This window comes from Mauremys reevesii, linkage group 17 (genome assembly GCF_016161935.1).
Source record: "Mauremys reevesii isolate NIE-2019 linkage group 17, ASM1616193v1, whole genome shotgun sequence".
NCBI classification, from domain to species: Eukaryota; Metazoa; Chordata; order Testudines; family Geoemydidae; genus Mauremys; species Mauremys reevesii.
In genome coordinates this window covers 12,555,342-12,617,894 of record NC_052639.1, presented here as the reverse complement: position 1 = coordinate 12,617,894, position 62,553 = coordinate 12,555,342, and the positions used below count along the sequence as shown (strand labels likewise).

At 53.8% G+C, this 62,553-nt stretch overlaps 9 non-coding genes and 1 pseudogene across 9 annotated transcripts; 4 read left to right on the top strand and 6 right to left on the bottom strand.

Annotated features, from left to right (window-relative positions):
• Positions 1-472: 472 nt before the first annotated feature.
• TRNAF-GAA lies at positions 473-545 on the bottom strand. The gene has a single exon. It is a non-coding gene; the product is annotated as a tRNA-Phe (tRNA).
• Positions 546-2,037: 1,492 nt separating this feature from the next.
• On the bottom strand, positions 2,038-2,119 carry TRNAS-UGA. Its single transcript has one exon. It is a non-coding gene; the product is annotated as a tRNA-Ser (tRNA).
• A 3,491-nt stretch (positions 2,120-5,610) lies between these two features.
• Positions 5,611-5,692, top strand: TRNAS-GCU. The gene has a single exon. It is a non-coding gene; the product is annotated as a tRNA-Ser (tRNA).
• A 1,855-nt stretch (positions 5,693-7,547) lies between these two features.
• On the top strand, positions 7,548-7,621 carry TRNAT-UGU. The gene has a single exon. It is a non-coding gene; the product is annotated as a tRNA-Thr (tRNA).
• A 4,428-nt stretch (positions 7,622-12,049) lies between these two features.
• Positions 12,050-12,121, top strand: TRNAG-UCC. The gene has a single exon. It is a non-coding gene; the product is annotated as a tRNA-Gly (tRNA).
• A 12,492-nt stretch (positions 12,122-24,613) lies between these two features.
• TRNAM-CAU lies at positions 24,614-24,686 on the bottom strand. Its single transcript has one exon. It is a non-coding gene; the product is annotated as a tRNA-Met (tRNA).
• A 3,729-nt stretch (positions 24,687-28,415) lies between these two features.
• TRNAE-CUC lies at positions 28,416-28,487 on the bottom strand. Its single transcript has one exon. It is a non-coding gene; the product is annotated as a tRNA-Glu (tRNA).
• A 6,298-nt stretch (positions 28,488-34,785) lies between these two features.
• On the top strand, positions 34,786-34,858 carry TRNAK-UUU. The gene has a single exon. It is a non-coding gene; the product is annotated as a tRNA-Lys (tRNA).
• A 4,228-nt stretch (positions 34,859-39,086) lies between these two features.
• TRNAR-UCG lies at positions 39,087-39,159 on the bottom strand. The gene has a single exon. It is a non-coding gene; the product is annotated as a tRNA-Arg (tRNA).
• Positions 39,160-46,711: 7,552 nt separating this feature from the next.
• On the bottom strand, positions 46,712-46,918 carry LOC120385231 (annotated as a pseudogene).
• Between the last annotated feature and the right edge of the window lie 15,635 nt (positions 46,919-62,553).

Sequence of the window (62,553 nt, the reverse complement as noted above, 5' to 3'; positions counted from 1 at the left end):
CTTCCACATGGCCATTTTTACAGATGCCCCTTCCAGGGTACTGCCATTGCTCAGCTGCGCAGAGGAGTTTTCATCCCCAATCCCTGCCTGTCACTGCCCAGCAGCCCTCTGGCACCATTCCTGAGGCTCACCCTGCCTTGCTCTCTCCCTGCCATGTTGGGAAAGACAGATCCCATCTCTCCTTGTTAAAAGTCAGGTGGGCCAAGTAGGGGCAGAAGCCCATTCTATGTTTTCGTACTGCAGAGCCCAAGATCAGAGACTCACCATCAGTGCCACCCACAGGGGAGGCAAGTGGGGAAGTTTGTTCCAGGCCCCACAGGGGCCCCATGAGAATACAATGTTGCAACTTTTTTTAATGGAAGGGGCCCCCAAAATTGCTTTGCCCCACAGCAGCTCTGCTCACCTTGGGTGCAAGTACCACTGGGCTGCCAGAGAACAAGCTGCCCCCCTGTACAAAGAGAATAAAAGAACCTGTCAAAGCCTGGGATTGAACCAGGAACCTTTAGATCTTCAGTCTAACGCTCTCCCAACTAAGCTACTTTGGCAGCCATGGAGCAGTATTTTGGCCTGTTGCTTCTCTGCCCGGGATGTTTTTGCAGCAGTTGCACACAAACAGGACGTCATTGGGAGCGGCCCATGAAGACAAGACTCGCTTTTGCCTGCCTTGCTCAGCTTGACTTGCTGCCTCACCCCGTTCCTGCCCTAGTGCCCGGGTTGACCTGGTGGTGGAAGGGGACTGGGGGCCAGTGGCACGGGGAGGAGGTTGAGCTGGACCCTGAGCTAGACTAGACCCTGGCAGTGAGAGTCTGGCCACCACTTGCCGCCCCACCCTGTTGTCCTGGCTTCCCCCACTGGGCGTCATTTCGGGAGGGAAGTGGGGCTTCTGCCTCCCCTCCCCGATTTTCACACCGCAGAGGAGTGCGGACAGGAAAACGAACGGCTGCTCCACACCCCCACCGGAGGAACCCGGCGCCCTTAGCTGTGGGGAGTAAGAAGTGGCTGTTGGCTGACAGGGCCTGTCCCCGAGGAGCTGGAACAGCAGCTGCCGCCTCCCCCTCGGCTCCAGGCTGTGGGAATTGCTCATTGCCTGGCTGCATGGGCGGCTGCTGCTCCGTGCTCTGGAGAGCGTCTGTATTGCTCTGTCAACCCCCCGTCTTCACTGAGCCAGTCTGGTAAGGTCCCAAGTGCCCCCTCCGGCCTGGCAGCTGAGAGTCTGTGCAGACATCAGCCCCCCTGCCAGCCCCACAGGCAGCAGCAGCGCCAGCCCCCCAGCACCACAGGGGCACTCGATGCACTTCCTGTGGGGAAATGGCTCCTTGGCGTCCAGCTGCTAGAGTTAGTGCCAGGTTAGAGCAGTGTCTGGCTAACCTTGGGTGAGAAAATAGACCTTGTGAGTGCGGAAGTCCCTCAGCCCCCCCCCACAAGGCTGGTCAGTTTTATTGTCACTGTGATAGTCGGTGCTTCCCTTCAGGGCCGGCCCTAGAGGGATCCGGGGTATGGGACAAATCCCCCCTTTCCTCCCCAGGCCCTGCCCCCCACTCCACCCCTTCCCCCAAGCCCCCACCCCTGTCCCATCTCTTCCCGCCCTGCACCTTCCTGCCCCATTCCTCTCCCTCTCCCCCTCTCCTGCTCCTCCCCAGCGCCTCCTGCACCCCACTGAACAGCTGATCACTGGCAAGTGTGAGGAGCTTGTCAGCAAGGCCTGTAGTGGGTGGGGAGCTGGCTGCCAGTGGGTGCTGAGCACCTTTTTCTCTCTGTTGGTTCTGCAGCCCGTAGCTCCCATGGAGTCGCTGACTCACATGCTAGAGAGGAGCAGAACCAGGGCTATGGCTGATCTATGGGGCACTAGGTGAGTGGCAGAGGCTTCAGGTGCTGAGAGTTTGCCCGACCCTCAGGTACACAGTGTGCGGGAGTGTCCCAGGCATCTCGATGAAAGGAGCAGAACAGAATTTACTTCGGGTGGGGAGAGAATTGAGAGTGTCTCAGGGGTTGTACAGAGGTATTGCCCAGGTGAGAGACTGGCTAAAACACAGGCCTTGCTGTGAGCAGGATTTGAACCTGCGCAGGGGAACCCTATTGGATTTCAAGTCCAATGCCTTAACCACTCGGCCATCACAGCTGTGAGCACAAAACTGCCCCAATGCCAGAGAAACTGGTAAAGAATCACAATGCCCAGGCGTGAAGTCATCTGAACTACAGGATTCCCACCGCAAACCTGGCTCCCAAAGCACAGGGGGGATTTGGGGTTTGTTCTGTTTGCTTAGCCAGGTGCCACAGGAGTCTTTGCTGCTTTTACAAATCCAGACTAACACGGCCCCTCTGATACTCCTAGTGACACTCTCCAATGGATCCCCATCCTCCACCCACCTTGAGCTAGGTAGGAGCGGATCATCATTATCCCTACTTGAGAGAGGGAAGCTAAGGCTGAGAAAGGAGAATTGACTTGTCTTAGGTCACACAGCCAGCCAGTGGCAGAGTTGGGAATAGGACCCAAGAGCCCTGATTTTCAAACTAACCATCAGATCTTGAATTTCAAACACTGAATGACCTGAATAAAGTGCTCTCAGATGAGCTCCAGACCAACAACAGTGCACAGTAATTATTCAGCAAGTATTTGAGGAGAACTGCAATGTTAGAGAGAATCATGAACTGCTCAGAGACCATTAATGCAGCAAAGCAGCAAAATTTGTCAACATATAACAGGTTCTGACTTATTTCCTTGGTCTTAAAAGAGAACAACAAGGACCTGAGTCTCCTCCCTGTCAATAACCCCCTGCTCAGCCAATCAGGGTAGAGACTGAGGACGGGAGGCTGAGGGTTCTCACCAGAGAGCCCAAAGGATGGCCCAGGTCACTGGTGGGGATCACTGCCCGAGCACTATTTCAGCCCCACATTTTTGGGTGGACCTCCCACAGTGCGAGCTGCCGAGCACTCCCCCGCAACACACACACACACACACACACACACACACACACACACACACACACACACACCGCTCCTGGTGTTGGGAGGGGAACAGGTGAAAGGACAAAAGAAGCAAGAGACAAAGAGAAAGGAGGAAGGGATGGATGGAGGAAAAGGTGAAACAGAAAGGACAAACCCTAATGTCCCCACTGATTCTATGGGACAAAATCCCAGGTGCGGAATAAAATTCTGCCTCCTTAAGTTTGTGTTTTCCATGCCTAGAATTCAACTGTCACCAGATGGATCAGACCGAACAGGTTTCAAACCTCAAGGAGGCTCTTACCTTCTAAACAGGGATGGCTGTTTTCTAGTAAAATCATGAAAAGGGAAGGAGAAAACTCAAAAGAGGTTCCTCCTGGCGCTCAGGTACGTGAACCCCAATACTCCCCCAGTCCTCAAAGAGAGACCTGGAGAGGGAGACTTGCTGAAGCAAAGCCACAGGGGTCTCTGAGGTTTCCCTGGTCCCTCACCCCTGTCCTGCCTGGCTGATGTCAGCATCTCTCTGTGAGGTCACCACCTCCCCACCACCTTTGACCAATAGTCTGAGGTCCTGCAAAAGGCCTTTGTGATGTCACTGCCACACCCCTCCCTTGCTGGGCTAATGTCCTGCCCCTGGCCAGGCACTTTGGAGGTTTGAGCTACTCCCTGTGGATCACCCACTCAAGGAGCGTTTGTTCTAGGCAGCAAGCCGGCTAGACAGGGAAACATCAGATGCTGCTCCCAATGCTACACTCAGCTTTTCAGAAATTAGTCGCCTTTATGGCCAGAAGAGACGATTAGAGCAGCTAATCTGACCACTTGAGGATCACTTGAGCTGTAGTCAAGCACTCTACCGCTGAGCTATACCCCCACAATGACCTGAGTAGGGAATCGTGATTTTCAGGACTTTGAAGGACAAACCCTGATTCATCGAGCTCCTTTGCCATTCCCAGACCACAGGTGGTTTTAAAAATGGGGTTTGATTAAACTTCTTAAATGTGGCAAACACCACAGCTTGCACACCCACCGATATAGCTTCTCCCACTGACATAGCTGCCACCTCTTGGGAAGTGGATTAACTACACCCCCAGGAAAACTCTCTCCCCTCAGCATAGAGCAGTGGTTCTCAAGCTGTGGGGCAAGACCCCAAAGTGGGTCATAACCGTGTTTTAATGGGGTTGCCAGGGCTGGCGTTAGACTTGTTGGGGCCTGGGGCTGAAGCCAAATTTCTGAGCCCCACCACCCAGGGCTGAATCCTTCAAGCTCTGGTTTTGACCTCCCCTAACTGGGGCAGGGCTCAGGCTTTGTCTTCCCTGCCTCTGCTCAGTGGGGAGGGGCCTGGTCCCTCTTTCCAGGGCCATGGAGTAAGTTTTTTTTGGGCAGAAGGGGGTTGCAGTGAAAGGAAATTTGAGAAACGCTGGCATAGAGCCTCTGAATATGTCTAGACTTGGCTCCTGTGGGGATCAGACACGGAAAGTACAGCCATGGAGACACCACACACCAGCCTTGCCTAACAGGCAAGAATCAAACCTCCACAGAAAGACGCCTGTTGCTTTCTAACCCATCTCCTAAGCCCTCAGCCACCAACACTTAACAAAGGGGCTTTTCTACACGATGGTTCTGGTCTCACTGAAGGGTCATTTCCAATTGTTTGCTCAGACCAGCATTAGGGAAAATGGTGCCCTGGGCAAAGCTTGTACTTTGGCACTTCCCCATTGCCCCTGGACGGTCCCCACTCCCCCTTTACCGCTAGCTCCTGCACTCCCACCCCTTGCACCTCCTTCACCCCTAACTCCTGCCCCCTCCTGTGCCCCCTTTGCCCTTAACTCCCTGGGCCACCAGCCATTGCCCCTCTCCTGCAGCCCCTTCACATGGCTCCAGTGCTGGGGGCCCGCACTTGTTCTCCCTTTCCCTGGGCTTTGGCATCACTAGCCCCTGCTTAGCGAGTAGGGTTCAGTGGTTCCCAAAATGTGGGGCATGACTCCTATGGGGACACAGAGGAAAATGCAATGGGGCACCTCAGGTCCTGAGCCAGCCCCCATGGAGGGAGCAGCACTCAGCCCCACTCTGCCCCAGCTCTTCCCCAACCCCAACGTCAGCCTGGGGCTCTGGCTCCCAGCTCAGCCTCGACCCCCTTACCCCTGTCTGCACCCCTCTCCCCAGCAAGCAACAGCCCCACTCCCAGCCTCAGTTCTTGACTGCGGCTTCCAAGGGGCCACAGCCATGGCTAAGAGGGCACAGAGTGAAATGTTTGGGGACCACTGGTTTAGGGTGATGTTCTCAATCACTTCTATGAAGTCCAATAAAAGCTATTCCTCACCCACCCACCCACCCCTCCATCAGGACAGTCTAGGTATGTTCTGCTGCCCTTCAATCATGCAGGAAGGATAATAACATTTCATTCCATTGAATCCTAAAGTGATTTGTAACCCACCACCAGCCGAAACTGGTCATTTTGGGAAAGCGGCCCCATCATGCTGCATACCTAGGCAGAGTAGGTGTGTCTGTGCAAACACGGTCTGTTCCTGAAGTCTTTCCCCCAGCTCCTCACTAGATGTGAGGGGGGAGCTCATTCAGCCCCTGCTTCTGCGTAGTATTTAAAAACTCCTTATTGGCCCTAGCTCTGCTGGCCTTAGATTTCTCCTCCTGTCCCTTTTTAACAGCTCAGATGAGGTGGCCGAGTGGTTAAGGTGATGGACTGCTAATCCATTGTGCTCTGCATGCATGGGTTCAAATCCCATCCTCATCGGATGCATTTAGTTTTCACCCCTCCTTTGTAGACAACCATCTCCCCCTTTGGTACAATGACAGCTCAAACGATCTTGCTTCTTGCAAACAAAAACCTTCTCAGAAACTCAGAACTCCCTTGCTTTAAATAAAATGTCTAAATCCCAGATTTCTTTAAAAAAGAAATTCTCTAGTGCTGTATTTCTTAGTTTTTATCTCAAGAGGTAACATCCTCATCTTCTCCCCAAAACACCCTGGGACCTGCCCAAATTATTAAAATACCCTCAACTCGAGCAAGGCCACAACAGTGAACCAGAGCTAGTATCTAGGCCAAGCTGTTCTGAAGGAGGCAACTCAAACATTTTCTCCCTGCTTCCCTTGGCCAAGTCTGACTGAGAAAACAAAATTCCCCAAACTGAAAATTTTCTGCTGAAAAACTAATACTAGTCTGTTTGGGGACTTTGGTTTGAAAGTATTATTGTTATTATTCTCTTCTGATTTCTGAGTAAGTTCAGTTCAGTCTTTTTCCTCCAGGTGCGTTTCCAGCTGCTGAGTTGTGGGGGAGAGAGGCCAGGTCATGATGTCTCTTCCCCTCTTTCATAGTTTCCTCTGACTTGCTAGGAAGCTCCTTTGCTACGATGTGAGTCAATCAGTGTCCATTGTCGCTGTGCTATCTCGGAGAAGCCTGCATTGTACACGGTTCCTGGGATGGTCCTTGGGAGTGTGGATCCCTTCAATGGGCCAGCAGCGAGTCTGGCTCCTCCCTTGTCGCACCTGAAAGTCTGGTGGGGGGCATTTCCCAACCTCATAACATATCTCAGTAACGCACACAGAGCAAAACTTCATAACTTCCCAAGCAATGCGAGCACACACAATCCAACACGATATTAATGTTCAACAGATCAAGACTTTTGAAATGACACCTCACCAGGCAGACTTTGTACGAACCATCTCATCATTATATGAGAGTGGTGAATATGGGGCTTGCAGGGTGCTGCTCTGAGCACAGCGTGCCACACCTGGGCTTACATTGCAATGGAGACGTACCCTTAGAGTCCATCTCTCCTGGGATAAAGATGGCCCACACCTGACTCTCTGCCAATCCCCACTGGGCCCTGAGAAGTGTTGTTCGTGTTTGGATTCTATAAAGCAGAGGAGCAGATGAAGTTTTGCTCCCAAGGTGTGTGTGTGATTCTTTGGACAGGTCTACACTACAAAATTAGGTTGGTGTAATTACATGACTTAGGCTGGCAATGCAGTTCTATCAAGCTAATCCCGGTGTAGATAGCGGCTCAGCTGTCAGAACTTTCTGGAGCTATGAAAGAGGAGGGGCCCAGCCTCTGTAGCAGGAATGCAGGGCAGGTGAGTTCACGGCAGGCATGGAGGGATACTGGTGGAGGCCAGTTATGGTGATATAATGACCAGCAGCATTTACACTGACATTTGTCACTTTAAGTTTGCTGCAAAAAGCACTAGGCCTCTCGTCGAGGTGGTTTTATTTTGTCACCAAAACAGGGCAATTTTGTCGCCAGACGTGGTATTGCAGTGTGTGCACCAGCCACAAGCTGCTGACCGAGGGAGCGTTGTGTGTTTTTCACGCAACTGAGCAATATAATGATGCTGAAGTAACCTTGTAGTGCAGACCTGGCCAAAGATTCTCTCTCTCTCTCTCTCTCTCTCTCTCTCTCTCTCACACACACACACACACACACACACACACACACACACACACACACACACACACACACCTACCTTGCAAGGAAAACGTCACCTGCTCCTCTGCTTTGCAGAATCCAAACACAAGCAAAGCTTGTCAGGCCCCAGTGGGGATGGCAGGGAGTCAGGTGTGGGCAGACACTGTGCTGTTGCCACAGGCAGGCACCATGGCTTAGCTGGCTAAAGCACCTGTCTTGTAAACAGGAAATCCTGGGTTCAATTCCCAGTGGTGCCTTGTTGACTAACTCTTGGGCAACCTCGTATTGACTACTGTGGGAAGACAAAACACAGAGCTCTTTGGTCCAGCCCAGTATAGTTGTTTAAATTATACTCACAGGCACTGATAACAGACTTACTGAAAATTTGGGAGTTAAGAGCTGATAGGTCAGTGTTCCAGCCTGTCACAGATGATCCTGCTTCCTCTGGGACAGGGGCAGGTCTGGGCTCTCACACTGAATGGCTCATTGTGGCTGGCAGAACCTGTGGGCAGCTTGTTTAGTTTGCACCGAGGGTTGAGTCCTGCTTTGTGCACCGTGTGTGAGGATGAAAATCCTAAACCGCCCTTTGAAATAACGAATGCAGCAGGACGTGTTATTGTCTCTGCCCCAAAGCAGACAGACCAATGGAGAAATGCCATTGAGTCCAGGCTAATACTCCACTGCCATTTTACCTTGTTTGCTTGCTAAACTCCCTCCCAACCTTGAGGGCTCCCAGAGCCCGGTATTGACCCTGAGCCGAGAGGTCTACGCTGCAAATTTACCACCCCATGGCCCTAGCCTGGGAGCCTGCACTGGCACGGGACAGCGCTGGGTGTTTCATTGCAGTGTGGACATAGCCCAGCATTATGTCTATACTGCCATTAACACACCCAAGTCACTATTCTCAAACCCTGGGTCAGTTGATTCAGCGTAGACACTTGGGCTTCAGCCCAGCCTCCAAGACCCCATGAGGGGTGAGGGTCTCCGAGCCTGGGCTCCAGTCTGAGCCCAGATGTCTACGCTGTAGTTTTTAGCTCCACAACCTGAGCCCCAGGAGCCCAAATCAGATCATCCAGGCCAGCCGGGCCAGTGGGATTTTATCACAGTCTAGATGCCCTCTCAGGGTATGTCTACACTGCAATGTAAGCCCAAGGTTAGTAGAAGTCATGTCAGCAGCCCCAACACATAAACATAAACCACAAGGGAAAGACCCACCCCCCAGATAAGCTGGGCAGTGTCCTTCTCCCTACGGTTCGTAAGTCCAGCAACCAAAAGTCCTTTAACATGAGCCATCCCCACTCTGCACCCCACTCACAGCTGTTGTCCTTAGTCAGAGCAAGCCCAGAGGTGCCTCTGTACAGTTCACCTGCCATCCTGGGTGGAAAAGGGGGGAATATAAGAAGGCACCCTACTCACTATGTTGTCTAGGGACTCACTCATCCCTCTACAGCCACCCTGTCCTAAAGTTGGTCTGACACCTAAATTTTAGCATTGGGACCCAGACCCCAGCCCACTCAGCTTTGGAACCCCTGTCCCCTGCCTAGCAAGTGCTATTGAATTGAGGGTGAGTCCCTCAATCGGGGTCTGCCAAGCACAGTTGTGCTGCCCTCGATTCACACAACAAGGATAACAACCCTTTATTTCTCCTGCCCCCAATAACATGGAGACTGGGAGTCCAGCACCAACCACAAGTGATCATTTCGGCAAGCAACCCAACCTATTTCCAACACACTGTAAAATCCACATGCAGACTCATACACAAAACCTTGCAATAAAATCTTCCTGAGCGGGTCTGAAGCACCTGCTGCTCGAGGAAGGAGGAGCCGTGGATTGGGATTGAGGAGCAGCATGAGGAGAAGGGGCCTGTGGGTTGGGACAGAGGAGAAGGGTGAAGAGGAGCAGGCTCGGGTTGGGAGTGAGGAGCAGTGAGCATAGGAGGGACTGAGGGTTGGGTCTGAGGGGCACTGGGAAAAGAGGCGACATGGGTTTGGGCTGAAGGGCATCTTCATTTGGGGATCCAGCAGGACAGAGGAAGGCAGCAGGTGATTCTAATTCCTTAGGGATATTCTGTTTGTGTGTGTGTGTGTGTGTGTGTGTGTGTGCAGGGGAGGAACATGCTCTATGCCCAGAGGCCTTTATTCCTCCAGGCTGCAAGGACAGAGGGGCTGTCAGGAAGTTGCCCCTTCAAACCACACACAAAAAGGCCCTTCTGAGGAAAGGGAAAATCCTGAAGAGAAAAAGTAACATCAAAGAGGACTCCAGCAAGACAGTGTAAGATCTTGGGGAGTAGTTTATCACCTGACCAGGGACTTGAACCCTGGACCCTCAGATTAAAAGTTTGATGCTCTGCCCACTGAGCTAGCCAGGCTCATAAAGAAAAACAGCAAGTTGGTGCAGAGGAGAAACTAGTCAAGAAAACAAGAGCGGGAAACAATATGGGAAACCTGCTGCTCTCTCTGGCCTGGTCAACACTACGAGTTTATATCGAATTTAGCAGCGTTAAATCGCATTAACCCTGCACCCATCCACACAACGAAGCCCTTTATATCGATATAAAGGTCTCTTAATACCGGTATCTGTACTCCTCTCCGAAGAGGGGAGTAGCGCTGAAATCGGCATTGCCATGTCGGATTAGGGTTAATGTGGCCACAATTCAACGGTATTGGCCTCCGGGTGCTATCCCACAGTGCACCATTGTGACCGCTCTGGACAGCAATCTGAACTCGGATGCACTGGCCAGGTAAACAGAAAAAGCCCCATGAACTTTTGAATTTCATTTCCTGTTTGCCCAGCATGGGGCGCTGATCAGCACAGGTGACCATGCAGTCCCAGAATCCAAAAAGAGCTCCAGCATTGACTGTAGGGAAGATACTGAAGCTGATCTTTGTATGGGGAGATGAATCTGTTCTATCAGAACTCCATTCCAAAAGACGAAATGCCAAAACATTTGAAAAAAATCTCCCAGGCTATGATGGAGAGAGGCCACATCAGGGACTCAACACAGTGCTGAAACTTAAGAAGCTGAGACAAGCGTACCAGAAAGCCAAAGAATGAAATGGATGCTCATGGAGGGAGGGGCGGCTGATGACTGTAGCTATCCCACAGTTCCCGCACTCTCCAAAAACCATTTGAATTCTTGGCTGAGTTCCCAAAGCCTGAAGGGTCAAAAACATTGTCACGGGTGGTTCAGGGTATATGTCATTGCCCCCCCCTCCCCCGTGAAAGCAAAGGGAAAAAATAATTTCTCGCTTTTTTTCAATGTCACCGTATGTCTACCCGATTCTGCTGGCACATGTTGTGCTGCAGCACTACACAGCAGCATCCCCTTCCCTTCCCTTCCCTTCCCTTCCAGATGGCAGACGGTACAGTAGGACTGGTATCAGTCATCGTCATCCCGTGAGTGCTCCTGGCTGACCTCGGTGAGGTCGCCCAGGGGCACCTGGGCAAAAATGTGAATGACTCCCAGGTCATTCTCTTCTTTAAGCTTTGTCTAATGGAGATTCAGTCCTGCCTGGAATATCATAGCAGCTGGAGGCTGCCCCCCCTCCTCCTTTGAGCTCTACTTGCAGAGGCAATAAAGTCAGTGTTGTTTCAAATTCCTGCATTCTTTATTACTTCATCACACAAATGGGGGGATAACTGCAACAGTAGCCCAGGAGGGGTGGGGGAGGAGGGAAGCAATGGTTGTGGTTGTTGCAGGGGCACCCCCTAGAATGGCATGCAGCTCATCATTTCTGCGGGATGTCTGGGGCTCTGACCCGGAGTGGCTGTTTGCCTCTCTGGTTCTTTAGTAGGCTTGTCTGATAGTCTAGACAGGACTGACTCTCCCTTTAGACAAAACGTAAAGAAGGGAATGACCGGGGGAGTCATTCCCATTTTTGTCCATGCGTCCCGGCCGACCTCACCGAGGCCGGCCAGGAGCACCCATGACAGCAGCAGACAGTACATTATGACTGGTCACTGTCATTGTCAACTTGCAAAGCAGCAGATGGGATGGGATGGCTAGTAACTATCTTTGCTAACTTGCAAAAGGCAAGGGGATGCTGCCGTGTAGCGCTGCAGTACCGCGTCTGTCAGCACCATCCAGTAGACATACGGTGACAGTGAAAAAAGGCTGAACGGGCTCCATGGTTGCCGTGCTATGGCGTCTGCCCGGGCAATCCAGGAAAAGGGCACGAAATGATTGTCTGCCGTTTCTTTCACGGAGGAGGATTGAGTGACAACATTTACCCAGAATCACCCATGACACTGTTTTTGCCCCATCAGGCATTGGGATCTCAACGCGAATTCCAATGGGCGGGAGACTGCGGGAACTATGGGATAGCTATGGGATAGCTACCCACAATGCAACACTCTGGAAATTGACACTAGCCTCGTACATGGACGCACACCACTTAATTAATGTGCTTAGTGTGGCCGCGTGCACTCGACTTTATACAATCTGTTTCCAAAAAACAATTTCTGTAAAATTGGAATAATCCCATAGTGTAGACATACCCTGTGATTAACAACTTTGCTGGCTAATTGAAAGGCTTTGCTGGCTAATTGAAAGGCTGATGGTTCAAACCCAAGTGAAGATGGAGGTGTTTTTAGTGATGAGAATCCAGTACATTTTAACAGGCAGAAAAGTGCCTCAATGCTGCTCTAGCCTCATTGGGCAAGCATAAGTGGCACTTTTGCCAGATGCACTGGTGGTATAGTGGTGAGCATAGCTGCCTTCCAAGCAGTTGACCTGGGTTCGATTCCCAGCCAATGCAGGGAAGTGACATTTTCTCTACTGGGAATTGGTTTTATTTCAGTCACGTTGTATCAGTTTATCAATGAAATGAGAGAATCAATGTCCTGCAGGTCATTCAACACACAGTGGAGGAAGAAAGGGGTGGGACTGTACAATGAGCTGTTGGAGTTATCTGGTATTACAATGTTTGGTTTATTTAAAAAAAAATATCTTTACTTCCCTCTCCCTTTTAGACTCAAAGCCTTTAAGGTCCGACGGGAACCATGTGATCATCTAGTCCGACCTGCTGCACCTTGCAGGCCAAAAGACACCACCCACCCACTCCTGTAATAGACCCGGGAGGGGAGGCAGCTCTGTTCATTGCCCCTACCCCAGGCAGCACATGGAGGCCCTCTGCTCCCCTCCCCCCATCAGTGTGCAGAGATGTGCCAGCAGCACTGAGGTGGCTCCCTGCCCACTCTGCCTCCGTCCCTCCGTGCCACTCCCAGAAATGGCCGGCATGTCCCAGCATCCCCTGGGGTGGGGAGTGTCTCCATTCACTGCCTCTGCCCAGTACCAACTCCGCAGCGCCCATTGGCCACGAACTGCAGCCAATGGGAGCTCTGGGGGCAGTGCCTGCAGGCAGCGGCACACGGAGACCCCCTGGCCCCACCCACCTAGGAGCTGCTGCCAGAGGGTTGTGTGTACCGGTCACTTTGGGAGCTGCAGTGCCCGGGGTAAGCGCCACCCCTCCTGCACTCCAACCTCCTCCCCCAGCGCAGAGCCAGCACCCCGCACCCAAATTTCCTGCCAGAGCTTTGCTTGTCTTCTTTTCACCCAGAACCATCGTCCTTCTCCTGGGCTGCAAGTAGCCACCCCTGGGAAGCCAAGAGGCAGGCACAGGATTCTTCCTCCCAGCAGCCAACCGCACCTCCCCAGGCTTTGCAGAACGACTGGTGGTGCTCTAACCCACTTAGCCGCACTGAGGTGCTTAGCTTCTGCCCTGCCTTCCTCAGCTCGACTTTCCTCTTTTGCCCCATTGCTGCCTCACTTCCTCCTTTGGCAAGTCACACAGAGGAGGCAGCAGGAAGAGCCGGACGCCATAGGCCAACCTCCCAGGGCAGAGGAGACCAAGCCACAAGGCTTCAAAAGGTGACTGGCCAAGGTCCTCTAGCTTTCCCCTGCTGATGCCAAGGCTTTTCCCAGCTCATTTCACCACCCACGATCTTGCAGGGGTTGAGTTTATCACAGGTGTTACCCAAAATTGGGCCAGCTAGTAAGCTAATGACCCACCAGAGTTTGGCAGAAAGCAGCACGTTTATTATACTGACAGCTAAGCTCAAAAGAAGAAGCAGGGGGCAGCGGGGGTGACACACTCACACTTGCATACTCACGCTCCCAGGACAGGCACAGCACTGGAGATGTCAGGATTCTGCAAGGTAAGGCGGTCCGGGCAAAGGGCATTCACTGGAGGTACAAGCTTGTGAGTGCTCTCCTGAGCACAGGGCCCCTCCCCCTTTTAAGGGCCTGCACCTCATGGCCTGCGACTAGAGATGACTTGGCTGCATCTGGTTGGTCACACTCCACCTTGGGCAGTGTCCATGCTCTGGGTGTGTGAGTGCTGCCTAATTAGCGTCCCAGACACCTTGTCTACCTGGGAGCTCTTCTGCTCTTCACCCAGAACATTCATCCCAGGAGCATTCCAGGAGGGAGCGGGAGGGGAAAAGCCACTTCACAGGCCTTCAGAGAGGGAGAGGAGACAAAAGTGGGAGCAGGGGAAGTACAACAGACCTTCTGAGCATAGAAATCACTGCTGCTCCTACAACAGCAGGGACAGGCCAGTAGGAGCTTGGAAAACTAAGCCATTGTGTTTCTGCCTGGTTTTGAACCAGGGACCTTTTGCATGTTAGGTAAACGTGATAACCACTACACTGCAGAAACTCTGTCAAAAACCTTTGCCCCTCCCTTCATAAGTACATAAGAATGGCCATACTGGGTCAGACCAAAGGTCCATCCAACCCCGCATCCTATCTGCCAACAGTGGCCAATGCCAGGTGCCCCAGAGGGACTGAACAGGTAATGATCAAGTGATTTCTCTCCTACCATCCATCTCCACCCTCTAACAAACAGAGGCTAGGGACACCATTCCTTACCCATCCTGGCTAATAGCCATTCATGGACTTAACCTCCATTCATTTATCTGCAAAAAGAAAGAGGAGTACTTGTGGCACCTTAGAGACTAACAAATTTATTTGAGCATAAGCTTTGCTGGGCTAAAACCCACTTCATCGGATGCATGCAGTGGAAATACAGCAGGAAGATATATATATATATATACAGAAAACATGAAAAAAAATGGGTGTTGCCATACACACTATAACGAGAGTGAGCAGTTAAGGTGAGCTATTATCAGCAGGAGAAAAACCTTTGTAGTGATAATCAGGATGGCACATTTCCAACAGTTGACAAGAAGATGTGAGTAACAGTAGGGGGACAAATAAACAAGAGGAAATAGTTTGACTTTGTGTAATGACCCATCCACTCCCAGTCTTTATTCAAGCCTAATTTAATGGTGTCCACTTTGCAAATTAATTCCACTTCAGCAGTCTCTCATGAGAGTCTGTTGTTGAAGGTTATTTGCTGTAATATTGCAACTTTTAGGTCTGTAAATGCGTGACCAGGAGATTGAAGTGTTCTCCGACTGGTTTTTGAATGTTATAATTCTTGACATGTGATTTGTGTCCATTTATTGTTTTACGTAGAGACTGTCTGGTTTGGCCAATATACATGGTGGAGGGGCATTGCTGGCACATAATAACATATATCACTTTGGTAGATGTGCAGGTGAACGAGCCTCTGATAGTGTGGCTGATGTGATTAGGTCCTATGATGATGTCCCCTGAATAGATATGTGGACAGAGTTGGCTTTGTTGCAAGGATAGGTTCCTGGGTTAGTGTTTCTGCTGTTTGCTTGCTGGTAAGTATTTGCTTCAGGTTGGGGGGCTGTCTGTAAGCAAGGACAGGCCTGTGTCCCAAGATCTGTGAGAGTGAGGCATTGTCCTTCAGGATAGGTTGTAGATGCGCTGGAGAGGTGTTGTTGGGGGCTGAAGGTGACGGCTAGTGGGGTTCTGTTACTTTCTTTGTTGGGCCTGTCCTGTAGTAGGTGACTTCTGGGTACTCTTCTGGCTCTGTCAATCTGTTTCTTCATTTCAGCAGGTGGGTAATGTACTTGTAAGAATGCTCGATAGAGATCTTGTAGATGTTTGTCTCTTTCTGAGGGGTTGGAGCATATGTAGTTGTATTTTAGAGCTTGGCTGTAGACAATGGATTGTGTGGTGTGGTCTGGATGAAAGCTGGAGGCATGTAGGTAAGCATAGCAGTCAATATGTTTCTGGTATAGGGTGGTGTTTATGTGACCATCGCTTATTAGCACAGTAGTGTCCAGGAAGTGGATCTCTTGTGTGGAGTGGTCCAGGTTTATGTTGATGGTGGGATGGAAATTGTTGAAATCATGGTGGAATTCCTCAAAGGTTTTCTTTTTCATGGGTCCAGATGATGAAGATGTCATCAGTGTAGCGCAAGTAGAGTAGGGGCATTAGAGGATGAAAGCTGAGGAAGCGTTGTTCTAAGTCAGCCATAAAAATGTGGGCATACTGTGGGGCCATGCGGGTACCCATAGCAGTGCCGCTGACTTGAAGGTATACATTGTCCCCAAATCTGGAATAGTTGTGGGTGAGGACAAAGTCACAAAGTTCAGCCACCAGGTTTGCCGTGACATTATCAGGGATACTGTTCCTGACGGCTTGTAGTCCATCTTTGTGTGGAACGTTGGTGTAGAGGCCTTCCACTGTTGCATCGCAGGCGTATATGAACAAAGCTCTTCAGTCAGTTTGATTGGCAGCTAAGTCATTTATTTCTCTCCAGCATACATCTTTATACTCTTGAAGCAGGCAAGCAAGCAGTTGCTAATTGGTTAACAAAATTTACACAGCCGCAGCTGTAACCCCATAGGGTAATTATCATCCTAACACCTGTTTGACTTATCATCCTATTTACTGCCTACCAGCAGATAAAAACTAGCCTCGACCTTGAAGTCTAAACACTTCAGCTCTCACATACTTATCTGCCAAGTTCCCACATCTCCCGCCTTTTCTCAAAATAAAAAAATAAAAAAAAGAAAAAAGGCATAAGCAAAACATTCCCAACTCATAACATCATAACACTACAATCTATCACAAACCAAAATTAAAACTTTATAAAGCCAGCCTATATAACCATGCAATTCTTAACATAACCCCAACAACACCAAACAAAAACAAAGCACAACAAATAAATGGTGTAAATTCTACAGGATTCCCCCCTTCTCTATAGCACACCAACTTGTGGCAAACTTCTATTACCAAATCATCCCTCAGATGTCAGGCGATCAAACTGACACTGAGGGAGGGGGGGTCCTAGAAAAACACAACATAAACCACATAAAACGCAAAAAACAATTCTGGCCAGAAACAAACAAACAAACAAACAAACATAAAACACATAACATAAATTTAACTCTGTAAACAAATGCATGGTATATCAAGTACTAAGCAGCTAACATCCATATTCCTCAATTATCTAAAATACAAAAACAAATATACCCCTACTGGGCAATCAATCATTACTTAGAATACACAAATACCCTTATTAATTTCAGACAAAACAGGGGAATCACTTCATCAACCCCCCCCCCCCAAAAATCACCACTTATATACCCTTAGCCTAATACAATTACAATAACATAACACAATATACAATCTTCAACTAATGCAACAAAATTATTTATGACCAAACAATTGCAAACTAATTTCTTTGCTTAAATTTATTTACAAACATTTCAAAAACACCAAAAACTTTTCTCTTTAGCATCTTTACAAAATTCAACTGCTATTCCCTCCAGCAACCACAGAGTTAACTTTGTACTCTGCCTAACATTACTCGCTAGTAGTTAATTACCTTTTCTATCAACTACACCCTCAAGGTTATCAACCAGTATTCCAAGCTTGTTGTCTGTTGCCCGCCGCCTGGCCCCGATCCTTTTTTCCTCTTCAAGTTCTCTATCTATTGCGTGCCTGCCTGGGCCCGATCCAAAGCACTTTACATAAAGGTATTTTGGGTCACATAAATTCAAAGCCATTCTCCCAAATTACCTAAATTTATGCCTAAATAACACCATAAACTCCCCCCCCTTTGAGAATTCTCAACAAACCTTTTGGCTGAGTTTTCTCAAACTTTAAAAACAAAAAACAATTAGGCTCTAAAAAACAGGGGTAGTAATGGGGGGGGGGGTAATACCATTTACAATCCAATTAGGGAGGGCAATACATGCTAAAAAAAAATTCCACAACACAGGGCGCAGCCTGTAAAATAAACCCCAAAATCCAATCAATACCACATTTTTTAGCAGGAGTCCCAAATTTTTTCCTGCCAGTGTGCAATTCTTTGCTTCTTTACCAGGGTCAGTTCTCAATGCCCTTTTAGTCAGGAATTTCTAGACATTGGCAATATCAATGATGTGAGTGTTTTTTCTTCTGTTCCACCACCATCGTGGTTCAAGTTCTACGGGGGAAATTATCAGGATATCATCCTATACATTCAGGCAAAGCAAAAATTATTTCAATCAATTAAATCATTCAGGGAGGATCAAACAAAAAGGATCCTGGCACAGCTAACAAGCAGTTGTCCTCCAGGGGCTCAGGGTGTGTACATCTTGTTGCTTTCTCAGTCATTCCATCCACCATTGCAGCAGTCATCTCTAATACTGACACTGGTGCATTCTTCAGTCCTACTGTTTGCAGCCTCAAATCCCGAATGAGCAGTGGTAATATCTTGGACTAGTTCAGGAAATAGTTTTCCAGGCACTGCTTCTAAAGGCTTTAAAGTTTCAGCTGAGGTTTCCATAGATGTTACAGTTTCTGCAATGATTTGTTCTTCAATTGCTGCAGCTGTAACAGGCACAAATGTTTTTTGAGCCCCAGAGCTTTCAGTACTAAAAATGGGTGAGCCAGTATCTGCCAGCTGCACAGCTAAATTCTCTTGCTCCTCTTCGTCTCCCTTTCTACACACAGGCAGTTCTTGAGGACACATGTCGCTCTGTAGAGGGGCCCCATTTACAACTGCCCCTGGGCATTCTGATACTAGGTTAGATGGCGCATCTCCTACATCATTCTGCATGGGGGCCTCAGCTGCAACCGCTTCAGTGGGCTCTGATTCCAAGGTAAACACAGGATCTTCTACCTCTGTCGTCCCAGGTGCCTCAGTTACCCCACTCTGCATTGCATCCCCAATAAAAGCTCCCTGAGTGATCTGCCGCTCATCGGATCCCTGAAGCCGAGCAGTTCGGGTGGGCTTGCGCAAAGTGATGTCCATAGCAAAGGCAGTGTGGGGAGGGCCAGTGGATCCAAACCCTCGAGACCCGCGGTCGATCGGGGCACACATCCCTTGAAAGGTATTAACTGAGCAAGACGTGTACCAGCAGTTATAGTCACAGGGGGACAAAGGGCACGTACCATTATCCCAATATTCCCCGTATAGTCGGCATCAATAAGGCCAGGCAAAACAAAAATACCTTGTTTCGATGTTGACGAACAGCCAATCAAAAGGGCACTCAGGCCAAATCCTAATGGACCATCGGTGTTGGAAGGAAGAACTTGAACCTCGTCAGTCTCTAAAACTACATCTGTCGCTGTGGCCAAATCCACTCCGGCACTGCCACGGGTTGCTCCGGTGAGGTGTTCCAGGCAGCCGGGTTGGCGGGTGGAGGCACTTGTGTCGTCGCGCTCCTCCGAGGGGCGCTCCGTGATCCGTTTCCCGGCAGCGGTGTTCCATCCTTCTTGTAACGCGCCCAACAGTCGGTGGCGCGATGTCCAAACTTATCACATCGTGTGCAAGCGCCAGTTGCAGCTTCAGGTAACACATCAGAGGCCCGCTGCCCATTTTGCATAGGGCAGTCCCGCCGGAAATGCCCGGGTTTTCCGCAACCAAAACAGGGGCCGGCTGGCCGGGTCGGTTTTCTAGCCCCCCGCTGTCGCCCGAGCAGGGGTTGTAACGCCACGGCCAGTGCAGAGGCCTGTGCCTTAGCATGAATTGCTGCCTTATCCGTCTCCTCAAGCATAGCGGCCCTACCACATGCCTCAATCATTTCCATCAGGGTCGCAGTCTTGGGCAAGGTGGCTAATATACGGCGGCAAGTGGGATTTGCATTCTGGGTTGCAAGATCAAGTCCAACTGCAGTTCTGGCCTCTGGCGTCAGATTAGGAGATCTATCAATAGCCTCTCGAAGGCGATCCAAAAGGTGGAATACGGTTCCGATGGGCCTTGCATAATTTTAGCGTAGGGAGGGCTCGGCTTTCCCATCTGGGGCACCGCTTTAAAGGCAGCCAAAGCCAGTTCCTGCGACTGCTGCAGGATCCGGGGATCGAGGCGGGCTTGCAAATGCGGGTCAACAAAGCGACCGGCTCCCAAAAACATATCAGCAGTGGCCACGCACCGAGGATCATCATCCGGTAAATCCAAATTGCGGACAAGAGCCAAGTCAACTCTCTTAGCCCAATCATCTTTCCACAACAATTTCTGTGTAGGTGTAAGAAGCATGTCAGCTAGCTTAATCGCATCATACGGACACATTGCTTGGCCAGCAAATACCTGTTCAATGATAGACTGTACATACGGATTATCTAGTCCATAAGCCATGATCGATTTCTGTGCCTCACGGATCAACTTCCAGTCCAAAGGGGCCCACCGTCTATGATTAGGGTGTTGAGGGTCTGGCGTAATCACCGGAAAGGCCTCAGGTGTTAGACCTTCAAGGATGGCTTCTCTTAAAACTCCATGCCAGCGCTGTACCGGAGCTGGAGGGTCCCCAGTTGGAGGGTCCCCGGGGCCAGGCGGGGCGGGGGGGCGAGTCGAATGAAAGCACTTGTGAAGATGCGATCGCGATGATCCAGGTGGAAGACCTTCCAATTGGTCCAACTTGTCACATATATGCTGCAGCTGTCGACCCTGGCGCTCCATCTCCTTATAGAAGGCATCAGACTGAGTAAACTGAGTAAACGTAGTCAAATCAGGATATGGCTTTGATGGCACATGTTCCACCCGAGCCTCCTCTGTCCCCCCGCAATCGTGGCACCCCCAGGTCCCGTGGACACGGCATGGCTTTGGAGGGGGCGCATACGGCAAGGCTGTCTCCATAGGCTCGGGCGTATCGGGGGGTAACGGGACCGTAGCAGGATCAATCATGTCGGGGCCAATAGCCACATTGGAGGGTAGTGGAGCCGTAGCAGGGGCAACATCATCCATAGGGTAGGGGTTGGAAGCCAAAGGTATCACCGTGTCCTCACCACCGAAAAACTCTCTGGCTCCAACCAGCAACACAGAAGGCATTCCGGGCGTTGGGCGGCAAAGCTCAGAAAGGGCCGCCTGCACTCCTGCCTCGGCCGTGAGAGTTTCTACTATCTCCTTCGCCTTATTCCATACTGGACTCAGGGAGAAGGCCTCCTTATCGCCCTGAGCCACCGACTTCCAAAGCTCGGAGCCTAGCCGCTCCCAAACAGTTTTATCAAAAATTGTACTTGGTTGAACAGAAAGTCCCCTTCTCCGTCCCCACCGCAGCAGACGGGATAACGTACAGAGGAGCTTCTCTCCTGCCGCTCCGTGACGCGCATCAAACATTCATGCACCGTCCTTTCTTCCGCTGATGCAGTGGTTCCCATATTAGCTGCTCACCTCTGGGCTGGGGTGTGCCTCCCTTTTCAGACGCCCTGCGGCTTGCCACTCAACACTGAGCTCAGGTGCGCCCTTCTTTTCGGACGCCCTGCGGCTCCTAGCCGCTCGACACTGAGACTCAGGTGCGCCTCCTTTTCCTCCTTTCAGTTCAGGCCACCAACACTGTCCTCATTCAATCACGTCGGGGTCACCATTTGTTGCATCGCAGGCGTATATGAACAAAGCTCTTCAGTCAGTTTGATTGGCAGCTAAGTCAAATATTTCTCTACAGCATACATCTTTATACTCTTGAAGCAGGCAAGCAAGCAGTTGCTAATTGGTTAACAAAATTTACACAGCCGCAGCTGTAACCCCATAGGGTAATTATCATGCTAACACCTGTTTGACTTATCATCCTATTTACTGCCTACCAGCAGATAAAAACTAGCCTCGACCTTGAAGTCTAAACACTTCAGCTCTCACATACTTATCTGCCAAGTTCCCACATTCCACATCCATAGTGGCCAGGATGGTGTTTTCTGGAAGATCACCAATGGATTGTAGTTTCCTCAGGAAGTCAGTGGTGTCTCGAAGATAGCTGGGAGTGCTGGTAGCGTAGGGCCTGAGAAGGGAGTCTACACAGCCAGACAATCCTGCTGTCAGGGTGCCATTGCCTGAAATGATTGGGGCATCCAGGATTTCTACGTTTATGGATCTTGGATAGCAGATAGAATACCCCTGCTGCTTTTTTGGCCTGCTGCTTCTCTGTCTGGGATGTTTTTGTCAGTCCTGGCACACAAAAAGGGTATCATTGCAAGCGCCCACGAAGGCGAGATGAATTTTTGCCTGCCTTGCTCAGCTTGACTTGCTTCCTCACCCCATTCCTGCCTTAGATCCTGGGTCGCCTGGTGGCTGAAGATGGTCCATTGTCTCGAGCGGTGCCAGAGCCTGACACAGTGCCCTGGGCCGCCTTTGCTCTGCACATGCCGGCCATGCACATTTGCAAATACTTTAAAGATCCTGTCAGTAAGTTCTGGAGACAGTTGCTCACCTTCAGAGGCAGCGCCCTACAAGTGGCCCCTCTCACCCAGTGGTACATTGACCTCTGTTCAGACTGAGCCGAAGGGGGGGGGGCTCGCTGCTGTGGCTGCCGCTGCTGTGAGGGTGGCCACTGTTGCGGATGAAGCCATCCTGGAAGCACCTTCCACCTAGCCACCCACTGAAAATCCTGTAGGATGTAAGGTGGGAATAGAAGAACACGGGGGGGGGGCCTTCCTAAACACCACCCCATTCCGCCACAATTGGCCAACCCAAACCTGGTGCTGCACCCAGTGGGGTAAAAAAAATACGGCCATATCGGAAGAGTCAGTTGGGTTCTTTATGGTTGTCCCGTCATTCTCCTCGGGCCTGACCTGCCCTCCAGCTCAGCCACCCACTGAAAATTGAAAAACAAAAAAGTAGAGCCGTACAAGGCTTCAAAGCCCACCAGGCCCAACCACCATTTCTAATACAGCAGAAAAGCCGCACTTCTCCTGACTAGGTAGGGACGTCCTATGGCCCCACAAGAAGTGGAAGGTCATCGTGTTCGGTCTCAGCAGCATTCGTGGAGCAGGGGGAAACACATGGCTGAGGTTAATGACAAGGTCCCCTTACGCCACCGGCTGAGCCATTCCTCACAGGCCAGCAACCATTTCTCCCAGTTCGCGTTCCCCACCTCGTCCCCAACCGAACGCTAGAAGGCCCAGCCATCAACCTGCAAACTCTTGCTGCCCTCCTCTTCCGCCCTGACTGATAGGGGGGAGTATTGAGCCTCCCTCCCTTAGGCCCTTCAGCATCCCTGGGGAACACCAACACCACCCAAGTGACTTTGGGCCAGTAGGTCAACCAATAGGGCTGCCTCCTACGCCAGGCTGCAGCCCAGCTTCAGGACTCAGAGGAAATGGAGCTCGCATCCCTACCTACAGGACTCCAGGCACGGCCAGGCTTCTGGATCAAACGTCCCCTCTTGTGCTCAAGTCACAACAGCTAGCGGGTAAAAGACAGGCTTTCATGGCCTTTGAGAAAGCAAGATCGAGCCTTGGAAGACCCAGCAGGGTTTGTGGCACAGGAATTGTCCTCAGATCCCACCGAGACTTCAGCTCAGATTGCAGGATTCAAAGTCCCGAGTGCTGCCCTTACACCATGGGACCAATAGGGAACCCCCAGACCTCTGCTGAGCTCTGGTGTGGATGACCCTGTGGGGGCAGCCCTGCCTTTACTCACCAAGTTGGCCTGCAGCAGTTTGCTGCACCTCCCAGAGGCCTTTCTTAAACCAGACTGAGAGGCCAGTGGGCATGTGAGGAAGTTGCCCCTTCAGTCCCAGGCAGTACATGGCCCTTCCTAGGAAAGAACAAGTCCTGGGGGAAAGGTGATGTCAAATAACAACTTGGAGAGATGCCTTCTTTCCTTCTGTGGGGAACTGTTCCCTTTTTACCTGACCAGGAACTTGAACCCTGGACTCTCAGATTAAAAGTCTGATACTCTGCCAGCTGAGCTAGCCAGGCTTACACATAAATGAAGCAAATTTCATGAAGAAGAGAAACTAGTCATGAAAATGAAGGCAGGAAACAATACAGAAAACCTGCTACTCTCACTCTCTTAGCAGTCCTAGCCCCAGCCTGCTCCTCCATCCGGCGCCCTGAGGTCTTATTCTTTTTTCAGTTAAATATCAAATCCAGGAGAAAACACAGTTATACAAAGCAAAATGAAATCACAAACAGAAATGTCATTGGAAATACAGAAATAAAAAAGGAAAATGCAATTCCCATCACTTTATCGTGTCTGGGCCATTCCTGTATCGAGAGCACCCGCGAAGGTCCCTGTCTGCTTACAAGAAACCTGGAGGAACTCATACCACAGCCTGAACATGAAACTCAACTGCTCCCAGGTGCTGCAGTAAAACCCTTTCCCTGCTGTGACCTTGCACTCCATAGGATTTTATGAAAATATGCTAATGAGTGTGAATATAATGTAACTGGAACATTCTTCATGCAAAAGTTCTCTTGTAAGGTATCATTACACAGCTTATAATCTACTGTGTGTGTTCATCCTATTTGTATGAACCGATCATTCCTGTATCTGAAACTAGAAATATGAACTATAACTCTGAGGTCCTGTTGTAATGATGCAAAGTGTGGGCCATTAATAGTGGTTTGGACTCTTGATGGCTCCGATCAACCAGGACAATTGACTGGAGATGGCTCTGTCCTGCACCATCTGTGAGTCAGGCCAGGAAGAATGAAGGCTTGGGGGTCTCACAGGACATGTGACCATGTCACCTGGTACAGGAATCCATCTTAAACCTGGGGCTCTTCCCCAAGAGAGAGACAAGAATTCCTGCCTTGTACCAAAGCTGTATAAGGGGGTGGAACTGAACAAACATGGCTGCAGTCATGAGACATCCCCTAGCTACCACCTGAGCTGGAACACGGACTATACGAGGTGAAAAGATTGGGCCCAGACATAAAATAAGTCTAGTCTGCAAAAGAAGCTTATTGGAAGATCTCTGAGGGTGAGATTTGATCTGTATTGAGTTTCATACTGTATTAGGCTTGGGCTTGCATGTTTTTGTTTTATTTTGCTCTGTGAAAAATACAAGGTCCATAGAGAAGGAAAAGAAAATGCCCTAGAAAAGTCTGTGTGTGTGTGTGTGTGTGTGTGAGATGGGTGGGAGGGTGTCTAGAAACCACTCTCCTCTAGTTTCTTTTCTCTCATTTCCTGTAGAAAATCTGAAGCAGGGAGCAAAAGCCATTGCCTTCTCTGAGGCTTGAACTCAGAACCTTCAGATTATGAGACTGACACGCTGCCAACTGTGCTAAGAAGGCTTGGAAAAGTTTTAGGCTCAGTGTTTATAGGACCCTCCTACAGCAGTGACTGGGGCAGGGAAGGAGCCAGAGATGTGCTGGAAGAAGCAGGGAGCTCTGGTGACCAGAGACTTTTCATGGCAGCTTTCACAGCAGCAAAGAAATCAATTCAGGCTGCCAGTGAACAATCTACTGGAACTAATGGCAGCACAGGGGGGCTGTTTCCAAGCTATGCACCTACTTCCACATTTTAGAACTTACTCTCCTTTTCCTAGTAGGGCACTTTCCATGCAAATTAAGCAAAGCAAGTTGGGGAAACTACACAGGTAATAAAAACCAGTGCTCTAAATAAGGCTTGAATTCATAATCCCAGCAGTAGCCCCCTCTGCGCTCACCAGTTGCACCACTGCAGGTGCCTCTTAGGCAAAGCTGGGAAGCAGGCAGTTATCAGTCTCTGTGATTCAGACCTTTGCCTGGTAATTGAAAGGTTGATGCATCAAACCTAACTCAAGATGCGGCTTTTCAGCCATGAGACTCCAGGACATTTTGACAGAAAGAAAATCTCCTCTGTTTTGGTTTAGCCCCATTTGACTCCTTCTGCTCGTCTTCTCCCCTCCTCCAGTCTCTTTCCTTCCCCATTGGGGCCATGCAGAGAGGAGCCCCAGTCAGTCTCTGTCACAGAGTCTGTATCCCATAAAGGGAGGGAGGGAGGGAGGTTGCTCCAAAACACTGATAATGGGGTGGGAGGGGTGGGCATGGTTAGGGGGAGAAAGGATGGAGAATTAACAGTGGGGCCCAGAGAGATTCCCCAGATTGGGGAGATCCCCTGCTGCCCCCCATCAGCCAGCTGTGGGAAGAACAACTTGGGATTGCTTGGGGAAGCCACCTTTAAAAACACAAGTGTAACATTCTAGTTACATTTTAATAACACCAAAGCCTCCTCAATCCCAGGGTCACGATCACTGGAATGATTTTGCCTTGATATTTTACCAGCCGCAGACACAAAGCGAGTCAAATTACAGTTTCCGGTCGGAGTCAGTGCACACACAAGAATCCGGAGGCTTTTAATTCCTTAGGTTCTGCTGCCATTTCATTTCTGTCCTGTTCCAAGATTTATCATTGTGCAAAGCAACGTTAGGCCCTTGGGAGTGTCCCCCTCAGTGCTGCCTGCCACCCCTGGGCAATTTAAAAGGGCCCAGGGACCCCCGCCACCACCGCCAGCAGCACAAGGGGACTAAGGCGGTTTCTTGCCCGCCCTCACTCCATGTGGCACGTCACTCCCGGAAACGGCTGGCACCTCCCTGGTGTGGGGGAGGTCTCCGTACGCTGCCCTGCCCTGAGTGCCAACTCTGCCAGCTGTGGCAATGGGAGCTGCGGGGGTGAAGTCTGCGGGCAGCCATGCACAGAGACACCCCTGGCCCTCCCGCTTAGGGGCTGCTGCCAGAGGAGGGTGCAGGTTGCTTTTGGGAGATGCCCGAGGTAAATGCTGCACCCCTCACCCTCTCCTGCACCCCCAACCCCAACGCAGACCCCACACCTGCACCCAAACTCCCTCCAAGAGCTTGCCCCCTGCACACCCTCCTGCAGCACAACCCCCTGACTGAGCCCAGACCCTGCACCCAAACTCTCCCAGAGCCCAGCCCCTCTCCCTCCCACACCCAAACTCCCTCCCAGAGCCTTAGGCACGTGTGTGTGGGGGGTGGGGCAGGACTTGGTCCCATTCTGGGCACCACCAAAAATTGTACAAACCTGCCGCCCCTGTCCAGCCCAACCTTCTGCTGATGCACCTCAGCCCCCACCCGTGCAGGGTTTGAAGCTTCCATTGCTTAAATTCCAGGACACTGAGGGATTTCAGCTCCCCTTTGCCCAGAGGGAACCTTCACCCCACTCCCAGCCAGGTTCTTGTCCATGGGATCACTGTAGGGGGGCTGGGTCCCGCTGGGTCTTTTCTCTCTCTGTGACAGGCCAGGGTGCAATAACTGGGGCATCTGAGCACCCAGGACCTTCTGTGGGGCTGCCATTCCCTTCCCTTCTGTGGTATCATCAGTCATTGACTCCAGCCTTATTTCTATCCATCATCAGCATCATCCCAAGCAAACTGCACTCGCCTCAAAAAGACAGTGTCCCCTGGTGGGTGTAAATCACTGACCTCTCTCCTCTCTGAGCACTGACTGCCCCTGTGTTTCCTTGCCTCTCAGTCTGTGCAGATGGGACCTTGCCCTCCAGTGTTGGAGGATTCGCCCTTCTCATCTACCCTTGTCCCAAGCAGCACAGCAGGTGGGAATCTTAAATGTACCAAGGTGACTTAGGAGCAGAAACCACCCCCCAGACCTTCCATGCAATTGGCACTTGCCCCTCACTGAGCAGGATTGAAACTGGTGCAGGGAGACTGCTGGGCCACATCCCCTCTGGGCATGAGCAAAGCACCAGGGTGAAAAAATGAACTTGGAGATGCAACCCAGGGCCTCATACATGCAAAGCATGTGCTCTACCACTGAGCTACATCCCCAGATGGTTTAGGTGGGCTATGGGTTACACTCAGAGCCCTCCTGTTTCCACTGCATCCAGAGACCTATAAGCTTCATGAGAAGCCCATTCCCCTCTCTGAGGGCCAGTCCTGCTCTCCTGGAGGTTAATTGTTCATAGGGGTCACTTTGCAGCAGGGCCAGATTCTATGTGTGGGGCAGAGAGAGTTTGTGCCCTGGACTCAGGGTGCAGAGATACGCTCAGCCCTCTCCCCTGCATTGGGTGGGGGGGTGCTGCCACCCCGTGCTGCAAGGTCATGGTGGGGGACGCTGTGAGCAGCTCAACACCTACCCTGGCGGCAGAAGCGGGGTGGGGAGCTCCAGATGTTTCCACCTGCCTGTGAAGTCCAGCTTTCCCCAGCACATTCACTGTGGTGCAATTGGGTCACTGTTTCCATGGCTGAACAGCAAAGAATCATTCCCAGTTTCCCTTCTATCGACAGCAGGATTAGCCTGTGTCAGTGGTTAATGAGGTGGATCTTGTGGTAGATTGTTATTCATTCCCCACCTTGACAATTCACACAGTCCCTTTCCTACTCAAATCCCCAGCACCTCGGTGATCCTGGTAGCAGGGGTTGGGTCCTGAGATTTTCAGGGTCCTTTTTCCCCTCCACCTGGAGTGAACTCAGCTTTTCCCCCATCCCAGACAATCCATGAAATAACAACAGGGGCATAAAGAAAGAGGGGAGGGAACATCTCACAGCCAGGGCTGGATGTGCCCAGGGCCCCCTGCTTGTCCATTGTTTCCATGGAATTTGGCCCCCTGCTTTGCACAAGGGACAGAGAAAGATCTTGCTGTTCCTGTGTCTGTGCAAGGAAAATTGTGCTTCCCTAGGAAGAGAGGCGGAAATGGCCCCATGGTGGGACAATATCCTCAGGATTAAGACCTAAGGACTCAGGCTGAGACCTGATAGAACTGCACGCATCTGGGATTTAACAAATTGTCTTCCCTGGAGCAGGGCCAGATCCAGCGTTTTTGCCGCCCCAAGCAGAGGGGAAAAAAAAAAAGCTGCAATCAGCAGCAAGTCCTTCCCTCCAAGAGGGCCAAACTGCTGCTGAAGCCTCCCTTTCCTTTGGTCGCCCCAGGCACCTGCTTGCTGCTGTGGTGCCTGAAGTCAGCCCTGCCATGGAGACAGTGGGAAGATGGAGGCATCAGGAAAATACCATGGATTCGTTTACATTGCAAGTGAAGAATAACTGAAGCATTTCTGGTTTAAAGTCACTTTTCCCTTACTGGGAATTGAACCCAGGCCTTGGCAGTGAGAGTGCCAAATCCTAACCACTAGACCACCAGGGAGCTGATGTTATTTTTTTTCTCTCTTATGCTACACTTTCTTAGGCTACTTTCTATCCACTTTCTGAAACTGCTCCATTGTCCATTCCCTGAGGGGCTGGGAGCAGAAAGTGCAGGAATCCCTGTACTCAGGGTCACAACCTGAGCCCAACCCAAGCCACTGAAACAAACTCAAATCATGCTTCCTCCAGCAGGATCACAGAGCCACACAAAAAAACCCCATGAGGAACAATCCTCCTCTGTCTTCATTTACCCCATCACAACCCTCTCAGCAGCCCGCTCTTGCAGGAAGGACACTGATTTGATAGGAGCTCTGGCATAGAGACCAAGGGAGGGGTGTTGCTCCCCCTGGGTGTGAGCTGATCACATTCTGATTCCATGTAACGGGCCTCTGAGCTTTGCCATCTTGTGAGTTCTGAGTGCTGAGACCCCTGGACCCTTCTGCTGGGAGCATGGTGATTGCACAACAGCTGCAAGCCCTTTTCCCGTCTCCTTGTCCTCCTCGGCTTCCCCAGATCTTCCCCACAAATGGTTCTATCAGGCGCTGGAGGGAGCTAAGGACCTGCAGGTTTCCCTCACCTACCTCTTAAGGCAAACAGTGATTCCCTTCTCTGACACTCCTGGGTCAGGCTTCTTTTGAGTTTTTCCTCAGGGGACCTGATTCCCTGTGAAAATGTGTGTGTGGGGAACTGGCTTGTCTACCCCCTCTCTGGGAGCTGAGAAGCTTTTTCAGACTCTCCCCCACTAGATGAGTCCAACAGCACCTCCCACTGGTGGGAGAATCCTAAATGCCACCCTCCCCGCTGGTTACTCTGACCAGCTGATGGTGACAGCATGTTAAATCAACCCCAGCTCTCTGGGCTAGAGAGCAGCATCTAACCAGCCTTGTGACAGCTCCGGTTTGCTCGCTGGAGCCATAATGAACCAGGAAAGAAGGCAAATGTCAGACAGGGAACCTCAGCTCCGCAAATAAATGCCCTCAGGGCTCCTTCTACACTGCGACTGGGCACTTGACTGACTTCAAATCCGGCCAGCCCAGTTGATAGAGCATGAGACTCTTAATCCTGCCAGCATGAGTTTAAGCCCCATATTGGGCAGCAGCAACAGCTCTTAGGTGTCACTCTTATGCTTATAGTCACAGCCCAAAATGAAATAAATTCTCTGTCCGCTCTACAATCTAAGGCAGATCAGGTTCCTTCCTCTCTGAGCTTCAGTAAAACATGAAGAGAGAACAAATAGAATTTCCTCCTCTTCCATTCTACCCCAGGCAAGAAGAGGGGATAATAACCATTTAACAGATGACTGCAGAGAGAAAAGTTTGGTCTTTATAAATAGGATGATGATCAATTGGTCTCCATGTCCACTGACGGTAGGACAAGAAGTAATGGGCTTAATCTGCAGCCAGGGAGATTTACGTTAGATGCTGGGAACAGCTTTCTAACTCTGAGGGTACGTCTACACTACGGGACTATTCCGAATTTGCATAAACCGGTTTTGTAAAACAGATTTTATAAAATCGAGTGCGCGCGGCCATACTAAACACATTAAATCGGTGTTGTGCGTCCATGGTCCGAGGCTAGCGTCGATTTCTGGAGCGTTGCACTGTGGGTAGCTATCCCGTAGCTATCCCATAGTTCCCGCAGCCTCCCCCGCCCCTTGGCATTTCCGGGTTGAGATCCCAGTGCCTGATGGGGCAAAAATCATTTTCGCGGGTGGTTCTGGGTACAGCCTCACCCCTCCCTCCCTCCCTCCCTCCCTGAAAGCGGCAGACAACCGTTTCGCGCCTTTTTTGCTTGGTGAACCGTGCAGACGCCATAGCACAGCAAGCATGGACCCTGCTCAACTCCATACTGCAATCGTGAATGTTTTAAACACCTCGCGCACTCTCGTGCAGTATATGCTGAACCAGGACCTTCGAACCGAGGCGAGTAAGAGGCGGATACGGCAGCGCGGCGATGACAGTGATGAGGAAGTAGACACAGAATTCTCTCAAACCGCGGGCCCCGGCGCTTTGGAGATCCTGATGGTAATGGGGCAGATTCTATCCATTGAACGCCGATTTTGGGCCCGGGAAACAAGCACTGACTGGTGGGACCGCATTGTGTTGCAGGTGTGGGACGATTCCCAGTGGCTGCGAAACTTTCGCATGCGTAAGGGCACTTTCATGGAACTTTGTGACTTGCTTGCCCCTGCCCTGAAACGCCATAATACCAAGATGAGAGCAGCCCTCACAGTAGAGAAGCGAGTGGCGATAGCCCTGTGGAAGCTTGCAACGCCAGACAGCTACCGGTCAGTCGGGAATCAATTTGGAGTTGGAAAATCTACTGTGGGGGCTGCTGTGATGCAAGTAGCCAAAGCAATCACTAAGCTGCTGCTACGAAAGGTTGTGACTCTGGGAAACGTGCAGGCCATAGTGGATGGCTTTGCTGCAATGGGATTCCCTAACTGTGGGGCGATAGATAGAACCCATATCCCTATCTTGGCACCAGCACCAGGGTACCCAGTACGTAAACCGGAAGGGTACTTTTCAATGGTGCTGCAAGCACTGGTGGATCACAGGACGTTTCACAAACATCCACGTGGGATGGCCAGGGAGGGTTCATGACGCTCGCGTATTCAGAAGCACTACTCTGTTTAAACGGCTGCAGCAAGGGAATTACTTCCCAGACCAGAAAATAACAGTTGGGGATGTTGAAATGCCTGTCGTTATCCTGGGGGACCCAGCCTACCCCTTGATGCCATGGCTCATGAAGCCATACACAGGCAGCCTGGACAGTGGTCAGGATCTGTTCAATTACAGGCTGAGCAAGTGCAGAATGGTGGTGGAATGTGCATTTGGCCGTTTAAAGGCTCGCTGGCGCACATTACTGACTCGCTCAGACCTCAGCCAAACCAATGTCCCCTATGTTATTGCTGCTTGCTGTATTCTCCACAATCTCTGTGAGTGTAAGGGGGGAGACCTTTATGGCGGGGTGGGAGGCTGAGGCAAATCACCTGGCCGCTGATTACGCGCAGCCAGACACCAGGGAGATTAGAAGAGCACACCAGGAAGCGGTGCGCATCAGAGAAGCTTTGAAAATGAGCTTCATCAATGGCCAGGGTACAGTGTGACTGCTGTGTTTGTTGATGAACACCCAACCCCCTTGATTGACTCAGTCCCTGTAAGCCACTCCCCTCCCCTTCGAGTACAGCTTACTTATGCAAATAAAGTCACTCTCATTTAAAAGCATGAATTCTTTATTAATTCATTATAAAAGAGGAGAGAAGTAAGGGTGTGCTTTGGGAGGAGGAAAGGAGGGATGGAGAAGGCCATTAAAAAAATTCAGAGTAACGACATCCTTCTGGTTGGGCTGTCCACGGGGTGGAGTGGGCGGGTGCAGGCCTCCCACGCGTTCTTACACGTCTGGGTGAGGAGGCTAAGGAACATGGTGAGGGGGGAGGGTGGTTATACAGGGGCTGCAGCGGCACTCTGTGATCCTGCTGCCGTTCCTGAAGCTCCACAAGACGCCGGAGCATGTCAGTTTGATCACGCAGCAGCCCCAGAGTTGCATCCCGCCACCGCGGATCTTCCTGCCGCAACCGCTGATTTTCCTGCCGGTCTTCCTGCCGCCACCTCTCATCTCGGTTGTCCCTCCTGTCCTCACGTTCACTGGCCTCTTTCCTGTAATTTGAAACCACGTCCTTCCACTCATTCAGATGAGCTCTTTCATTGCGTGTAACTTCCATAATATCCGAGAACATCTCATCTCGCGTCTTCTTTTTCCTCCGCCTTATCTGTGCTAGCCTTTGGGATGGAGGAGGGACGCTTGAAAAATTTGCAGCTGCATGAGGGAGATAAATATTTAGAAAGATACATTTTACAGAACAATGGTTATACTGTTTCACAGTGAACATCACTATTCACCTAGCACATGTGATTTCCCTACAAGGTCGCATTTTTCATCTTAATAGTGACTGCTTGCAGCTCTGGGGTTACAGATCTCACAGACACATCAGGTCCAGGCATCAGAATTCAGCTTGCATGCGGCCATGGTAAGCCACTGTCTCAGTGATTTACCCCTTCCCCAACGCATGGCTAATACCACGCTAGCTCCTGCTAATCAACAACCTTCCCCCTCCCCCCCACCCACTGCTTGTCCGGTAGCTTGGGGAAGATCGCCTCGCTGGTGACCAAACAGAAAAGATCATTGGCATTTCACTCCTCCCCTCCCCCCGCTTCGCTACGTGCAGGAAAGTGTTTTTTTTAAGCTGCTGCATTCCACGAACCCAGTAGAGAAATGGCCACCCCCCTTACTTAAATTCCTGATTTTTAACCAGGTTATCCTGAACGATATCACTTTGCTGAGGATAACAGAACAAGATAAAGAGCGGATGCTTCTTGAATGCCAGCAGTCCCCGGGACCATACACTGCGATGCTTTGCCACGCAATGATCCCTGATTACTTGCTACATGCATGGCATGGTAAAGTGTCCTACCATGGTGGGCGGAACAAGGATGCCTTGCCCAGAAACCTTCTGCAAAGGCTTCTGGAGTACCTACAGGAGCGCTTCATCGAGATGTCCCTGGAGGATTTCCTCTCAATCCCCGGACATGTTAACAAACTTTTCTAAGTAACTATACTGTCTGCGAATGCATCCCAAGTCCTCAGGGCAAATCAATCATTAAAAAAGGCTTGCTTAAAAAACACTGTTTGCTATTTGCAAAGGTACACTCACCAGAGCTCCCTTCCATGGCGTCATTCTCTGGAATAGTTGCTTGTGAGGGCTGGGAGCAGGGTAATTCCGTCAGGGTGATAAAAAGCTCCTGGCTGCTGGGGGTCACGGAGTGCTGTGTGCTCTCTGCTAGGTCTTCCTCTTCTTCTTCCTCTTCATCTTCCCCGTCTGCATAATCCTCAGACATGGCAGAGATTACAACCCCCACCTCGGAATCCACGGTCAGGGGTGGGGTACTTGTGGCGCAGCCCCCTAAAATTGCATGCAGCTCAGCATAGAAGCGGCATGTTTTTCGACCTGCCCCGGACCTTCCGTTTGCTTCTTTGGTTTTCTGGTAGGCTTGTCTGAGCTCCTTAACTTTCACTCTGCACTGCACTGAGTCCCTGCTGTGGCCTTTATCCGTCATAGCCTTAGAAATTCTTTCAAATACTTTTTCATTTCGTCTTTTGGAACGCAGTTCTGTTAGCACTGAATCCTCTCCCCATATAGCGATCAGATCCAGTACCTCCCGAGCGGTCCATGCTGGGGCTCTTTTTCGATTCTCAGGAGACTGCATTGTTAACTGTGCTGATGAGCTCTCCACGCTGGGGAAGCAGGAAATGAATTTCAAAAGTTCGCGGGGCTTTTCCTGTCTACCTGGCCAGTGCATCCGAGTTGAGAATGCTGTCCAGAGCGGTCAGTGGTGCACTGTGGGATACCGCCCGGAGGCCAATACCGTCGATTGCGGCCACACTAACCCTATTCCGATATGTTAATACCGATATTAGCGCTACTCCTCTCGTCGGGCAGGAGTACAGAAACCGATTTAAAGAGCCATTAAAATCGATATAAGGTGCCTCCTAGTGTGGACGGTTGTGGCGTTAAATTGGTTTTACGCTCCTAAAACCGATTTAAACGCCTAGTGTAGACCAGGCCTCAGCCTCCTACTTCACCAATGTCAGACTCTGAGTGCAGTTAAGCTCTGGAATAGGCTCCCAAAGGCGTCGGTGGTGTCTCTCTCCTCAGAGGTTTTTAAGAACAGGTTGAACAAACCTCTGTCGAGGAGACTCTGCATATACTTGGTCCCATAGACAACCTGCTCTGGCTCTATCTGCTACCTTCATCGTGTTTGGATGTAAAGGTAGGAAATGATGGGGAAATTGGCCCCTCTTTCCAGTTTAAATGTTGTAACTTCTACATCTAGACCGGGGTGGCCAACCTGAGCCAACATAACTGCCAAACGTGCACCTTTGTATGCAACTGCTGAGTCAGTTGTGAACCTTGCTACCATTATCATTATCCCTTTGAAATGATGATGGTGATGGACACTTGGCTCTATATCCCAGAGTGCCCTGGACGTCTACAGGCTGCATTAGCCAATCCAACCATTCGGCACTTGCAGATGGGCACCTCTGTATTGTGCCTGAGTCTTGTACAGCTATGAATGGCTGGTAGATACCGACACTTTCCCGTCTTTTTAACCAGCACTAATACCCAGCCAGGCCAGGGCTGGGAAGAGAGAGAGAGCAGCAGGTTTCCCCTATTGTTTCCCACTCATTTTTTCTTGACTAGCTTCACTTCTGCACCAACTTGAAGTTTTTTTATGTGAGCCTGGCTAGCTCAGTTGGCAGAGCATCAGACTTTTAATCTGAGGGTCCAGGGTTCAAGTCCCTGGTCAGGTAATAAACTTCTCACTATTTTTGTAAAAATCTGATTTTCTGGAATCTTCTTCGGGTGTTACTCTTTCTCTTCAGGATTTTGCAAATCCTAAGAAGGGCCTTTGTGTGGGGGGGATTGAAGGGGCAACTTCCTGACAGCCCCTCTGACCTTGCAGCCTGGAGGAATAAAGGCCTCTGGGCATAGAGCATGTTCCTTCCCTGCACACGCAAACACACAGAATATCCCTAAGGAATTAGAATCACCTGCTGCCTTCCCCTGTCCTGCTGGATCCCCAAATGAGGACGCTCTTCAGCCCGAACCCATGTCCCCTCTATTCCCAGTGCCCCTCAATCCCAACCCACAGGCCCCCCTCCTCACGCTGCTCCTCAATCCCAACCCACAGCTCCCTCCTTCCCTCCAGCAGCAGGTGCTTCAGACCCCCTCAGGAAGATTTTCTTGCAAGGTTTCGTGTACGAGTCTGCATGTGGATTTCACAGTATGTTGGAAATAGGTTGGGTTGCTTGCCGAAATGATCACTTGTGGCTGGTGTTGGATTCCCAGTCTCCATGTTACAGGGGCAGGAGAAACAAAGGGTTGTTATCCTTGTTGTGTGAATCAAGGACTCAACCCTCGGTGCAAACTAAATGAGCTGCCCACAGATTCTGGCAGCCACAATGAGCATTTGGTGCAAGAGCCCAGACCTGCCCCTGTCCCAGAGGGAGGGGATCATCCACGAGGGGCTTGGACCACTGACCTATCAGCTCTTAACTCCCAAACTTTGAGTAACTCTATTATCAGTGCCAGTGAGTGTAATTTAAACCATAAGAAAAACCACACTGGGCTAGACCAAAGGTCCACCTAGCTCTGTATTTTGTCTTCTGACAGTAGCCAATACCAGGTGCTCTAAAAGCATCTCAACAAGGCACCACTAGGAGTTGAACCCAGCATCTCCTGTTTACAAAACAGGTACTTTAACCAGCTAAGCCATGGTGCCTGCCTGTGACTAAAGTAAAGTGTCTGCTCACACCTGACTCCCTGCCATCCCCCCCTGGGCCCCACGAAGCAGAGCCGCAGGGGTGTGTGTGTGTGTGTGTGTGTGTGTGTGTGTGTGTGTGTGTGTGTGTGTGTGTGTGTGTGTGTGTGTGTGTGTGTGTGTGTGTGTGTGTGTGTGTGTGTGTGTGTGAGAGAGAGAGAGAGAGAGAGAGAGAGAGAGAGAGAGAGAGAGACTCTCTGGCCAGGTCTGCACTACACAGTTATTTGAGCCCAATTATATTGCTCAGGTGTGTGAAAAACACACAACGCTCCCTCGGTCGGCAGCTTGTGGCTGGTGCACACACTGCAATGCCACGTCTGGTGACAAAACTGCCCTGTTTTGCTGACAAAATAAAACCACTTCGATGAGAGGTCTAGAGCTTTTTCCAGCAAACTTGAAGTGACAGAGTGTCAGTGTAGATGCTGCTGTTCATTATATCACCATAACTGGCCTGTGCCAGTATCCCACAATGCCCTCTGTGAACTCGCCTGCCCTGCATTCCTGCTACAGAGCCATGGGGCCCTCCCCTTTCATCGCTCCAGGAAGTTCTGACAGCTGAGCCTGCTGCTCTGCTCCGGCAGCCAGGAGCAAATCACTGCCGTGGATGCTGCTCTCTCCCGCCCTGCGAACACAGAGCAGGTGGTGGGAACTTCCTTACATGGGGGGGGGCACCGGCATCCGAACTGTGACACCCCCAGGACACCCCTTCCCTCGAGGAGGCTCTTACCTTCTAAACAGGGACGGCGGGTCTCTAGTAAAATCATTAAAGGGAAGGAGAAAACTCGAAAGAGGTTCCTCCTGGCGCTCACGTCCGTGAACCCGAATACTCTCTCAGTCCTCAAAGAGAGACCTGGAGAAGGAGACTTGCTGAAGCAAAGCCACAGGGGTCTCTGAGGTTTCCCTGGCCCCTCGCCCCGTCCTGCCTGGCTGATGTCAGCATCTCTCTGTGAGGTCACCACCTCCCCACCACCTTTGACCAATAGTCTGAGGTCCTGCAAAAGGCCTTTGTGATGTCACTGCCTGTCACGGACTCACAGATCGTGCCCACTCTTGGCCCCGTGCGGTCCGTGGGGGGTGCCCCTTTCAGTGCGACAGCCCTTCACGGGGGTCCACTCTCTCTCGGGGTCAGGCCCCTCCACCTCCTGGAGCCGCACCTCTCTGAGCCTTAGCACGTCTGTCTCTCGCCGTGGGCCCCCTCAGGGAGTCCACGCGCTCTGGACCCCCTGGGCCTCCTCACCCCCGAAGGGGTTGAGGCCCCCTGTTCTCTAGACCGGAGTGACTCTCAGCCAGCATAAAACAGGAGGGTTTATTGAGAGTTGAACACAGCACAGGAAACTCTCAGGGCCTCAGGCCTGGCCTCTCACAATAACAGCACATCCCAGTCCCCTTGCAGCCAGGTGGGCTCTGCCGGCTTCCCCTCGCCAGCCCCGAGCCCCGCTGCTTCCCAGCTGGGCCTCTGATATCCCCAGCCCCAGGGCCGGCTCCAGACCCCAGCACGCCAAGCACGCGCGTGGGGCGGCCCTATCCCGGGGGGGCGGCAGGCTGGGCCGGCGGATCTGCCGCAGTCATGCCTGCGGGAGGTCCACGGAGCCCCGGGGACGACCGGACCTGCTGCAGGCATGACTGCGGAGGGCGCTCGTCCTGCGGCTCCAGTGGACCTCCGCAGCTACGACATTCGCTGGTCCCGTGGCTCGGCTGGCCCTCCCGCAGGCATGCCTGCGGAAACTCAAGCGGAGCCGCCGGACCTGCGAACCGTCTGCAGCTGCGGGAGGTCCAGCCGAGCCGCGCGACCAGCGGACCCTCCGCAGTCATGCCTGCGGGAGGTCCGCTGCTCCCGGGTCTCCGGGGCACCTCCCGCGCATGACTGCTTGGGGTGGCCAAATAGGTAGAGCCGCCCCTGCCCGGCCCCAAGCTCCACCTATGTGCATTGTCTTTTCTCCAGGTAAACAGGGTTGCCTGGGCCTCCTCTCCTCTCCGGGGTCCTCTCTCTGCAGCCCATTTTATTCCCACTGGCCAGAACCGGCTGTGACTCCTGAGCTGGGTCTCCGGATGACCAGGTCACCAGTCGCTGGGGTCTCCATCCTCCAGGCCATCAGCCGGGGTCCCAAGTCCCTCTCCGATCCTCTGTAACAACAAACTCCCTCTCCCTTCACCTCGTTAAACCAGTAACACCTGGGGACACTGAGTCCCACTCCCTGTGCATGTGAACTACTGGAAAACACAGAAAACCCCAAGAAAATCCTCCACTTCGTCACAGAGCCCAGCACCTCTCCTCCTCTGGGCACCTAGAGCAGAGGCAGCTGGTGCTGACGGCTCAAGGAAGGCTTAAAAGCCACAGAGCAGCCGAGGGCAGGGCAAGAGGAGGGCAGGCCCATGCCTATGTGTGGCCTTCAGACAGGCACAAAAACACCCAGCCAGGCTGCTCCTGCCGTGCCAAATACCAGGGGCGGCTCTAGCAATTTCGCCGCCCCAAGCACGGCAGCACGCCGCAGGGTGCGCTCTGGCGGTCGCCGGTCCCGCGGCTCCGGTGGACCTGCTGCAGACGTGCCTGCGGAGGTTCCGTTGGTCCCATGCCTCCGGAGGAGCATCCGCAGGGACGCCTGTGGAAGGTCCACCGGTGCCACCTGCCACCCTCCCAGCGACAGGCAGAGTGCCCCCCGTGGCATGCCGCCCCAAGCACGTGCTTGGTGTGCTGGGGTCTGGAGCCGGCCCTGCCAAACCCCCACTGAAGGCCACCCACAGACCAGCATGCAGGGCAGCTGCTGATGCTCTGTGGCCATTATCGAAGACGGTAGGAAAGCAGGGCCAGCCCCCTTGGTGGCGCCTCTTACCGTTCCCACTCCAGGTGCTCACTTTGGCAGTGGGGCAGGAGATTTTACCCCAAGAGGCTTTTCCCCAGCTGGAGAGAAGCAGAGAAACACCCAGGCTCCCAAGGTGCTATGTAGCAACCCCCGTCCAGCACAGGGACAGGCACACACTTGGAAGAGGAAACTGCTCCACACGCTAGCCGGGCAGCCGCCATTTTCTTTGGCAAGTCAGGAAGGGCAAAGGTGAGACTGGAAGCACCCGGGGCTCATGCCCCAGCCTTTGTGACACCCAACCCCCAACTCCTTCCCGGGGCTCTAGCTGAAGCCAGAGCATTGGCCTGAGCGGCCAAGAAGAGGTTCCAGGCCTGAAGGGAGCAGGACTTTCAGCCCAAAGGTAAAACTGCACAAGCACAACCACGAAGGGACTCGAACCCTCAATCGCCTGATCCGAAATCAGGCGCCTTATCCATTAGGCCACGTGGTCACACAGAAAAAAGCCCTCCAGGCACTTCTTTGGAAAAGGCAGACACTGATGCATCCAATGAAGTGGGGATTCACCCACGAAAGCTCATGCTCCAATACGTCTGTTAGTCTATAAGGTGCCACACGACTCTTTGCTGCTTTTGCAGACACTGTGTTTCTCAGGTCAGCTACTGAGGGGGACCAAGACTCTCTGGGCACAAAAAGTCAAGTTCCCAGTGAGATGTGAGACTTAATTCTCTGGAGCCAGGTGCAGGGCTTTGGCAGGGAGGCTCAGGCATGGGGGATTGAGGTGCAGCGGACGGACCGGCTGTCTAGGTGCAGAGATTTAGTCTCCCTGAGGAGGAGGAGGGGAATCCTGCTGACAGGCAGTGGCCAGGGCCGGTGCAACCACTAGGCGAACTAGTCGGCCGCCCAGGGTGCCAAGTGGTTGGGGGCACCAAAAAGCACACTCAGGGGGGGCAGTGGAGTGGAGATGAGCTGGGGCAGGGGGCTGGGAGGTGCGGGGGGAGGGCTGCCCGCAGCAAGTAACGGGGGAGGGGGCGTGCAGGGGAACCGCTCCCTGTCCCAGCTCACTTCTGCCCCGTCTTCTCCCCTGAGCACGCCGCCCCCACTCTAATTCTCCTCCCCTCCCAGGCTTGCCGCACTAAACAGCTGATTGGCACCGCAAGCCTGGGAGGGGGAGAAGTGGAGCGGAGGTGAGCTGGGGTGGGGAGCTGCTGCAGGGGGCTGCCCGGCTCTTCCCCATGGCCCCCGCCCCTGCACTCACTGCATGGTAAGTGGAGTGACCCAGCCCCAGCCTGGTCCACTCCCCTGGCTCCCAGCCACGCCGCCGGCGAGTGCTGTGGGGCAGTTCCCCCTCCCAAGTTTGGGAGCCAGGGGAGCAGAGCAGGCTGGGGCCCCAGGCCTCCATGGGGGGAAGCAGAAGGGGGCTGGCCCCAGGCCATCGTGGGACATGGGGGGCTGGCTAATTCCTGCGGGAAGTGGAGTGACCCAGCCCCAGCCTGCTCTGCTCCCCTGGCTCCCAGGCTTGTGTTGGTGTTGGCTGGATTTGTGCGGGTGTTTGTGTGTGTGTGGCTGGATTCATGCATGTGTTCATGTATGTTTGCAATTGTGTGTGTGTGTGTGTGTGCTCTGCTGCCTTCTGCCGGCACGACAACCGTTTCTCCGTTTGTCACAGCCCCCATACCGTCGACCCCAATGGTGATTTCCCCATCTTACAATGGCTGGCTGGCCTGACCTTTCTCCCCTCTGTGGAGTGTGGCAGGGGCTGCAGCTCACCCCCTATGGGGCAGGAGTGCCAAGGTGCGGGGTGCTGGGCTCCAATGCACCTGGAGAGCAGCTCAGGTGAGGAAGGGCAGGGCCTGTGGTGTTCGTTGTGCGTTGCCTGGTGCTGGGCCATTGCACAATCCCCAGCCACGCCGCACAGTGCACCCCGAGAGGGAGTGGGGGGCCAAGCAGATGATCCAACACGAGGGGATCATTCTCATGGGTAGCTGTCCAGTGGCAGTGAGTTCCACAGGCCTCGGCACATGCTGTGTGGGGCAGGAGGTCCTTGTATTTGGAGCAGTGGGAGTGAACTGCGTGCAGTTGTGTCTCTGAGCACGATTGTGAATATTGTGGTGTGGGGGGAGTGATTGTGAGTGTGGCTGGGGGTGTGATTGTTTCTCTCTTTGGGGTTGGGCTAGCATGTCCCTGTGGGTGTGTTGTGTGTGAGTGTTCTTGGGATTGTGTGAGTCCCTTTGTGTGTGTGTGTGTGTGTCACTTGCTGCAGGATACAAAATCCTGCAAAGCCACCACACACACAGAGTGAACTCAGCCCCACCAGCAGGAGGCAGCAGGGACACACACGTCTCTCCTGGGCCAGCGTGGACAATTTCCCATCACGACCCGGCACAGTGCTGGTGCCCCCACACGGGGGTGGGCAGTGACCGAGGGGGGCGGGGCCAGGGCTTTGGGTGTATGGGGGCGGGGTAAGGCTTTGGGGAAGGGGCGGAGCAGGGCTTTAGGGGCAGGCACAACGGCGGGGCGGGGCTTTGGGGGCGGGCACAGCGGGGCTGGGGAAGGAGCAGGCCGGGGCGGGTCTGTCCGGGGTGTCGCTGTCCCTGCAGCGGGTGTTTAGAGCCGGGCTTCCCCGGGGCAGGGGCGGGGCAGCGGGGGTGCAGGGGCGGGGCTTTGGGGCGGGCACAGCGGGGCAGGGCTTTGGGGCGGGCACAGTGGGGGCGGGGCTTTGGGGGCGGGCACAGCGGGGGCGGGGCTTTGGGGCGGGCACAGCGGGGCGGGGCTTTGGGGGCGGGCACAGCGGGGCAGGGGCGGGGCTTTGGGGGCGGGCACAGCGAGGGGCGGGGCTTTGGGGCGAGTACAGCGAGGGGCGTGGCTTTGGGGCGGGCACAGCGGGGGCGGGGCTTTGGGGGCGGGCACAGTGGGGGCAGGGCTTTGGGGGCGGGTACAGCGAGGGGCGTGGCTTTGGGGCGGGCACAGCGGGACAGGGGCGGGGCTTTGGGGCGGGCACAGTGGGACAGGGCGGGGCTTTGGGGGCGGGCACAGCGGGGCAGGGGCAGGGCTTTGGGGCGGGCACAGCGAGGGGCGGGGCTTTGGAGGCGGGCACAGCGGGGGGCGGGGCTTGGGGGGCGGGTACAGCGAGGGGGCGTGGCTTTGGGGCGGGCACAGCGGGGGGCGGGGCTTTGGGGGCGGGCACAGCGGGGCAGGGGCGGGGCTTTGGGGGCGGGCACAGCGGGGCAGGGGCGGGGCTTTGGGGCGGGCACAGCGAGGGGCGGGGCTTTGGGGCGGGCACAGCGGACAGGGGCGGGGCTTTGGGGCGGGCACAGCGGGGCAGGGGCGGTGCTTTGGGGCGGGCACAGCGAGGGGCGGGGCTTTGGGGCGGGCACAGCGGGGCTTTGGGGCGGGCACAGCGGGGCAGGGGCGGGGCTTTGGGGCGGGCACAGCGGGGGCTGGGGAAGGACTCATTCAGGCCGGGGCGGGTCTGTCCGGGGTGTCGCTGTCCCTGCAGCGGGTGTTTAGAGCCGGGCTCCCGGGGCAGGGGCGGGGCAGCAGGGGTGCAGGGGCGGGGCTTTGGGGCGGGCACAGCGGGGGCGGGGCTTTGGGGCGGGCACAGCGGGGGTCCAGGGGCAGGGCTTTGGGAGCGGGCACAGCGGGGCGGGGCTTTGGGGCGGGCACAGCGGGGGTGCAGGGGCGGGGCTTTGGGGCGGACACAGCGGGGGTGCAGGGGCGGGGCTTTGGGGCGGGCACAGCGAGGGGCGGGGCTTTGGGGGCGGGCACAACGGGGTCCAGGGGCAGGGCTTTGGGGCGGGCACAGTGGGGGTGCAGGGGCAGGGCTTTGGGGCGGGCACAGCGGGGCAGGGGCGGGGCTTTGGGGCGGGCACAGCGGGGTGCAGGGGCGGGGCTTTGGGGCGGGCACAGCGGGGCAGGGGCGGGGCTTTGGGGGCGGGCACAGCGAGGGGCGGGGCTTTGGGGGCGGGCACAGCGGGGGTGCAGGGGCGGGGCTTTGGGGCGGGCACAGCGGGGCTGGGGAAGGACTCATTCCGGCCGGGGCGGGTCTGTCCGGGGTGTCGCTGTCCCTGCAGCGGGTGTTTGGAGCCAGGCTCCCCAAGGGCAGGGGCGGGGCGGGGCAGCGGGGTGCAGGGGCGGGGCTTTGTGGGCGGGCACAGCGAGAGGCGGGGCTTTGGGGGCGGGCACAGCGGGGGTCCAGGGGCGGGGCTTTGTGGGCGGGCACAGCGAGGGGCGGGGCTTTGGGGCGGGCTGGGGGTCCAGGGGCAGGGCTTTGGGGGCGGGCACACAGGGGGTCCAGGGGGCGGGGCTTTGGGGCGGCAGCGGGGGTCCGGGGCAGGGCTTTGGGGCGGGCACAGCGGGGGTCCGGGGGCGGGGCTTTGGGGCGGGCACAGCGGGGGTGCAGGGGCGGGGCTTTGGGGGCGGGCACAGCGGGGCGGGGCTTTGGGGCGGGCACAGCGGGGCGGGGCTTTGGGGGCGGGCACAGCGAGGGGCGGGGCTTTGGGGCGGGCACAGCGGGGGTGCTGGGGAAGGACTCATTCCGGCCGGGGCGGGTCTGTCCGGGGTGTCGCTGTCCCTGCAGCGGGTGTTTGGAGCCAGGCTCCCCGGGGCAGGGGCAGGGGCAGGGGCAGCAGGGGGTGCAGGGGCGGGGCTTTGGGGGCGGGCACAGCGGGGCGGGGCTTTGGGGGCGGGCACAGCGAGGGGCGGGGCTTTGGGGCGGGCACAGCGGGGGCGGGGCTTTGGGGGCGGGCACAGCGGGGGCGGGGCTTTGGGGCGGGCACAGCGGGGCGGGGCTTTGGGGCGGGCACAGCGAGGGGCGGGGCTTTGGGGGCGGCACAGCGGGGCTTTGGGAGCGGGCACAGCGGGGTGCAGGGGCAGGGCTTTGGGGCGGGCACAGCGAGGGCGGGGCTTTGGGGCGGGCACAGCGGGGGCTGGGGAAGGACTCATTCCGGCCGGGGCAGGTCTGTCCGGGGTGTCGCTGTCCCTGCAGCGGGTGTTTGGAGCCAGGCTCCCCGGGGCAGGGGCGGAGGCAGCGGGGGTGCAGGGGCGGGGCTTTGGGGGCGGGCACAGCGGGGGCGGGTACAGCGAGGGGCGTGGCTTTGGGGCGGGCACAGCGGGGCGGGGCTTTGGGGCGGGCACAGCGGGGCAGGGGCGGGGCTTTGGGGCGGGCACAGCGAGGGGCGGGGCTTTGGGGGCGGGCACAGCGGGGCGGGTCTTTGGGGGCGGACACAGCGAGGGGCGGGGCTTTGGGGCGGCACAGCGAGGGGCGGGGCTTTGGGGGCGGGCACAGCGGGGCGGGGCTTTGGGGGCGGGCACAGCGGGGCAGGGCGGGGCTTTGGGGGCGGGCACAGCGAGGGGCGGGGCTTTGGGGCGGGCACAGCGGGGGTGCTGGGGGAAGGACTCATTCCGGCCGGGGGCGGGTCTGTCCGGGGGTGTCGCTGTCCCTGCAGCGGGTGTTTGGAGCCGGGCTCCCCCGGGGAGGGGGCGGGGCGGGGGCAGCGGGAGTCGGGGGGTGACTCGCGGGGGGTGCCTGGGCGCGGCGGACCCACCGGACCCGCTCACACCCAGCCGGGGGCGGGTTACAAGGGGCGCCGGGAACATCCCGCGGGCGGACACGGGATCCAGCCCCGGGCAGAGCCGGACCCCGCCCCACCAGCCGCTTTGTGCGGGGGGGGGAAAGGGCGAAGCGGCGCAGCACGTTCCTGCGCGGGGCAGCGTCACACCCTGCACCGGGGGGCGGGGCTCTCTGGGGGCGGGGCGGGGATGAGGAGTTGCGCTGGGGGGAGGTGTCAGGTTGACCCAGGGACCCGCCCTCACCTGGGCTGGAGAGGACGGAGGCGCCCCGGGGCAGGCTGGGAGTTGAAGTTCCTGGCTCGTCTCAGAGCGGAGGTGACGGCAGGTTGCTCAGGCAACGCGCCCCCTCCCGGTGCACTCTGGGAAGCGTAGTTCTCTCTCTCTCTCTTACACGCGACCTTCTATTGGAGGAGGGGCCGTAACTCGTCACTTCGCCGCGCCCCTCCCCGCTCCCTGATTGGCGGAGAGAGCGCGGGACAGAGACTCGGCGCGTGGTGGGAGGCGCCGGTTCCCTCGGCCCCAGGCTTCGCTGCCCCCCCCGCTCCCCCGGGCGCGCGCTGCGATCGTTGGGATTCGAATCCCGCTCGCGGCCAGGGGCGGTCCCGGAGCGGGGGAGGGGGCTGGGCTGCTGCGCTCTGTCCTCTCCTTATGCCGCCCAGGTGGTGGGGAAGGTGACCTGGAGGCAGGGAGCCCCGATGTCGCTCCTTGCTCCCCCCTCACAGCCCCCTAGGGGGGCACAGCCCAACATTGGGGGGAGCAGTAGCTACATATGCGAGTTGCACTTTAATGATACAGAGATTGCCCTAAAGCACTTTATATTTCACAGTGTAAATATTTGTAATAAAACTATATATAGTGAGCACTGCACACGTCGTATTCTGTGTTGTAACTGAAATCAATATATTGAAAATGTAGAAAAACAAAATATAATCCCGTAATTTTAAATTGGTATTCTATTGTTTAACGGTGCGATTAAAACAGATTAATCATGATTTTTTTTAAGTTAATAGCGTAAGTTAACGGCAATTAATTGACAGCCCTAGATTTGAATGTTTCTGTCACATGCAGGACAAGCTGGAATATCCGTGTGCAGAGAAAGAGCCTGGGGAATTGTGCTGTGAAATTATTTCCTGTTCTGACATGTCCCCAGTTGCCTTTTTGCCTAACAGGCTGCAGTGCAACATCCATGTTTTGCTCCAGCTCATTCCGTCCTCCCAGGGGCCGGGAAGGGAAATGGCTGCAGTGGAGCCAGTTGAGGAGGGATGATCAGGAGTTGCTGGCGGGTTCCCTTGGCGGGGAGAAAGGGCAGTAAATACATAGGGGGTGGGAACTTCCAGGAAGGTTGGTCTGGGTGGGAGAGGGCAGGAAATTCCCAGGGTGGGGGACAGGGAGTGACTAACCTGCTGGGATTTGTTTACTGTGAGGCTCCAGCATTTCTCAAGTGTGGCCACCAGGGGCTTTTATTGTGGCCACAGGCTCCTGGGCTGTAATTGAGGGGGAGTCAGGGGCAGCAAAGCAGCGGCTCTTTCCCCCGGGCTGCCTGCAGGGGCTGGTCCCTACCCCCTTCCGGAGTCATAAACACTGCAGGAGCAGGCAACCAGTGGGAGTTCCCCACCTCCCCACGTGCGGTGGGGCTCAGGCTTCAGGCTTCTGCTCTGGGATGGTGGGCGACAGGCCCAGTCAAGATACATGGAACATAGGCTGGGAAGGGAGAAGTCTGTGTAACTCATCCAGTTATTGATATACATGTGACCTCGAATATTGCCAATCTGTGTTCCCACACACACACACAGAACCCCCCCCCCGCCCCCAACCAACCATCTCCCAAACAGACCCTCAGTCTGGAAAGCATTCATCCCTCATATTGTTGAAAAGACTCACAGCAAACAGAAGAATCTCAGCTTTTAAAACAATCCTCCAGCAAGCAGGGCCGGCTCCAGACCCCAGCGCGCCAAGCAGGCGCGTGGGGCGGCGTTGTTGGGGCAGGGCGGTATTTGGCTCCGGTGGACCTTCCGCAGTCATGCCTGCGGGAGGTCCACCGGAGCCCGGGACGAGCAGACCTGCCGCAGGCAAGACTGCGGCGGTCCCCTCTTCCCGGCTCCACTTGAGCTCCCACAGGCATGCCTGCGGCGGGTGCGCTGGACGGAGCTCCCGCAGGCATGCCTGCGGATGCTCCACCAGAGCCGGGACCAGCGCACCCGCCGCAGACACTGCCCCGGCCACGGACGGGAAGGGCGGGCGCGCACCGCCCTGCTTGGGCGGTGTAATTTCTAGAGCCACCCCTGCCAGCAAGACAAAGAAACTCACATCTGTAGACTCAGAAAACACTCCCAAGAAATTTTAACAATATGTTGTTATGAAGAAACCAAAGTGCTAAAGAGGCCTGATTTTTCAACTACTTTAAATTTTTTTTCTCAAATCAGCATCTTTAGAGTGAAACTTTTCTGCTTTTCTAACTAGACAATTCTCCCCAAAGAAGAGAGACTGGTCCTGGAGACACTGCAATACCAGGTCAATGCATGGGGTGGACAGAGCAAGCTCCTATTCCATCCCCTTGTTTCAAAAATAAATTTAACATACAGTCCTCCAACAAAGGACCTATCAGATATTAAACTGATAAGAACAGATATAACTTAGATAATATTTTTTACCTCAAGGTTCCCCAGACACAGATAAGGTTTTCATCTCGAGGCCAAAAGACCAAAACATCAAGACATTTGATCACAGCCTTGAAGAGACCAAGAGACTACTCACCCCCTCTGAGCTCAAAAAGCCAAGAAGCAAATTTAAAGTTTATTAGAGCATATTTAAAAATAAACGATACAAAATGTTTGAAGAGTCAGTTATTGTGTCATTGGGGGTAGGATACAGGCTGTAGGGGGATATTAGCGTTTGGGTATTGGACGGCACATACATATACACAGTCTGTCATGTCCCCAATGCGGGGTATATGGTGGGTGAGTTCAAGGTACAGACAACAAGCAGTGAGGGTACATCACTCATACAAACAGGTTATGGATAGTCATGAGCATAAATAAATGAACCAAATGGGTAATGATGATAGGATGATCCTCACAGGGCAGAGTTCAGTGTGGTTGGTTTAAGGCTCAAAAAATAAAGTCTAACAGGGGAAGTTTACAGGTCATTTCAGCCTTATGGGTGCGTGAAATCATGCCGGCTTACTCTTTGCATTGATGGTGGGCCGTGACGTACTCTGTGTAAATATCTCTGAACCAGATCTTAGCTCCTACATTTGATCTTAGCTCCAAGGAGCCGAGAAACAATGCTAAGAGTCTCAAATGCTAGGCAGCCGCTCTTCCCCCACTGCTTTCTACTTCAGCACGAGGAGCTCCCAGACACACACCAAACACCATTCACAAAACTTTGATAACTAGGTAACTCGAAGTGATGATCACTTCCCCGAAATGACTCCACTGGAAGAATTCAAAGCAAGAGCCCTTAACACACAATTCTGTTCAAAGACAGAGAAGTCTTTCACCCTCCTTCCTCTTGCTGGTTTCCCTGTACACTCCTAATTTGCATAAACCCACCCACTGACCTGTGACTAACAATCTCTCACTTTTACTCTTACAGCAAAACAGGCCAAAGAAAGCCTATGCAAGCGCTATCCCGCAGCCCCAATGCTCTTTTCTGCTCCTTCTCAAACGTACAGTTATCAGGCACACATAAGATAGTTTTGCTCCATACCAGTCCAGTTCCTTGCTGTTTCTTGTCTAACCACTGCACACACATGGTATAACCCTACCCTGAGCTGATTCCCGACTTTTGTGCTCAATACAGGAAAACGAGAATTGAGAGAGAAGCTGTGCAGGGAAGTCTTCCTCAACTTGCACTCCACTCCCCAAGGGCCTTTCGGGGTCTTCTATGGACTTCAGGTTCCATTTGATTGCCAAGGTTTGTGGTCTTATTAATTAGCCATCTCCTAATGCAAGGATGCTGCATGTCAGACTAAAGATCGATTTTCCAAAAGAGCTGAGAAACAGAACTAAAGCTGAGCACGAGGTGTTACATTTCCATGAGCATCCAGAATCTGACTGTGCCCTGGCAAGTTCAATGCTTCCGAAAGAAACCAGAAAATAAGGAGCCCATCAGGTCCCCCTGCTAGCACCCAGATCTAGTCAATCTGCTGGGAAATAAGGAAAAGGTGATGAATAAAGAAGTCAGGAAATAACAAGGAAATGAAGAGGTTTGTCGAACGGGTTTCTGTCCAATTTACCATCTTCTCAGCTACCAATCAAAGTTAAAGACCTAAAGTCGACCTATCGGCATAAGTACAGATGGTTGGATGGAAGTTAAAAGGAGCTGCTGTGGCAAGTGTTAGGGCTTGTCTACACTACAGGACTATTTCGAATCTACTTAAGTCGAATTTGTGGATTCGACCTTAATAAGTCGAATTTGTGTATCCATACTAAATACACAAATTCGAACTTCTGAGTCCACATTCACGGGGCCAGCTTCGACTTTGGAAGCGGTGCACTGTGGGAAGCTATCCCACAGTTCCCGCACTCCCCGCTGCCCATTGGAATTGTGGGATTTCACCCCAATGCATGCTGGGGGGAAAAATGTGTCGTCATTGAACCGTCAATCCCGCCCTCCCTCTCTTCCTTGAAAGCGCCGGCGGGAAATCTGTTCGCGCCCTTCTCTGGTCGGTTACAGCGCGGACGCCACAGCACTGCGAGCATGGAGCCCGCTGCGATCATCGCTGCACTTATGGCCGTTGTCAACTCCTCGCACGTTATCGTCCACCTCTTCCACAGTCAGATGCTGAGAAACCGGGCGAGGAGGCTCCGGCAGCACGGTGAGGAGAGTGGCGCAGACCTCTCACAAAGCAGGGTACGCCGGGCAGTGGAGATCATGGTGGCAATGGGTCAAGTTCATGGTGTGGAACGGCGATTCTGGGCCCGGGAAACAAGCACAGACTGGTGGGACCGCATAGTGCTGCAGGTCTGGGATGACACAGAGTGGCTGCGAAACTTCAGGATGCGTAAGGACACTTTCCTTGAACTGTGTGACTTGCTGTCCCCTGCCCTGAAGCGCCAGGACACAAGGATGCGAGCAGCCCTGACTGTGCAGAAGCGAGTGGCCATAGCCCTCTGGAAACTTGCCACGCCAGACAGCTACCGGTCAGTAGCGAACCACTTTGGCGTGGGCAAATCTACCGTGGGGATTGCTGTCATTCAAGTAGCCCACGCAATCGTTGAGCAACTGCTCTCAAAGGTAGTGACTGTCGGAAATGTCCAGGCCATCATAGATGGCTTCGCCGATGGGATTCCCAAACTGCGGTGGGGCTATAGATGGGACTCACATCCCTATCCTGGCACCAGCCCACCAGGCCAGCGAGTACATTAACCGAAAGGGCTACTTTTCAATGGTGCTGCAAGCTGTGGTGGACCATAGGGGACGTTTTACCAACATCAACGTCGGGTGGGCGGGCAAGGTTCATGACGCGCGTGTGTTCAGGAACTCTGGTCTGTTTAGACGCCTCCAGGCAGGCACTTTCTTCCCGGACCACAAAATAACGGTTGGGGATGTGCAGATGCCTACAGTGATCCTACCCGCTAATGCCCTGGCTCATGAAGCCCTATACAGGCGCCTTGGACACTGAAAAGGAACTCTTCAACTACCGGCTGAGCAAGTGCAGAATGGTGGTGGAGTGTGCTTTCGGACGTCTCAAGGGGAGATGGCGGACCTTACTGACTCGCTCGGACATCAGCGAAAAGAATATCCCCGTAGTTATTGCTGCTTGCTGTGTGCTCCACAATCTCTGTGAGAGCAAGGGCGAGACCTTTTTGGCCGCTTGGGAGGTTGAGGCAAATCGCCTGGCTGCTGTTTACGATCAGCCAGACACCCGTGCTGAGAGAATATCCCAGCGGGAAGCGATATGCATCAGGACGGCTTTGAAAGCGAGTTTCCTCGCAGAGCAGGGTAACCTGTGACTGTCCACTTGATTTTAAGAGAGCCTGATCATAAACCAAGTTTTCCCCACTTCCCAAGGACGTTTTAAAACTAAGGACATGTTTTAGTAATTAATAATAAATCTTTCGTTGACTTTTCATTTCTGTTTATTCGTTGAAACATGGAAGCATTCTGTGCTGGTTAAGGTGTGCACTGATGGGTGGGTTTGCAGCAAGGCGAGAGGGCTGCCGTCCTTGGATCGTGGTTAACATGACGGCTGAGGTATTGGGCGTTGGAAGGGGTGAGGTGTGGTGGGGAAGGGTGAGTATCTGCCCCTGGATGAGGTCTATTTTTGGGGCTCGGGGCACCGGGGAGGATCGTGACTACGGTCCAAATGCATGTGAAGGGAAGCCTGCCTTTACATTCGGGGATGTCAGGCACCAGGACCCTGCACAAGCATACACCTCAAGGAAAGACCAGGGTCAGCATAAACCACACAGACTGTCCCTGGTGCCTAGTGACTGCAGTCTGTGTGTGCCCTGCAGTTGACCCTGCAGCCAAGTCTGTAGCATGGCACTGTGGGCTATGCAGTGACATTACAATTACCCCCCCCCCCCCACAGAACAACAGAAAGTCTTCTGACACCAGAAACGTGACGGAAACAGTCAGTAACACCAAACCGCTTTTAATAATGTAATACACAGTGGGGGGTTTGAACTTGGAGTTGGGACTGGTTGATGCTGTAAAGAAAGAGCTTGTACAAATTTACAGCGCGACAGTTGTCTCTAACATTATCGGTGTGCTGCGGTGCAGGGACAGTTCTCACGGCCCCTACCGCCCCTCCGTCTTGTCACTTTGGGTGAGGGGGGGACAGGACTTCTTGGCGTTGGAGGGCGGTTGCAGATGCACTGCAGGGGGCTCTCCTCCTGACTGCGGTCTTGCAGAACATCTACAAGGCGCCGGAGCATGTCCGTTTGCTCCTCATTAGACCAAGCAGCGCTTGAGTCGCCTGCTGGTCTTCCTGCCGCCACCTATCCTCCCGTTCCAGGTGTGTGCGATGCTGCTGACACAGGCTCTCCTCGACTGTCTCTGCTCTGCCGCCTCCGCTCTGGAGCTGGCCATCAGTTCCTGGAACATGTCGTCCCTTGTCTTTTCTTTCTGCCTAATCTGAGCCAGCCTCTGCAGGGGATGGCGGGCAGTCCGGGAAGGAGCCGAAGCTGTGTGATGTGAAAAAGTAGGTGATTTCCTTGAACACATACATGTTTGCCAACAGTAAACACAGTCTAGTCAGTTTCAGTGAACAAGACCAAAGAGGGAACCAAGTCTCAGGAGATCTCAGAACTAGTCCGAGATTTCGGAATACGCTCATTGGCGCCATTGCACTGGAGAGCGCACAAGCGAGGAGAGACAGCTGCATCCTCTTGCACAAAGTCCTGGTAAGCCTTACAGTACAGAGTGCTTATCAGTTAGTGCTTAGCTGTGCTCTCCTGCTGGAGGCAATGTGCAAAGCAGAAAAGATGAGCGTTATGCGGCATCTCCCGCCAGTGAACGGAAAGACCCTGTATGCTTTTCCTCTGAGGCCTGCCACAAGTGGCTGTTAAGCGAGGGTCATTCTTATGCAAAGTAAAACTCTGTTAAGCGAGGGTCATTCTTATGCAAAGTAAAACTCTGTTAAGCGAGGGTCATTCTTATGCAAAGTAAAAGTCTACCATGCACAATAGTAACAGTACACTAATTCCACTAATTAGATGCAGCACTTCCACAACGACATCACCCTGAGGCGTGTCAGGCGCACACAGAGAGAGCGGATGTTAATAGAAGCCCTGCACAGACCAGGACCTACGCTGCCATGCTCGTAGAGGCGATGGTCCCCTCTACCTGAGGATGGCATGGCGCGAAGAGTGTGCTTCAACGGAGCACCCAATAAAGCACCTCTCCCAAGAAACCTCTTGCTGAGGCTTTTCCAGCTGCTCTCTGAGAGCTTTTTTGAAATATCCCCAGAGGACTATTGCTCCATTGCTGTTTGTGTAGACCTGCTGTTTGTTTAGTTTCATATTTAAAAATGTTTATATAGTATTTCTATTTTTTATATAAATCCCTGTTTCTTAAAAAATTAATGTTTCCCTGTTTGTAGCACTTACCCTGATCCTTCCCTGATTCCGAGTCCTGGTTAACGGGCGGGGACGGTTGGTAGGGGATCTCTGTGAGGGTGATGAAGAGATCCTGGCTGTCAGGGAAAGCGGGAGTGGGTTCGATGTCGCCTGCGCCGTCCTCTAAAGACCCTTCCTCATCTTCCCCATCGGCGAACAGGGAGGGGGAACTGTCCCGGTACACTATTCCGTCCTCGGAGTCCACCGTCACTGGTGGGGCACTGGTGGCAGACCCACCTAGAATGGCATGCAGTGCCTCGTAGAAGCGGCATGTCTGGGGCTGGGCTCCGGAGCGTCCGTTTGCCGCTCTGACTTTTGATACCCTTGTCTTAGGTCCTTCACTTTCACGCGACACTGCATCGCATCCCGGCTGTATCCTTTGTCTTTCATGGCTTTAGAGACCTTCTCGAAGGTCTTCGCGTTCCGCTTGTTGGAGCGCAGCTCCGAGAGCACAGACTCCTCGCCCCACACAGCGATCAGATCCTGGACTTCCCGGTCAGTCCATGCTGGGGACCTCTTTCTAGTCTGGGATTGCCCGGACTCCTCTGCTGGAGAGCTCTGCATCGTTGCAGGTGCTGCGGAGCTCGCCCCGATGTGCAACCAGAACGTCAGATTCAAACCGCCCAGACAGGAAAATGAATTCAAATTTTCGCGGGTCATTTCCTGTGTGGCTGGCCAGAGAATCCAAGCTCGGACTGCTGTCCAGAGCGTCAACAGAGTGGTGCACTGTGGGATAGCTCCCGGAGCTGCTAAGTTCGATTAGCATCCACACCAAGCCTAATTCGAGCTAGCAAGTGCGAATTTAGCGTTACTCCACCTGCCGGGGTGGAGTACCAAATTCGAACTAAAGAGCCCTCTAGTTCGAATTAAATGGCTTCCTGGTGTGGACGGTTGAGCGGTTAGTTCGAATTAACGCTGATAAATTCGAATTAAAGTCCTAGTGTAGACCAGGCCTTAGGAGCCTGCAAGCAACATGCAGACCGTTTAAAAACACTGCAATTAGAGGCTGTGACAAAGTTCCTCCTCTACCTTGGTGTGTCCTGCGCTTATTAGCAGATTTGCTCACCTCAGTGATCTTCCCCTCTGGTGGAACCCACAGTCTGGGTCAACTCCTCCTGGGTCTGATCAGGAGTTGGGAGGTTTGGGGGAACCCAGGCCCACCCTCTACTGCGGGTTCCAGCCCCAGGGCCCTGTGGATTGCAGCTGTCTATAGTGCCTCCTGTACCAGCTGCATGACAGCTACAGCTCCTTGGGCTACTTCCCCCTGGCCTCCTCCAAACACCTTCTTTATCCTCACCACAGGACCTTCCTCCTGGTGTCTGATAACACTTGTACTCCTCAGTCCTCCAGCAGCTACACCCTCACCCTCTCCCTCTCAGCTCCTTGCGCCTCTGTCTCCCAGCTCCTCACACGCACACCACAAACTCCTTTTTAAATCCAAGTGCCCTGAGTAGCTCTGTCTTGATTGGCTGCAGGTGTCTAATCCTCCTGTCAGGGGTGCGGAAAGCCCCGGGACGGGTGCAAAGAAGTTTTGGGCCCTAGGTGAAACTTCCACCTTGCACCCTCCCACCCAGCTAACCGCGTCTGTCCGTTTCCCCTGCCCCGCCCGCAGCTAACTCAGCCCCCACCCGGGAGCCCCTGCAGCAACTACTCCCCATCCCCGTGGCAGCTAATCCTGCCTGGGAGACTTCTCCCACCCCACCCCCTGCCACGGCAGCTAACCCTGCCTGGGGAGACCTCCTGCGGACATGGGTGGCAAGTTTGTAAAAATTTTGGTGGTGCCCAGAACCCGCCCCCCAACTCTGCCCCCCCAACTCTGCTCCCACCTGCCTAATGCTCTGGGAGGGGGCTCGGGAGGGGGAGGTCTGGGGTGCAGATCCTGGGCTGGGGATTAGGGTGCAGGAGGGGTGCAGGGTGCAGGCTTTGGGATGGAGTTTGGATGCTGGGTGCAGGCTCTGGGCTGGGGCAGGGGTGGGTGTGCAGGAAGGGGTGAAGGGTGCAGGCTTTGGGATGAAGTTTGGGGTTGGGAAGGGGTGTGTGGGAGGGGGGATGGGTTCAGCTGGTGGGGTGGGAGTTTGGGGATCGGAGGGAGTACAGGGGTGAGGGCTGTGGGGCTGAGGATGAGGGATTCATGATGCAGGAGGGGACTCAGGGCTGGGGCAGAGGATTAGGGTGCAGGGGGATGAGGGGTTCATCCTGCGGGGGGGGCTCAGGGATGGGGCAGAGGATTAGCGTGCAGGGGGAGGAGGGCTCTGGCTGGGGCTGAGGATTAGGGTGCAGGGGTGAGGGCTCTGGCTGGGGCTGAGGATCAGGTGCGGGAGATGAGGGGTTCATGCTGTGTGGGGGGGCTCAGGACTGGGGCTGAGGATTAGGGTGCGGGGGGATGAGGGGTTCATGCTGCGGGGGGGCTCAGGGCTGGGGATGAGGATTAGGGTGCGGGGGGATGAGGGGTTCATGCTGCAGGGGGGCTCAGGGCTGGGGATGAGGATTAGGGTGCGGGGGGATGAGGGCTTCATGCTGCGGGGGGGGTCTCAGGGCTGGGGCAGAGGATTAGGGTGCAGGGGGATGAGGGGTCATCCTGTGGGGGGGGCTCTGGCTGGGTCTGAGGATTAGGGTGCAGGGGGATGAGAGGTTCATGCTGCGGGGGGGCTCAGGGCTGGGGCAGAGGATTAGGGTGCAGGGGTGAGGGCTCTGGCTGGGTCTGAGGATTAGGGTGCAGGGGGATGAGAGGTTCATGCTGCGGGGGGCTCAGGGCTGGGGCAGCGGATTCGGGTGCAGGGGTGAGGGCTCTGGCTGGGGCTGAGGATTAGGGGGCAGGGGGATGAGAGGTTCATGCTGCGGGGGGGCTCAGGGATGGGGCAGAGGATTAGGGTGCAGGGGTGAGGGCTCTGGCTGGGGCTGAGGATTAGGGTGCAGGGGTGAGGGCTCTGGCTGGGGCTGAGGATTAGGGTGCGGGGGGATGAGGGGTTCATGCTGCGCAGGGGGGCTCAGGGCTGGGCTGAGGATTAGGGTGCAGGGGGATGAGGGCTCTGGCTGGGGATGAGGATTAGGGTGTGGGGGGATGAGGGGTTCATGCTGCGGGGGGGCTCAGGGCTGGGGATGAGGATTAGGGTGCAGGGGATGAGGGGTTCATGCTGCGGGGGCTCAGGGCTGGGGCAGAGGATTAGGGTGCAGGGGGATGAGGGGTTCATGCTGTGGGGGGGCTCAGGGCTGGGGCAGAGGATTAGGGTGCAGGGGGATGAGAGGTTCATGCTGCGGGGGGGCTCAGGGCTGGGCTGAGGATTAGGGTGCAGGGGGATGAGGGCTCTGGCTGGGGATGAGGATTAGGGTGTGGGGGGATGAGAGGTTCATGCTGCGGGGGGGCTCAGGGCTGGGGCAGAGGATTAGGGTGCAGGGGGATGAGGGGTTCATGCTGCGGGGCTCAGGGCTGGGGCAGAGGATTAGGGTGCAGGGGATGAGGGTTCATGCTGTGGGGGCTCAGGGCTGGGGCAGAGGATTAGGGTGCAGGGGATGAGAGGTTCATGCTGCGGGGGCTCAGGGCTGGGGCAGAGGATTAGGGTGCAGGGGTGAGGGCTCTGGCTGGGGCTGAGGATTAGGGTGCAGGGGGATGAGAGGTTCATGCTGCGGGGGGGCTCAGGGCTGGGGCTGAGGATGAGGGTGCAGGGGTGAGGGCTCTGGATGGGGCTGAGGATTAGGGTGGGGGGGGATGTGGGGTTCATGGTGCGGGGCTCAGGGCTGGGGCAGAGGTGTAGGGTGCGGGGGGATGAGGGGTTCATGCTGCGCAGGGGGGCTCAGGGCTGGGCTGAGGATTAGGGTGCAGGGGGATGAGGGCTCTGGCTGGGGATGAGGATTAGGGTGTGGGGGGATGAGGGGTTCATGCTGCGCAGGGGGGGCTCAGGGCTGGGCTGAGGATTAGGGTGTGGGGGGATGAGGGGTTCATGCTGCGCAGGGGGGCTCAGGGCTGGGGATGAGGATTAGGGTGCGGGGGGATGAGGGGTTCATGCTGCGGGGGGGGCTCAGGGCTGGGCTGAGGATTAGGGTGCAGGGGGATGAGGGCTCTGGCTGGGGATGAGGGTTTGGGGCATTGGGGAGGCTCAGGGCTGGGGGAGAGACCCAGCTCCAAATGTTGCTGGAGCAGGGCCCCCAGCCCTGAATATTCCTGGAGCCCGGGCACCGCACACAGATATAACCTGCCGCCCCTGCCTGCGGAAGCTAAGCCTGCCTGGGGAGCCCGCCCCAGCTCACCTCGGCTCCACCCCCTCCACTGAGCACCCCGGCATCGCTCTAATTCTCCTCCCCGCCCAGGCTTGCGGCGCCGACTGGAGGAGAATTAGAGCTGGGCTGTGTGCTCGGCGGAGGAGGCAGAGTGGAGGTGAGCTGGGGTGGGCAGCGGTTCCCCTGTGAACCCCCATTCCCCGGTTACTGGGGACAGCCCTCCCACGCGCCCCTCAGCTCATCTCTGCTCCACCTCCTCGCCTGAGGGCTATTAGGCGCCACCAACCACTAGGCGGCCGCCTAGTTTGCCCAAATGGTTGCACGGGCCCTGGTGTTCACAAGCATTGTGAAAACGTGCAATTCCCGCTCACACTGCACAGGGGCAGCACAGCTCCGGGGTTCTCTGGAATCGCACAATAATGCCGGCTTTGTTCCCACAGCACCTGGAGCTTTGCACAGTGAGACATGGGGGTGCTGCAGCACCCGCCGCAGCTCTCGTTCCCGCACCTCTGCTTCTCTGCAGGGAACTTGTTATGCCACGAGGGGGTGCAGGGAGACTGTGCAGGAGACCCAGGCCCACACCCCGAGCACTGCAGCTCCAGCGCTGTGTTCAGGATTCATTTCTGCTCTCTGATAAAACTGCTCCAGGCTCCTCTGTCCCACTAATATTCATCCAGGCTCCCCGGCACTGTTAGTATCTGTCCAGAGCTCTCGCCAGCCCTGCCCCAGGAGAGCTGGGCGCTCGCCCTGCTCTAGGAGAGCCAGGCAGGCCCTGAGCAGGGCGGCAAAGGGCACTAGACGCTGAGCCTAGGCCAGTGGTGCCAGAACAATCTGTATAGTGGGGGGTGCTGAGCCACTGAACCAACTGTAACCCCTGGGTGTGATGGAAACCACGTCAAGCCAGGGGCTGCTGTCCACACCACCCCCATTGGAGGTCTGAGCACCTCCAGTGTCACTCCTCTGCATTCACCTTCCCCTTAGAATTGTTCTCGGACATTCCCAAATTTGGAAAATTGTGCAGTTCAGAATGTGAATAGTGACCCCGGCTCTTTCCTGCACCTGCTCTACACTGCTCCACAGCAGCTTCTCCTCCTGCAGAGTCACCCCAGCACTGCAGTGCAGCCGCCCAGGGTTTTGCAAAAATTAATAATACAGAGTTTGGAGGAAAGGAAACATTTGGGAGTTGTGGAAATAGTAAAAGGCAACAGTTGTGGTGTTACAAGAAGGGCAGTTTTTGGTTTAATAATAAAACCCAGTTATATAAATGTAACTGTATGTGCAGCTCTGTGCACTCACATTGAATGGAAGCTTAGTAAATAAATTATACAAGAGGGTCAGGTAAAGTGGCTACTACCACCACTGTGTTTTGTCCCAAGAAGCCTTTACAGACATTCTGAGGGGAAATAGGCCCTTTGCCCACAGAAATGGTCTATAGGGGATGGCTGCAGGCAGCAGGCGGAGAGATAATCTCATCAAAATGATTTGACTCCTGGGTAATGTAAGCAAAATCACTAAAGGAATGTCCGGGGTTTCTATTGGAACTTAACGTGCCTGACCCTGGATGTCTCTGGTTGTACAAGATGGACGTGTAATCGGGGTACAGTTGTGTAAAAAAAAATTATTGCAGTGCAAGGGATGTTAGACAAAACAAAATTTTGTGTGTAATTGTGTAAGGTTTTAAAAACCTAAACTGAGACTTATGGTTTGTAATATAATGTTATGAAGGTTAAACTATGGAAGGAATGTGCGTTTTCCCAGAACGTGTGCAGTGTATATTGGAGAAGGGGTAAAAGAAATGCAAACAAAACATGGTACTTAATTCAAACCCTATTAGGGCTCCAAAGGGAGCCACAATAGGTTGTGGTTTCTTTTTCAGATCTGTGTGTTTTGAAGAAGAAGATGAAAGTGGAAAGTAATCAGAACTCGGGTGGAAGTTGACTGTGTCCCTTTTAAGACAGTCTCTGAGCTGCTGATGGCTTTGGATCCAAAAGCAAGCCCGAAAGCCGGGGTGAATGCAAATGACCTAGCTGATGGGGGAAGGAGAGAACTGCCCATCAGTGGCAGCACAAAAGAGCTGCAAATAATAAATACATCTGGTCAGCAAACAAGCTACTGGAAGACTCAGATTGTGGCCCTCCAGGAAAGGGAGGTGAAAGAACAAGTCAAGCCTGAAAATAAGGGGGACAGCTAACCCTAAGGAGTGTGTGTTTCTGTGAGTATGTACAGTGCTAAAGCTAAATCTAAAGCTGTCTCTCAGCTATTACCTGAGAATAAACTTAAAGCTTGGTACAGCAGAGAAACTATTGCAAACTGGGTCTGTTGTACCAGAGGGGAAACTGAGGCACACCACCTCATGAATTTCATAAATGATCAGCGAGTGGGTAATTCACTATCTGACTATAGAACCAAATAAGGACAGCCTGGAGGGAATTCTTCTGTTTTTCCTGCAATGAGCAAGGACATTTGTAAAAGGAAGTGGTATTATTATTATTAAGCACTAATCTGTCCCCACCGGGAGTGTGTGTTGAAATTGTTTCTTTTGTTTTTCAGACACTCTACAAGGAAGCTGGTGCCAGCAAAAGACTAACCCATAATACCATGAATCTATGTTTTGTGCTGTTTGTGGTGTTTGTCTTGTTGTTAGCATTGTTGTGTTTCAATGGACAGAAAACTTCATGACGTGGGTGGGGATGGCTTCAAAAGGCTGACCTGGGGGAAGATGTGTATGGAAATTCAAAATGCTCGACTAGGAGGCCAGCACCTGTGTATCTGGAAGTGAATCAGCAGCTAAGGTGGGCCCCACAAGCCCTATGGGAATAATGAGAAGGGGATTTGCTCGCTGGGAATCAATGGAGGGTGTGTAAATCCAGAGAAGATGTCTGACTGTGCCCTCCCTGATGGCCATGGAGGAGCACACCCAATGGCCCATGGCAAGGGTGGACAATTGGGTGTACTGTGTATGAGGTGTTTTGCTGGAAATGTACATATTACTGGGGCACAATTACACCAGCCCTAACCAAATTCCACACTACACACTGCTCTCTGGGCTTTGGCGCACAGATAGATCTGTGAATCTTACTGCTGTGAATAATCGAACCAGCGCATACAGCCTGATTCCACACCACGTGGTTAAGTTCGTTTGGACAATAACCCATTTCTCTGTGGACATTCAGTGGACTTATGATATGGACAAAAGCACAAAAACCTGCAACGGCAGCGTATTGCAGCTGCCAGCAACTGGACGTGTTAAGAGCTTGACCCCGTCAAAGGAGGAGAGGAGGTGTTTCGGTGGTGGCCAGGATGTTGGACCATGCTGCAGTAGTCAGGTCTCTCGGTGTTGCTGTGGATTATTACAGCGGCTGGTGTATTGCTAAGTATATTTGTGATACGTTGCCTATGGAAATAATCTAGAAGTAATAGAGTAAGCCCCTCCCCTGTACTAGACAACCTGGACCCAACCTTCTCGGGCCCACTATAGTGGGAAGTCTGGAACGCTAATTGGAACAGGTGTGGCAGGCCCGTATGAGAGAAGGTGCAGGGCACTGTACTACGCACAGGGCAGTGGAACAAATGGAATATCAACACCTTCCACCTTGAGGCCTGGCCCTATCAGGAAATGTGTCACCATATGTCCTATGTTTTGCTAAGGGGGAGAATGGGAACAGGGACACAGGCAAGGCTCTGTGGTGTCAGGGCTGGGATGGGGACACTGAGGAAGGAAACTGGAATCATTGCTTGCTGGAAGTTCAACCCAATAAACATCTAATTGTTTGCACCTTGGGACATTGGGTATTGCTGCTCTGTGTGTATGCAAGAAGGACCCGGTAATGGGAGGGTGAAGGGATAAACCCTCTAACACTAACTAACATCTAACACCCATTTGAACCTCTTCTTTTCACACTGTTGCTCATTCTCAGGGGGGCTTCTTTGTCTCCAGACAGATCCATTCTCTTTCAGGACGGCCTTGCTCTTTCCGTCTGTTTCACTCACTGAGGTGTCCGAGTAAACACTCCTCTTCCCTCTAGTCTCAGACAAACACTAGTATTAACTGTTTGCTACTGAGGGGTTTAGAAAGCATTTGTCAAGATGCCATTTCTGGGGGATTGTTCCCAAGATCCAGTATTTTGTGTTCAAACATCTCCCAGCTTCCTTGGTGAAAATAAGGCCAAGGTTTCCTTGCAATATACAGGAAGAAGGCAGTTTTTCACCCCAGATGGGACTTGAACCCACAATCTCTGACTTAGAAAGCCATTGCCTTGTCCATTAGGCCACTGATGAGTGAATGGAAATTCCATCTCTGAACTGCATAGCTCTCATATTAACTTGGACGCCAAATACCCTCTTTCTGCACCTTACAGAAATGTCTGCATCCCCTGGCAGCGAGGGTACTGGGCCAGTCGCTTACAGAGCTGAGCACCACCTTCCTGCCAGCCATCTTTAGAGAAGAAGGCTCTTTCCCCTGACAGCCACACAGAGCTGCCTAGCATCCCGAGAGCCTCCCTCGTGTTCTCCCGCAGCAGCCGCCTGCCGCTGTGGGTGGGAAAAGGGCGCCAGGAAGCACTGCAGCCTCATTCCGGGACAGGAGGCCCTCACCACACCCAGGCCTGTCTCTTGCCTTCAGCCCAGGAAGCCAGAGGTGCCGGGGAGCTCCCTGGCAGGCCACCACCTCAGCCAGGAAATAAGGAAAAGGGGATGAATGAAGAAGTCAGGAAATAACAAGGAAATGAAGAGGTTTGTCGAACGGGTTTCTGCCCGATTTACCATCTTCTCAGCTACCGCTCAAAGTTAAAGACCTAAAGTCGACCTATCGGCATAAGTACAGATGGTTGGATGGGAATTAAAAGGAGCTGCTGTCACAAGTGTTAGGTGCCTGCAAGCAGCATGCAGAGCGTTTAAAAACGCCGCAATTAGAGGCTCAGATGAAATGTTTGACCTCAATCAGAAACGACAATAGGACGACCAGCAGAACGCCAATTCTAGGTAAACGGTCGAGTAATGGAGGCTGTTAGAGGCAAAAAGTCATTCCTCAAAATTTGGAAATCAGATCCTAGTGAGGATAGTAGGAAGGTGCACAAACTCTGGCCTGTTAAGTGTCAAAGTGTAACAAGTCAGGCCAAGAAAGAATCTGAGAAGCAACGTGCTAAAGACACAAAAGCTAAGCATAAATCCGGTCAATGCGAGTCCTGGTCTGTCCCCGCAGAAAGGTGAACCCCCTCTGTGGCTGGAGTGAGCTCCTCTAAGCCGACCTCACTACAGACCTGCGCCAGGTAGTGCTCATTGTAAAAATGTTTCCTCTGAAGGTTGGGAAAACGGGACCAGCGGTGCTCAGGCCGGCTGACACAATTAAAATCCCCACCCCCGCAACAACAAACATCATGCAGCCCAGAGGAAGGGAGCCTTTGATCTTCCCTCTCATGCCTTAACTGGGGACCATACACACTAATATAGCAGTAACCAGTGCCACAGAGCACAAAGCCACCAGTAATGCCCTCCCTGGTTGGAGCTCCACCACCTTCTGTACTCGCACCGTGAATGTGAAGAACAAGACTCCAGCCCCATCATTCTTCCCTGGCCAGGAGGCCTTTCCTCCAATCACCCTCTGCCTATTGAGCTACCCTAGAGTTGTTAATGTGCATTTCCTGAACACCCACCATGGCCAAGTCCAGCTGCTCCAAGGCACTGAACAGCAAGCACCTCCTCCTGGGCCCCCAAATCCCTGCCACCTTCCACATGGCCATTTTTACAGATGCCCCTTCCAGGGTACTGCCCTTGCTCAGCTGCGCAGAGGAGTTTTCATCCCCAATCCCTGCCTGTCACTGCCCAGCAGCCCTCTGGCACCATTCCTGAGGCTCACCCTGCCTTGCTCTCTTCCTGCCATCTCTCATCCTTAAAGGTCAGGTGGGCCAACTAGAGGCAGAAGCCCACTCTATGTTTTCCTACAGCAGAGCCCAAGCTCAGAGACTCACCTTCAGTGCCACCCAGAGGGGAGGCAAGTGGGGCAATTTGCCCCAGGCCCCACAGTGGCCCCATGAGAA